Source organism: Corapipo altera, unplaced genomic scaffold, assembly GCF_003945725.1.
Source record: "Corapipo altera isolate COAL_440 unplaced genomic scaffold, ASM394572v1 23b, whole genome shotgun sequence".
NCBI lineage: Eukaryota > Metazoa > Chordata > Aves > Passeriformes > Pipridae > Corapipo > Corapipo altera.
Window position 1 is genome coordinate 7,658,656 of NW_020884885.1, and position 70,756 is coordinate 7,729,411.

Sequence of the window (70,756 nt, forward strand, 5' to 3'; positions counted from 1 at the left end):
GCTTGTCCCATCTGTCCTCATTTTAAAAACTCCTTCCCTCCCTCTTTTCTCACTAGCTCTTCTTCTGGTGTCACTTCTCCTATCCACAACAGCCTCATTTGTACCTGGTCTGTCCAAGCTTGTGTGTGAAAGGATTAAATCATCGTTTGAAACAAATCCAAGGGACATCACTGGGCACTGGAATCTTAAAATATTAACAATATCAGCCACTTAGTGCTTTGGAAGTCATTTTTCCTGCATTGCAGATGGGGGGTGAGCACTAGTACCATTTACCATCACTCTTCCTCTCTGCACGAGTTGCAGGTAGAGGGCGTGCAGCGTGTTGTTTGCTGATGAAGAATAAAAGCATGAGGTACACCTTTTCTTCTCGGTGAGCTGGAAATCCAGGGCTCTTTTATGTTGTACTTGGAACATTTGACTCAGCCGCTGAATTCTACCCACCGCCTCCAAACCTCTCTTCCGCTGAGAGCACTGCCAGTAGCTGGATGGGTGCACACAACAGTTTTCAAGGAGGAACTGACACAGAGAGTTTGCATTCCCAGGTAGGATGCAGCATGTCCCACTATGGGCTTCTACCCAGGTTCCTGCACAGCGGTGGCTGCAGAGTCTGTCTCTCTGTGGAACCACCAGCCCATGCCCATCAGATTTTGGCCTTCACAGTCTCAAGGTTGGAGCAATGCAGAGTAACTGTCATCTGGGGAGGCCAAACATGTCCTCTACCTCCAAGAGGTAGCCCAATCATTCTTGGTGAAGGGAAAAAGATGGCTTTCAGCTGGGCTGACATTTTCTGTGGCCCTATACAGTTAGTGAGCATCACACAAGCTCTGCCACACATAAGAGGCTGGGACTCAAACACAATACATGTTTTATTATTAAAAAATGCATAAAAACTAAAGACATGCTTCCCAGAGTTAGAGTCTATATGTACATCTGCGCTTCCCAGGCAGTTGCAGGGAGCTTAGTCTTCTGCCCTCACTGCAAACATGCACTGCACAGGTGTTTGTTACCCTTTGTTAGGTGTTCTTACCTGCATTTACAGCATTCCAGCCAAATGAAGAGAAAACCCTATACTGCCTGGGATGTAAGATGGTGCAGTTTGTATCTGTGACTGAGAAACCATACTGAACTTTTAGAGACACCTGTAGGACATCTTTGTTCAGTAGCAAACTTTACAGAAAGGACCCATGCCCAGGTAGCAGGCTGAAATTCCCCTTCCCTAGGAAGAGTTCTCACTAAGGGCTGAAACTGGACCTGAATTTCGTAGTTAGATCCCAAACTTACAACAGGCAAATACTGGGCATCAAAGGATTGAGTGTTCTGATATCAAATGTGCAATCTCTTTCGACTTATTGGTCCCACCTTTGCCAACTCAGCAAATGCTGACGTTTGTGGTATTCACATCTGAGGAAGTGCAATGTGGAATCCTAAGTCTTGTGATCCTGCTGAGTTTTCAGCGCAGTGAAAATAAAAGAAATTAAGATCTAGCAAATATTTAGGATAAGTAGAGGAAGATGTAACTGCACTTCCTTGCTGGGAACCACTGCACAAAACAAAGGCTGATTTACAGTAAAATATTAAATTATTAAAAACCACACAAGCATTTGCAGTTACAGTGAGTCAGACATGCTGATTGGAAAACAAAACGAAACCCAAAGAGCAAAACCATTAATTTTGCCCTGACTGGAAGGCTGCAGTGATACTAGCCTATGTTTTATGTGACTTTTACAGCATACCAGAAAACCCCCTAAATTGGAAGGCCAGTGGTTCTCAAGCTTTTTCATCATGAGGCCTCTCTCTTCAGAGATCTCCCAGTTCATCCCTTCCCCCAACTCACACATCTTCTGAAAGCTGATTTCACACTGTCACTATAGCAGCTACAGTACTTGGTTATTTGAAGAAGTCATAGGACTAATACAGAAAATGATTAAACGAATCTGATTTTGAAGCAAATGCTGGAACCTGTTCCTGCTGAAACTGAAGCAAGTCTGCCATTCTGTATCTCAGCTGTCTCCTTCCTCTCCTGGAGGGCAGCACTTACCATTAATTGGCAGTGTTTCTCCATACTGCTGTTAAGTCCTCTCTACACTGTTTCCTTTCCATTCCTTTGAAGTTGGATTCTGTCCTCACATATGCCAGCTGCTCTCCCTCCCTTTGCATTTTAAGGTGAGCTGCAAGTCTAGTCAGGCCTGAACTGGCATCAAACGGAAGAAAAAGAAAGACATAAAAAAGGTACATGGGATGAAGAGGAATGCTGGATTTTCATTTTTTTTCTAATTTCCTTGCTAATCAAAACATCTGAAACTCCTAAAACAGCCCTGGATCGAGGAAGCGGCAAATGTCACTGCATAAAATAAGCGAGATGTTCAAATTCAGTGCTGGGTAGAAGCAGATATGCTGATCAGTTTGAGAACCACTGAGGTAGGCAACAAGTCTAGGCAGTACTGCTGAGTGAACACGAGGGGAATCTTGCCCTCTTGTCCTGAATGACAGTGTAAATACCCACTAGTGCTTTCAGAGGTATCAGTCCTGAAGTCATGCAGCCAGGATTGAAGACACCATCTACACAAGAGCAAGCACTGACTGAACAGAAGGTGTATTCAGTTCTGCTCCAACATTCAGTGAGAAGGAGCAGAGCACAGACTCTGACTGCCACCTTAGCTCTGAACTCCCTTCAGCAGGATGTGGTCAATCTGTAACTCTACTGCCCCTCTCCCCCAAATCCAAGGGGTTGTTGGGGTTACGGTTCTTCCAAGCCGTTTGCCACTGCAGCCCACATCGGTGGTGAAAGCCACAAAAGCTGCCCAAGAGCTCTGGCCAGTTCTGTTCAAAGCCGTTCCAGATCCAGCATCAGAGCCCCAGGCGACATGGCATCGTGCTGCACAAAACCAGTCCCAGGAAAGTAGAATGTCACTGCTATGTACAGGCTAACAACTTTTCCCTCCTCCTGTCTCTAGCTCATACAGCAGGCTTTTGTCCTCCCCTTCCTGCCCATCTGGATGCCTTTCACCCTCAGCATCATCTCCAAGGCACAAGGGGGTCATGATGTAGCGATAGTCACTTGTGACAGCAGCAGCTGCCCCAGCAACAGTCTCTTCAGCATCCATATTTCCAAAGGAGGCATGCAGGGCAGGGTCACTTGCAGATGCCTCTTTGTCCTTCCCAATGTTGACATAGAGAGGATCTTGACTGGAAGAGAGTGTGGACATCCTCCCGCGAATCATTTCCAGCTGGGACCGAAGCACTCCAAAGCTAGGGCGTAGTTTGGGCTCAGGATGCCAACATCTACACATGAGATCGTAGCTGCAAAACAGAGGAAGACAAGAGCCCTGAGAAGCAGAGCAGCCATGCCCTGCACCTCTGAACAGGGGCTTTGGGCAGTGCAGCTTAAAAAAGCACAGATGCTTTTCCCAAAACCTATCAGCTTTGGCCTTGCACAGGCGATACAGCATGTGGATGGTCATTATGGATCTAATTTCTTGTTCCTTCCCATTTTCAAAGGCACTAGCACTCTGGTCAAAATAGTTATTTAGACAGTATCAAAACCCCCAAAAGTCCTGTCAAAGCATGCTGAATTTCTTGATAAAACTCTTGTTTTGCTGTCTCTAGGGAGCTAAAATAGGATGGTGTGACATTACCTAGTAATAGCTTCTGAATTTATTCACAAAAAGTGTCCTCTCAACCTCTGCCACATCTGAAACCATCCCTTCAATTTCTAGTTCAAGAGCAGCTAAATCACAAGAAGAAAACTAATACTGAACTGTGGTAGGCACAAGTTATGTCCAGAGTATTCACACTGTGTTAACTCAGCACTCCTGGAGTAGCTGAGGTGTGCTGCAGTTTCTGCCTGACAGGTTGTCAGCAGGACTGGAAAAAAGCACATGGGGTTTGTTTAGAGGACTGTTAAAGAATGGACAACAGCTTCACTGCTGGAAGAGGGACGCTGAAATGGCCTTTCCAGCACAAAGGCACCACCCCTATGCAGAAGATTTGTTCAGTGCCTCAGGCCCCATCCTGCACCATTTCTCCCTTTTCCTGTGAGCCACCTCAGCTGTGGTTGAATAAGGGCCAGCATAAGGAGACACCACGGGCTCCTATGGCCTGTGCTTGGGCAAGGGGAGAGAAGCTCTGCTCCCCTGTGGCTGCTTTCCCAGCTCAGTGTCTGTGCTGGCTGGACTCCCACTGGCCAGGCCTCTGGCTGGAGCATGGCCAGAGCCATTGTCCTCCTCCTCTTTGTGCATCACCACAACAGTGACAGCTGCATTCCTATGGCGTTATTGTTGCCAGTTTTGCAGGGAACAGTAACAAAGCACAGTGCTGGCACTGAAAAACACTGCATACAAATGAACCTCAGTTAAACTTGTAAATGGAAAAAATCTGATATGGCCTTTACTGGGAAATAAAGCATTTAATGATGGGTTTTATTTTACTTTTTCTGTTCCTTGCTTACTATCAGATTTACAAGACTGTTTTTGATCTCGCACTACTTTTACAGAAAGCTTCTATGGTTCAGTTCCCTTAATCCTGATTAATCCTTCACAAACAGTAGAAATAATTCTAAACGCTCCAGATAAAACAGAAACTTCCTATTCTATGGCACCAAATTAAACACTTTCTTTTCCCCTCGCTGTCAATCAGCAGAAATTTGTTTGAAAGAAAGGTAGGAAACTACTGGCTGTACTGAATCAGCTCCAAAACTCCATTTCCCCAGTACCCTACTTCTGACCACGTCCAGTAGCAATCTTTGGGGAAAGCACATAAGCTGAAGGTGGGTGTGTAATGAGATCTTCCTGGTATATTCTCTCAGATCTCAATAACCTGTAGCTCAAGGGCCTCGCAAAATGGTGGTTGTACCTTTTCAGTAGTTTTTAATGGATTTTACTCCAGTGCCTACCTAGTAGTTTTTTGAATCTCTTCTCTACTTTCTGCATCTATAATATCCCTATAGCCACAAGCTCCACAACCTGGAATCAAAGCTACTCACAGCAGTAAGGATGTAGACACGTAATGAATTTAAGCAGTGATATATATAACAATGTTTTCATTTAAACTCAGTAACAGTTAAAATGAACTGCTGAGAAGATAAAAGTGTACAGCTTTAGTAACAAGAGTACAGATTATTCCCCATGTGCAAAAAAAAAGGAAAAGGAGAAAGAAACCACATGAAATAATCTACCATCAAAGCAGGAGGAAAGAGGAACAATAGAGGACTTCATGTCGCCCATTTTACATACAAGGAACTGCCTGAAAGGACCACTAAAGTCAGTGCTCACAGTTATGTCTTGCTTTGGGCACAACACAGAGAAAACAGACTTGCTTGGGCCCTCAGTGAAATGATTTCACGTTGTCCAGACAAGGCAAGCTTTTACCCTGGGATAAATTACGGTAACACTCCCTGAGGGATCTCAGCGCCACACATGGAGTCCAGGAAGCTCCAGCCACCACCCATGGAGCAAGGGTTCCTGAGCAAACATTTCACATAACCTGCTACCCAAAAATGGTGCTTTGGTTGCAGGACTAATGCAGGAGCACACGCTGCAGCATGTGGCTGCCTGATGCCCTGAGGACTATCTGAGTCCTTTCTGTAAGCCTGTAAATGTCTGAAACCAGTATCTGCAAGATTGTCTTGGTTTTGTTTCCACCTGTAATTTACAGTGGGACACTGACCTACAGAACTTTAGATTCACCTATCTGCTCTCTTCTCTTTCAACCTGCTATTTCTGAGAGTAGTAGATCCAGTTCTGAAGACTGAGCCAAGCTATGAAAGACACATGCAGGCCCCTGCCTCTGCAACCCAGTTTCCTCATAGTCTTGCTAGACTGCCTTCTGTTCAGCCTTCAGGGTGTGCCATGAAACTCATCCCTTTGCTCAGATGTTGGCCTGAGAAGGCAGGGAGTAGTTTCTACATAAGTTATATACTTCCCACAAAGCCAAGAGCTGCTAATGTTGACACCGTTCAAACCCTTGAGCCAAGTTAGCTGCTTGTGTAGTTACCACAGGATCCTGGGAGCTCTGCCAGCAGAGAATATCTGGTAGCTAACCCAGAGACTTTCTAGTGAATGCCTCTGTGTACTAGAAAGTGGATGGATTCAGATCAGCATTCCAGCTAGCTGCCCCTGTTTCCTTCCAGCAAGCCAAACTTCTCAAGAAATCAAGTCACCAGGGTGAGGAAGTACTCACACATCTTCCAGGCACTCCGGCGGCTGTTTCAGCCTGTTCCCACTGATGAGGTAGTTGTAGATTTCTGCATTCTCAATGCCAGCATAAGGGGTTTGCCCTCTGGTCACAATCTCCCACATGGTCACCCCGAATGCCCACTGAAAGAGAACAGCACAGAGAACAAGTGTACAGGCAGTTCCCTGCTCGCTGCGGTGGGGTTTCAGTATGCTCAGACTGTGCTGACCCTCCCAGTCTGGGGTAATGTCATGTGAACAGCAGTGGTGCAAGGACTATCAAAACTCTAGTTAGACAACAAAAATGACCCATCAGACGCAGCTGACGCTGACATATCGTCTTAGGATATGGCTGAAGGCCCTATCCGGCCCCATTCTGCAGTGGAGCAGGGGAAGATTTGGGAGCTGCTGCTGTCTTCCACCTGCAGACCTCTCGCAAGCATCTCCTACTCATGGTTCTTTAAGGTATGCAGTATTGGGTTTGTGCTATAAGAAAATTTTGGGTTGGGGCTCGCAAATCAGTTTCTTAATTCACTGAACCAGATTCTGAGCTTCTAGTAATGTACAGGCACAAGTGAAAGCAGAGTTTAGCCAATAAACAGAGCAAGGAACAAACCATGCACGGCTCACCTTCATTGCTGCTCTGCACTGCAACACTCCTTGTACATTTCAACTGCAAGGTTTGTTAGGCGCTAAAGATTACTATTTTCATAAGCAAACCCCTGTCCAGTATCTACTGTAAACTGGCTGAGCTAGTGATCACCAATTGCTAAACACTGTCTACAGCTGTTACAGCAATCACTGAGCAACACAGCAGCCACATTACAAGGCACTCTCCAGTTACATTGTGACACGGATAACTGGAAAGGCAAGTCCACAGGACTGAAGGACAAAACTAGCATGAAAACAGACAAAAGGCAGCGAGGAAGAGAGGAGACAGTATCAGGAAAAAAAAAGAAAGGAACAACCAAAAAAACCAAAGGGAAAATATGCAACAATTTCAGATGAATGGGTTTAGCCTTGCTCCCCAGGGGCAAAGTTATTGGGAGTGTCTAAGCACTGATGTATTTAGATCTATGAAGTTCCACCAATGCCTCCTGTAGCACAGAGAACCTTTTCTGCACTTACACATAAGTGTGTAGGTTACATGCACTTCAAATGTCACCTTCAAACTGTCATGGAGAAGAGAAAGCAAAAAGAATAAGAAAGAAGAAACTGCATAAAGAAAGAGGAAAAGGAAGAGGAGCAGGGGAAAGGTGAAGAAGAGGATGGGGATAAGAACTGAAAAATAAAGGACAAAAGGACAAGAAGAGGAAAAGGGTTGATTTCTTCTGCCATAAGCCACTCTCACATATTTTTGGTCTTGAGTTGTGATAACACTGAAGGCAGAGGCAGCACCGTCCCTCAAACCCAAGGCAAACTCCCTTTCCCATCACCAGGGCCTTTTCCCACATTGACTGGATACAGAAAGATTCCTCCACTTCAGTAGGAATACAAATGGTCCCCAAATGCACCAGAGCAAAACTCACCACATCGCTGTGCGTTGTGTACAGATTATCTGCCAGACTTTCCAGAGCAAGCCACTTCACTGGTAGCTTGGAGGCACAGCCCTGACGGTAGTAGTCTCCACTGTAGATTTTCTTAGAAAGTCCAAAGTCTGCAACACTCACATTCATGTTCTCATCCAACCTATGGGAAAGTTTTCATGATTGAGGAAAGGAAAGCATTTTTTGGCTATGCCAGGCAAGAAAATAAAAACCAAACCAAAAAACCCATGTTCAAGGAACTGAGGTATATAGTTGACCAAGTATTACCAAAGAGGATAATGATTTCATCTACTTGATGATCAATGTGAAACAGTTGAGTGGTCTCAAATCAGTTCCTTCAGACTAACAGGGAAATAATTAGGACTAATGAAGTAAGGAAATAGCCATGCTCAGACGGTCTACTCTGTTACACAAAACAAACTTAGATACTTTCTGTAGTTTCCAGGATTATCACAGGACATCTGCAGTGCTCAGTGCTACCACCAAGGCCTGGTGAATGGTCTGAATTGCCCCTCATCCACTTAAACCTAGACACACTGGTAGGCAATAGAAGTGAAGCCCACAAAGACTTCATGTTCCCAGGCCTTATAAAGGACTCACTGCTTTCCCCAGATGATGTGCTGAAACATGCATTCAGCTTCCTCTGAAGGAAGTCTGCAAAAATAGGAAATCAGTATGGGTTTTCTTGTAAATGTCAAAGCAGGCTAACCCATCATTTTTTATTATGACTATTAGGCTCTTATCTGTATATCTGGACATTCAAATGCCTTTGGAAATGTGTGTCTCATTGTGGATTTTATCAGTTGTTGTGGTTTTGTTCAGAGGCAGAGTTCTGCCTGTCTGATTGGCTTGTTCCTTACTCCATTCTTAGGGAAGAAGTAGAGTGGAAAGAAGAATAAGGACTTTTCTACCCTTCAAAGCAGTCAAGTTATTTTGGGGTCAGGAACAGTGAAGTGAGATCACACGGTGTGTTCACCATTTTAAAGGCATTCTCCACCAGCTTTCAAGGAAACTACAGTTCTTATATTGTGATAATCAAGTCCTCAAAATAGATACCAGAAATACAGACTTCAGGCTACAATGAAAGTTCTTTTCTCCTAATACAGCCAAACCCATTCTCTCCTGTTAGTTACATTATATTGTGGAACAAAGAGCCTGTACTGACACGCAGCCACTAGAATAGCTTCTAATTACAAACACATATTGTAATCAACTCTATGAAACTATATGTGCAGACCAATGATGGAAAAGTTCCTTATAAAAAAGGTTTATTTGAAAGCTCAGTGGGAATTCAGGAGTTGCTCCCTGCCCCCAGCACCACCACCACACACCCCACTACCATGGTCATGGCTCCCCTATGTCTATTGTCACTCAAATGCAAGGATCATCAATCTCAGACAGAATCCGTCCCCACTGCTGTGACATAAAAGTTTTCTCTTCCCTCCCTCACCCACTCTGGTCTTTTTTTTCTCTCAAAACTCATGGGTCGCTTACATGCAGTTCCGAGCTGCGAGGTCCCTGTGTATGAAATTTTTTGAGCTCAAGTACTCCATCCCACTGGCAATGTCAATCATGAACTTGAGGAGTGTCTGAACAGGCAAGTTCTGTAAGAAATAACAGTTTAAGTTCTGTTCCTGTAAGCTTTTGACACATATGGCAAAACTGCAACATTTGCTGCTAGCTTAAGGAGCAGAGATGGGGGATATAGGGAGGGGGATGGAATGGAGGAGCTGGTCCTCAACATGCATGGAATTAAGTACTTCAACATCACATCTCACAACCTTCTCTGGTATTAAAATCCAGTCATCTGTCAGTGTCTTTGGGAGGCCAACCCTGAACCGCTCCGAGTGTGTTCTCTGAAAATCCATACCCTTCCAGAAGGAATTCTACTGAAAGACAGACTTACAAAAGGGTTTTCCCCAATCCGTGACATCAGCAGGAAAGCATGGAGGTCTCCATGCTTCATGAAGGGCAGGATCACCATGGGAATTGGGAGATGGCCTTTGGGACGGCTCCGTAGACTGACTCCTGATGAGGACACACACAGCAAAGGGGTGTTAGCAAACAGATCACTCCCAAGTGGAATCTTAAAGGTTGCTGTGCCTTCCTCTTAGAAATCTGGAGGAAAACGTGCAGTTTTGGCAGGTAGATTCCATGCTCAAGGCCCCTTTCCATGACTTCATGCCAGGAGGTGTTAAGATACCTCTAAGCCTGTTTGTTTCAGAGGCAGTACTAAGTGCCTAGCGCCTCTCAGATCTTCTTGCAGGACCTGCTATAAATGTTTCTAGGATCACTCCAGACCAGACAGCCCCAAACCCCAGGCTTTGCAGTACAATCTACACATTCTGGAAATTGCTTGTGTTCCACAGCGCTGACCCACAGATGTCGTACTTCTTACTTGGTACTTTGGAAAGGCACAATCTTCCCTGCCTCTATTTATAGTGTACCAACGCATCTGTCCACATTTCATGGCAGTGTAGACATATCTCGGCCATCCAAAGTCTCCCTGATGTAGTTCGCAAGAACCAAAGAAATGGCTTAAATAAGAGATGCTTATTACTGGTGTAAGAGGGCAAGAGTTGAGAGCACTTACACACACTGGGCCCAGTGAAGGAGCAGTGCTGATCTATGCAGGACTCCAGGCAGCACAGAGGTGGCTGTGCTAGCACTGCTGTTGGACAGCAGTGGGGAGTGAGATTGTGTGGGATTGTGCAGGAACAGGAGGTGCTCTGTGGCATAAGCAGCAATGCTGGCTTACCAATCAGTTTAGTGACGTGTGGGTGGTCAAACTCCTTCATACACGCAGCCTCTCGCAGGAACTCCTCAATGTCAGTCGACGTGAAGATGTCCGCTGGAAAAAGTGACTGTAAGTTTTCTTCCTTTGTGGGTGGCTCCAAGGGACTTTACAAATAATGATTATCAGAAGCTTGTTCTTTGTGGCACAGCACATCCTCTCAGACCTATAGCTAGATAAGCCATTTTATAACAAAGCAGAGCCTGACACTCTCACCTGGGATGGGCAGCAATAAGCACACATCAGGGACATCTGGTAAATTGGTTCTTGGCAGAGTAAAGACCTGCTGATTAGCAGCTCTTTTCTCAGTAAGAACTTTCCTTGGAAGCTGTGCAAAGCATGTGGGGGTTAAAGATGTAAGAATAAATTAGGTAAAAGAACCTAAACTACAATGTCACGGAGAGGAGACATCACACAAATGAACGAAAATGTTGAAACTGAGGAGATGGCCTGGAGCCCCTGGCTGACACAGCAGACCCCAATTCATCTCTGATAAGGATGACATGAAAGATCAGTGGTTCTCTGTCTCTGAGCATAATTGAGTCTTCTAAGGTGCTGGAGGTAAGATTTCTTAAATAACCACACTACTGGAGAGCGTGGACCAAATTCAGCAGTGACGTACATCAGCATAAATTTGGAGTAAATTATTTCTCATAGCTATTACTCCAGATTTATGGAAATAGATCAATATAATGAAGAATTTGCCCAGTCAACTACTTCCTCCACTTCTGTTGCTGCATTTTAGCAGGAGTCCTCCAGCCCTGCTGCAAGATCAGACTCAGACCTGTAGGGGAGTATTCATATTATCTGCTTTAGGCAAGTAATTTCAATATGATTCAGCAGACAAAAGCATATTCCCTTTTTACAATCAATGGAGAAAGGAAGGTGCCTCTGGAGGTTGACAGATTGTTCCTAAGTTAGATGCCTGAAGGTAGACAGTCTGACTATACAAAAGCTTGATTAGAATTATTGCTGAAGCTGGATTAAGTTGATACAATTTACACTAGTGTGATACTAGTATATTTAGTACAAGCTGGTATTCTGTGACAGCAAACTGAGTTCCAGAAGTGAGTGAGTGTGACTCTGCTTTCAGTCGGTCTCAGTTAATTTTTGCCTTACAGGCAACAGGGATGAAATAACATTGGTTAACCTATATAAACACACATATATGTACATACTTGCTTTGATTTATACCTATCTCTTAATTGATTTTCTTGTTACAGACTTTGTCTGATGAATGTGTTAGTTGTCCTTGTTATGTATACTCATCAAATGACAAATCAGAAGGGAGTGAGACTACTTAGTCAAATGTGCCTGACTGAGATGAGTTAGCTTGTCACTGCATTCAGCCCAAACACTCTTCTGTTTATTCCAGGATATAAGCTTGGAGGAGTACTGTCTTTCACTGCTGAATTATTAGGGCAAAGCAGACCTGTTTGAGCTGTCTGTGCCACGTGATACAGTGGTTTTGATTGCACTCACCACGTGCTGGATGCTGTAGAAGCAACTAGGGTGGTATAGGTCTTTCCCTGAAAAGCTTCCACTACAAAAAGACTGACATGAAAGGGATGGGTAGAGTGGCTGAGTTGGAAGCTCAGAGAGGAGTAAAGAGCATCACGGCATGTTTGCTGAGAGCAGGACAGACAACATTTAATCCTTCCAAGCTTTCTTTTCTTAAATAATTCAGGTACCCCTGCTCTCACCTTTCAGCATCTTCACTGCAACTTTCTGGAAAGAGCCATCATCTAGCTTCAGTAGTGCCTCTCGAACTGACCCAAACTCCCCTGTGAAATGACCAGAGAAGGCAGTGAGGGAATAGCTTCTTGTGAAGAAAGTATGATTCACAGTAGGTTCCCTTCAGGGGTCACTGGGAAAAGCTGAATAACCATAAGCAACGCTTCATTTTTCATTCTGCAGTTCCAGACACCAACTTTCAGCATATGTGTGTCTAGAAGAGGTAGCACTACCAGTAGACAGAGATCACTGTGCTGGCAGTCCAGAAGGCAAAGGAAAACAACAGGGGGAAAAAAGCAATATCCAGCCAGCCAGACGATGCAGAGACAAAGTTTAAGGTGGGATCGTAGGCAGACATTTCTGGGGAAGCCATATCATGAGGGATGAGTCTGAGCAAGGTTCTGGTCAGAGAGGAGGCTGTTGGCTGAGCAGCAAGTGCATGGGTTGGCAGAGGCTCTCACTATTAACAGCCATCAGAGCTGAGTGATGGTGCCAGACTAAACGATTTGAAACATAGTCAGCCTTATCTCTCAAAACTCAGGGAATGACTTCTATGAATCACAGTCGACCAGAGAAAACACAGAGCACCTACTTGTATGTGAGTGATATGCTGATTCACAGGAGGTAGTGTCTACTCTGGTTTATTCTCTAAGGGAGATAAGAGGAAATGCAACAGGCCAAAACCTCTTCAAATTATTTTGGCCTGAAGTGGCTTTATACCACAGCCTAACAGCCTCTTTGCATTAGATCTGGCTATAGATTTGCTCTCCCTAATTTTGTAACTGCCTACTCCATCCAAAATGCATTAGTATGAGGAATTTCGGTACTGAAAAGAAGGAAGCACTCAGGACATCCACCCTGGAAACAATATCTTTCCACTAGCTTTTCACCAGTGTCCTTCACTACTGTACGGTACATGCTTACTACACAATAACCACAAGCAGTGGATCTGACCACAAAAGAGGAAAATGGGAAGGAGCAAAGGCATTTCTTGCTGCTTCCATACTATGGAGCTGTTGCTCAGCTGTAGAGTCAGTAGAGCCCACAGTAATGCAGACATGCCATCTTACAACCTGTGTGCTGAGTGTGGGGTTGCAGCAGTGGGACTGACAACACAGATCAGATCCTACCAGCTGATATTCTCCCAGCAAGATCATGCCCTGGGGCCCCACTGCAGCTGATTTCAGTTTGTTACCTGCCATGGAGACAGCCCAGAAGGGTTGAAGTTCCAGAAGTCCCAGAAACTGGCCAACAGCTGATACTCACAAAGAAATGACACAGCTGTTTAATTACTTAGCTTTGTTAAACCCTCTGAGAACACTTCTGCAGGAAGGTCATCTTCCTGCTCTAAAAGAAACGCATTTGTTCTAAGAGGGATGGAGTAGAAGAATGCTCCCAGTGGGAAAGGGTCAAAGAAAACTGCAATAAAATTAGTCTTATAAAGAACAAGGAAGCAAAACACTTCAGCTTCCTTTTGCTTATGACCCTGACATGCTCCTCTCGTAGTTATTGGCTTTATACTTACACATTTTCATTTATTTCTAAAGACTGCCTTCAGACTGAGAAGTAAGGAAGGATGATTCAACAGTCAGCACACTGGTCTGCCATTTGGGAAATCTAAATTCAAACCCATCTTTCCACATAGAGTTTCTCTCAGGTAAGTTAAGTGAGAAGCATCCCACTTTTGCTCTGACAATCCCTCCTCATCTGAAGACCTCAGAGAAATATTAGCAGCACCTGTGTACAAGATCCAGCAGGAGATTCACAGTCAGAAGCACTCCTAAGGACTTGAACTAATGAGGACAAAGGTCAGCAAAATTCAGTACCTGTTCCAAATGTGCCTCCCTAAGAGGCCAAATTAAAATCTGGAGGCAAACCACCCCAGACACTGAGAATACCTGAAACTGAATTAACTTTTTTTGAGTGGTTGGAATGTTTGAGGTATATCATCTCTGTCTCTGTATTGTCACAGCCCGTTTAATACTTCATGCATGCTTATGTAAATGGAAGGAATTCTATAGCACCATTTTATTATTAGAAGGAGCAGAAGTTTAACTGAACATTCCTTTGTTTAAATCTCTGAAAGAAATTCACACACCAGTTAATCAACAGTACTTCGGAAAGCTGAGCACAGACTGCAGTTCATGACTGTGTTGAGCCATATTATAGGAATGGCTTAGCCAATATCCTCTTAGTTATGCTAAACCTCTGAAATGTTTTATCCCAGTGGAAGGGATAGCTCCATTTTAACTGCCATTTAAGGAGGAGAGAAAATTGCCACAAGGAGGAGAGAAAACAGGTTGCTTATGATTGCTTCTCCTTACTCAACAGTAAAGGTAACACAAGCGGGATTTTCAATGTAAAGCCTTGTTCGGTTTTGGTTCTTACCCTTGCCCAACATTCTTCCCAAGGTGAACTGCTGTTCCTGGATTAAGACATCTTTGAGTTTTGTCTTCAGCTCATCACTTATCCCTATACTCTCCACTGGAAAAGAAACCAAAACATAAAAATGAAGAATTAATAAGGATACCTATATATTCTGTCACAACAACAAGTATCACCTGTTCTAATCTCCATCTCCAGTCTGATTCCCATACTGTAAGGAGGAAACCTGAAAAAGCCAGTTCCCTAACATGTCCTCTAGCCTCACCACAGACAAGAGGCCAGTAACTTTCAACCACAAGAAAATGTACCAACAGTACTTAAAGGGAGAGGGTGTGATAACACCACCCTCAAACACACCAAGAGCAACAGGAATATAGAACTAATGTAAATAACACTGAGAAGATAAAATCCAATCAGAAGGGCCACTGACAGACACTGGTTCATACAGCTTAATTTAAGTTGATGGAGCTGTACCACTTTTCAGTGACTGGCTCTCAGACTATTTCAAGTACAATGTCTCACAGCACCTGGTTGAGAAGGTAATGTAATGTCGAAAAATTTAGGGTCACTAGATTTAATGGAGAGACCTTTAAATCCAGGGGAGCAAAGTTAAAGACTCAACCCAGCTATGTAGCGTTGCTACAGAGAACCATGCCTTTGATGAACCAGGAGACAGAAACGGATCATCTTAACTCTGGCCATTCCTGTTACTCAGGCTTCTGTAATTCCTGGCTTTCTAAGACTGATTAATTGGTTCGTGCTTGTAGCACAGCTCAGCATACTGAGTTTAAAGCATACTGCTAATATTCTTGAGCTGTATTTATCTCACCATTGTATAATATTCCAGTTGAAGAAGTCCCTGTAATGTGAAACTGGGGCAGAGGAGTGGTAAATTCATGTCTTGCGCTAATATATGCAATGACTGTAGCTGTAATTAACAAGTGCAAAGTAATTGGTATGGCAATAGCAATTCTGGCCTTTCATCTCTGCAATTCACAAGGTCTAAGCCTCTTTGTAAATTAATCCCAAGTTTTGGTCAAAAAACATTAGTTTCAGTAAAAACAGAGACTGTATAGTACATGCATGAACACATCTTTCCAGGCAGAATCACTCAAGTCATTTTACTTACGTGTTGCTTCAATGAGCTCTGGGCCCTCCCTGTTGAAAGACCTGGCAGCTCTGAAATGGACTGCTGGATCCCCTCTGCCAACCACACTGCCAAAGGCATGGCTAGAAGGCAGAAAAGACACACAGGGCCATGATTACATGGGCCATTCACTTCTAAAAGAGTGCGCTGGACAGTATGGATGATTTCTCATCCCTTGACATATAAATACTGCAGACTGTTTTGTTAAAGAGGGTGTAGCCGGAGAAGAGGAACAATGGGTTTATCCTGCCTTGCTAATGCACCTAGAGGGGGTGAGAGCCTTCCAAAACAAGGGAATCACTCCTCCCCATTGCTGGGAGAAGCTGCAGGTTGGGGCAGGTTGCAAGAGTCATTTAAACAGAGATGCTGCTGTGAGAGGGAGGTCTGAGAGACTGAAAAGAATGGGAACCCTGCTTGCTGCCGGGAACAATCCACAGCCAAGCAGCCAACTGTCAGAGGTGATGGAAAGGAAACTTACTGGGGATCCAGAGAGTTCTGGGCAGTCAGGAAGTTACAATCAGCTGCTAGACTGAAAATCAGCATGGGATAAAGAGCTCAGCCCATAAGAATGTTTCATTAGTGAGTCTTTTCTCTTTGAATCTCTTAAGTAGCAGTGCTAAGAATTATCTCGATCTAGTTTACATTTCTATAGTCTAATAAAGCCTAGCTATTAACATAACATTTTTTCTACTGTATTTTTGATGTTCTTATTTTGAAGAAAAGGTAGGCATTCCCAAAATTGTTGAAAAAAACCAACAACAGCCAAAAAAACCCCCCAAAAAACCCAACCAATACAGTTATTCAAAGAAAGTGTCAAAAGTACTCAATCAACAATGCTTTTTGAAAAATAATTGAGTCGGAAACCACACTAGAAGAGAAAGCAGAGATCTCTCTAACCAGCACAAGGAGAGCCTCCCTTACCCAAACCGAGTTTCCTTTCTTCTTTTCCGAAGAAGAATAAGAGCCAGGGCAACAGCCGTGACCAGAGCTGTGAGAATGCCCAATGCCACAGGAACCCAGGACGTCCCATAAGGAGGTTGTCTCTGGCCACCTAGATGATAGAGAAACCACCAGTCAGGAAATAGAAGACTGTCAATGATAAACAGACCAATTTCTTCTTTTTGCTTTTAAACAGAAAAGCCATGCTGCTGGACCTGGTGTTCACAGTGGATCCTTGTATACTGGAATTTGGCATAAACAGCTGCCCAGTCAATCATCATGAAAATTAGCTGTTTCACACAGCAAAGGCAGAGCAAATGTATCTAGTTATCAGAAACTATTCTTAGTCTTTAGCCTTGAGAAAGTAAAAGGCTCTGCACCAGATTATAATACTTTACATAAGATCATGATCTGCTGCACTTTAAACTGGAGTTTCAGGGCAAAAAGGTTGCTTAATATGAGCATTCTTTGAGCAGGTTTCACCTTGTCCTGCTGGAGGTAGTCATCAGAACCTTGACCAGGCTACACAGTACTCCCTGAATGTCAACCAGATAACATTTTGAAAGACAACAGTGAAAGACAATTGCCTCATGGTAATCTCAGTATAAATATTTACACTTCTCCTCTAACCCCTCCCACAAAGACAAGCACCCTGAGGGATTTGGTATTAGCTATAACTTCACAATGTTGTTTGGTTGTGTGCGACTTGTCCATGTCTCTCTCCAAAGAAAAGGTGAACTTTAAAAAGTGCCCTGTCAGTCAAGAAATAAGTTAGTGAGCCTACTGGTTCCAAATCTGAACTAACATTTGCTCCCAGAATATGTATACTTTTGACTACAAACTGTCTACAGAAGAAATGGAGATGCTGTCAATCTGAGTAAGCTCCAGGCAAGGAAGGTAAGCAATATAATTATAAATAAAAAGAATATGATCTATGCCTGGCAAAAAATGATAAATTAATCCAATTCCCTGAGAGATTTCTTCTCCAAATACAATTACTAAAGCTTAAATGTGAATTTGAATGGGTTTATTAAAATCTAGGATAGCTCTCATATCTTCAAATTATTTAAGAGCAAACAAGAAAAGGTAACAGGTCCCTGACCACCTCCTTTATCTTCAAGCTCACTTGCTCAGCATCAGCAGTTGACTGTGCTTTAGCAGAAGGTAGGGAAGAATCATCTTTGATGATATAAGTAATCCTATTATAAGTCATGACAGTATAAGCAAACCTATCCCTAAAAGAGATGTTAGGTTGATGGGATGGGATTTGGACGAATCTCTGCTCAGATGTATACAAAAAGGAGTCAGACACCCTTACTGGCAGAGTCCTGGCAGGCAAGAGGCTTCTAAGGCTTGATTACCAGTTACATTGATGAACCTTATCCAAATTTTTAAAGAAGGAATATTAGTCTAAAACACAGGTAGAGCTTAATGAAACATTGAGAAAGCAGACTAGTACTTCTCCACTTGAAGCAAATTATCAGATCTTTAGTACTTATTTTCCAGCATCTTACCTCCTTCACTGACTCACATATACTTTTATCACCCAGAAGGCTTTACAGGCTTTGGGTTTTATGATACTACCTCTTGCTGCAACTTTTGACCCAGCCCTTCAAGGCTGCTTATGAGGAGGGAGAGATCAGAAACAGAAGCTGTATTTCTCAAATACAATAAAGGTAACTCAAACCCTCCCCAAAATTCCCAAGCCAATCACCTGGGCTGTGTCTGCCAAACAATCAGGGTAGAAACAACTAACAACACTCATGTGAAAGGTCCTCTCTGATAGTTAACACTAAGGTTTCCTTCTCCCTGCGGTGAGACAAATCTCTCTCGGCTTATTTTTCTAGTCTCTGTTAGCTGGCCTCGTGAGAGAGTGGGGATTTAGGTCAACTTCCGGGGAGTCCCTCCGAAAGGAGTGTGGATGAAAACAAAACAAAACAAAATTATTTTCCCTGGTTCTAAACTGCTGGGCATCAGGAGCCCATCCCACATTTTATAGCAAATGTGTCAGAAATAGAAATGAATGTTGAAATTCACTGCTTTTCCTCCTCCAGCCCACAAATCATTGCTTCCCCACTGATGTCACTGAGCTCAAGAGAATGGCTGCAGCCCAAGTAAAGACCAACCTGCCTCTCTTCTCTCAACTCTCTCTCTCTCCAATCTCCTATATCCCCCTTTTTTAACCAGCATATGCCTTAAGACTGCACAAGGCAGAGAGAAGACGGTATTATTAGATGAGTTTAAAAGAGTACTTAGGAGCCCATTGATGATGAGAGCCCTTTTATTTCATAGCAAGTTTATATCTCAAAGGTGTGCAAAGAACATAATCCAAGAGTCTTTTCCTGCCTACAGTCGTGAAGATTACAGATAGGGAAAAGCTACTAGACCATTCTGTTCCTCGCTCTGCAATGAAAGAGAGAAGTTTCTATTGAGAATGTTTCTGAAAATATTAAAACAATCTTTGTTAATAGCACACAAGATCTCTGCATAAGCAGGGTGGAGCTCCTACTGGCTCTGCTGCGATGACAAATTCAACTTAAAGTTTATACAAGCTTAGTCATCCTTATTGCCGCACTGGGAGCTGGTCAGAAACCACCCCTGGCATTTCTCACAGAAAGGAAGCAGTGCCAGTTTTCTATTTTGGGAAAGGAAGCGACTTATATTTTCTACCAGGCCTGAAACAAAACTGCAGTCTTTCTGCAGCTCTACTGTTTAAGGCCTGTCAGTGTTTCCACAGTGAACCTTTACTTCCAGCCTGTTATGCTTGTGAAGAAATACATATGCTTTCAGAAAGCATTTGACCAAAACAAGCACCACTCCTGATGCTACTTTTTTTTGAAGTGGTTTGTAAATAAAAACAACCAAACAACAATATATAGAGCTTTCAGGATTCTCCCACCCCAGCTCCCTGTAAAATGCAAACCCTATACATTCCCTGGGGCTTCTTGCCAGTGATGGCCATTTTCCAAGGAGAACTAGTCCCTTCAGATACTTTACTCTGTGTTTGGGTGCCACAGAAAAAACCTGATCACAAAGCAGGAGGAAAAAAATTGATGGAGTCAGTGACCAACCTCCATAGGGTCAGCTCTGGACCTCCACACCCCTTCATTCTGCTTTAAATAATTTGAGGGCTTTGATCCCAAAGTGACTACGTGCTCACACATAACCATCAGTGCTGACTTCATCACGGGAACTGAGCTGACAAAGGACCCGAGTAACGTGCATGTTAAAACCATCATTAGATGCGCTACTGCAAGTAAGGCTACAACTGTCTATTAGTTACTCTGCCTCTATCCCCCACCTCCTGCTTGCCTGGGAACCCCACTCTAAGTCCCTCTGCCATCTTAAGTATGGAAGGATCAGGAGAGATTAATGTCTGTGTGGTTCCTCAAAGATTTGTGGAGTGGGAAGAAAGCAGCAATAGGTGGACCATCATCAGAGATGATGATTGGGCCACAGGAGACTGGGATTTTTGTATGATCTCACCTCACAGACTTCTTATCACCAATCTGTATCTTTATTTGGAACATCTTCCTCTTTGTTGTTTCACAGTTTCCTTCTAAGCAACAGCATTCTTCCCCTTCTATCCATTTCCCCATAAAACATCCTGTCCCTCTTCACAGCCCAACTCCCCTTGCCCATTCACTGTGAAATACAAGCAGCAAGCAAATCACCACAGGTGAGCCTAACTGCCCTTCATCACTGGGAATGCACTCCACACATGCATGTTCTTTGCTCCCAACAAATCCTTCCACATAGTTCAGATAGCATGATACAGTGTCTGTACCATCATCTTCCTCTTCTACCAGTAGCTCAGCTAATCCATGGAGACAGCTAAACTGGTTTAATATAAACATATTCAGTAAAACAATTACAAACCCCCATGTGGCCATGATTTGAATCAGGCTCCATTGAAACTAGTCAGGAATTGCTTCAAATTAAATCAAAGAGGAGAACCTGTGTTAGAGGAGTTTTCTGTCACATTTACACTTGTGTGGCTTAAGCCTAAATTAAGGATTTCAAACCTTCATTTGCACCTTTTCTGTGGTATCTGCCCTTCTCCTGCTTTGCATTAAGCACAGCAAAACCCTGTTAAAGAAGACAGTAGTGGCCAGAAGCTGTTTTGTTTACACCAGATCTTTAAAGATTATTGAATTTCTAATCTGCTTGATGAAGTGTGCTGTTGTATAAAGCCACGTGTTTCAATCAGTGGTAAGCACTGAAAGAAAAAGGGTAAGAGAAAACAGCAGTCCCAGCACTTTTGACTGTTTCTTCAAAGTGAAGGAAAGGTAGTGAACACTCACCCATGACCTCTTGGGCTTCAAGCAGGAAGAGGTCACTCCAGGGCCCACATCCTGCAGAGTTCAGCACACACACCCTGATAATCAGGTCTTTGAGAGGATTCCACGTTGTGAGATTAGCTTTTGTATCCTGCACAATCATCTCCCCCTGAGTGCAAATGACAACAAACTGTAAACTGTCTTAAAAGAAATCCAGTGTAAAACTTCACCTTTAAAACTAAACCAAAACATCACCGTGTGCTTCTTTGGTGCTATAAGAAGGGTTAGAAGTTGTGACTCCTGAGTCCTCACCTCAGTTTGGTCACTAATCTGGGCTATCATCTTGGGACTCTCTTCCCAAAAATAGCTAATTGTTTCCCAAGGCATAAGGAAGGTATGAGGTTTAATGGTTTCTTCCTTTGAGGTCCTTCCATGCAAGTTGCTATAGAAATGTGTTTTTTTCTGCTGTTAAAAGATATACCTCCTTCTTGTGCTTTAAACACAAAGATGTGCTAACATACTGTAAAGCATCTGACAGTTTTAATCTAAGAGACAAGGCTGTCTATCTGTTCTAACCTGTTGACCAAATCCCAAATGGCTTCTGAATTTCATGGCCAATTTTCACTTAGTATTGCAAGGCCAACATATTTTCAGTAGTTTTGTGGATCCTCTTCATACACACTGTCTGCAGTAAACCCATGAAGATTTGGCTGCCACCACTGACACAATGTAAATTCAATGGGAACTCAAAATACTGTCACTCAATGACGCTGACCTAGGATGAAATGGGTCATGCAAAAAAGGAAATAAGTCTCTTTTCCCTCTAGCTGTCTATTATTACAGGCTTGTTCATCACTAATAAGCACTGGGTAAATACCTATTGGGAAGCTAGAAACCATAAAAAATGCTGTGAATTTCAAAGGCTGATAGATACCTGGGAAAGGTCAATGAGGAAGAACAAATGAAAGGCCTTCTACCCTGCCAGGGTCCTTTCAACTCCCTATGTTTTGTAAATTAAACAAAAGAATCTGTGATTTACAGTATAGCTCATTCACTTGTTAAGTACATCTTTGCTGCTATGACTTGGAAAGCCAAGGCCCAGTCACAGGAGAGAGAAAGCCGAGATCCTGCACTGTCTCAGCTGCCTTTGGGACAGTATTAGAAAAGGGTAAAGTGGATTCTCTCTCTGTCGTCCTTCCTGTACAAGGAATGACAGAGAACTGGTCTGTCTGCAGATGAACATTTAAGTGAAGGAATTCTGTGTATGCCAGGAAGGAAGAAATGGCCCTAAATCTTGAGGCTAAATACTGAGGAGTTCTCTCAAATCAGAATAGATCCATTTATACAAAAGCAATGCCAGCAATCTAGTTCCTCGGTACGAATGAGGAACCCTAAAGGCTATAAAATTTAATATGAACATTTTCCAACTGTGTCCAGCTACCTTCTTGATCTGTTACCTGAGTTACATTATCCTGAATCCATTCCAGTCTGTATCCTAGGACATTTTCTTTCAGCACATCTGGAGCCACACCTTCCCACTCCAAAATCAGACCGGGATCTCTTTGAATAACGTGGATATTTTGAGGGGTGCTGCTTGGAGCTGAAAGCAGAGGACAGAACACAATCACTCTATGCAGGAAAATAATGCACTATCTACCCTGAAAATGACAGTTTCACCCTCTCTCTTGAGATCAGCCAGAAGAGAGAGGGTGTGAGGAGAGAAAACAACAACTGCAAGCCACCAGCATTTTGTTTGCTTCAAGTGGAGAAGATAGGTTGGTCAGTATCTCTCATTTCTCTCACAGATCCCAAGAATCTTAGAGAGCTAATGCGATCAGCATGTAGAAGCCTCATGGTTGGATCAACTTCTGTATTGTGCATCATTGCTGTTAATCACATTATTTTGTTCTAGGAGTCCCTTAAAGTGGACAGAATCTGACAGAATAACATTTCCTGTATTTCAGAATAAGCAAGGAGTTAATGAAGTTCATCATCACTTCTTTTTCAGATTCAGAGCTGCTTTCCTGTTCTACTCTGCTATTTCTTACCAAGCTCCAGGGTCTGGAAATAAACCCTGTCGGTGAAAGGGGAGCTGCCCATCTCATTGCTGCACTGCACACGAACGCTGTAGTTGGTAGAATGCTTCAGGCCTTGCACTCTGTAGGCAAAGGGCGGCACTGGGGTGATTTCAGTGGAGACCTCCTCACCATCTGGTGACTCAGCTACCTGTGCCAAGAGTGACAAAGAAATGTGTAAAAATACATATAGTACCAGTGGTGCTTAAAATACCAAAAAGGGAGTTGTCAAACTAAGAATCATGAAGTGACATCACTCTAACCCTGGCAGTACAACAATTTTCCACCAACTGAAAATTTGGTTCCATATTTTAAAGCATTTCCTTACCTGTGTTACAGATTCTACAGTTGATTATTATTCCTTTAAAGAAAATGAAACATCCTTGTTGCTTTGAGTGTTAGTGGCTGGCTTCTGAGGATTGTTTAAATTTAGGTAATGAAAACTGGTAGATCAACTTTCATGTTGCCTACTGTCACCTTTTGATGAACTCTTTTTTTCAGAATTTTGTATATTTTCAGTTTTATAGTGGATTAGAGACATGGTAGGCACTAGTGGCTTGGTTCAACTAAACTGTTGCAAATTAAACTGGAAAGAAACTTTTTGCCACTCCTGCAACCCTTCTTTTTTTTCCCCCCAAATCCGAGCTCTTAAGCAGCACAAATGTTAATTTAAATCTGATATCACTGTGTGCTCTTATGGCACAGAAAGGTTCAATGTTCCTACTTTTATACAGAAGAAATCACTGCACTGCTCCCAGGCTCAGACTTTCTTCTCAAGTGCATATGAAATAGCAAACCTGGGAGTAAAATCAGGGTGTATTGACAAAAGTGAAATAGTCATAGGGACTCTATATCCTTTAAGCAGCAGCATTTTTCCCTTTCTCACCACCCTTCTGCTCACTCTCATGTACAGTTCTGGCACACTGATTTATTTACCTAATACAAAGGAAGAATCTCAAAATTCCTGAATAGAGAAGCATATTGTTGTCATTATCAGTGTCACCCAAAGCAGGAAAAAAACAAGCTGACTTCTGTGTAAAACCCTGTCTATTTGATGATGTGTTTCTGTTCAACAGTTTCAAGAGCTGGTGCTCTTGCATCTGTCCTTTTCACACCCTGGAACATGGCTTGCGTTAACAGCAAAAAACTGCTATTCCCTGCCCTGATCCCAGGAGCAATCTGCCTGTCTGAAAGTGGTGCTCCTGGTGCACCCGCTGCAACCCCGAGTGCCAGAAAAGCACAGCAAAGTTCCAATCCCTCTTCCTCTTCTGGGAGGCTCCAAGCAGAAGCACAATCATGACGAGCCAGGAACACGTGCATTTTCACATGGAGATGTGGGTCAATGTCTCACACAAAATCTCTCAATGTGGGAGTCAGAGGAAGCATGGTTTTCTGACAGTGGAGGGTTATTGCCAAGTTACTCTGCTCCCAGACTCAAATGCAGGAACTTCATCCTCCCCAAACCGAACAGAAAAGGCTTAGAAAAGGGGTGAGAGACTGCTGAGTGGACAGAAAGTGAGCAGCTCTGCTTCAGAGCTTTTCCACATGTCCCATCACCCACTCCTGCCTCTGCCAAAAGTGAGAGGGGGAACTTAAACCCCAGGGTGATTAGCATTGCAGCAAGCAAGCCAGAGAGAATAGGCTATTCCAACCGGAGATAACTGGCATTGTAAAACAGAGGAAGAAAACCATTTTTGACATCGAACAAGAACAGAAGCAGCAACAAAACCCAGAGACCACGGCCAGCTATATTCAGGAGTTCTTTCTGCCAATGAGTTAAATCAAGATGATGGTTTCTTTTACTTATGAAAGAAAATAAACATCAAAGCATGAAATCTCTGGTTTCCTCTCCAAATAAAAAGTTAGATTAAATTAAATTAGCTAGACTGCTTCCAGCATTACCTTGAGTTTATAATCCTCCTCTACATAGTTGGTAACACCCCACAGAAATTCCACTCCAGCTCAAAATGCTGCTGTAATCAGGCAGGGAAAGCAGAGGGGTCTAATATTCCCAGCTGGCAGATAAATCCATGGGGACTGTGCCTAGCTGTGTTTGCACAGCCCACTTCAGGAATCATCATTTGTTTTTGACATTTGGCTACCTCCTCTTTGGTCTGATTCTACCTTTAAGTGTGCAGTGGTAGAAACTAACTCTCCCTGTACTTGGACATGTACTATTGGACCTCAAGAAGCAGTCCAAGAGATGTGGAGTACTCTGCACCAGTAGAGCTAACAGATATTGTCACCCTTGATTTTCTGGGCAGAATTGGTCTCTGACAATGGAAAACCACAAATAGGCCTGACCTTGTACCAAAAAGCCCAATCTATCTCCTGCCTCGATCATTCCTACCCTTCCTGTACCACATTCTATACTTGGCAAGCTCCTTATCCTTCGGACTCACTGGTACATCCAGATTCCTGCATTTCCTCTGGCATTGCAAAGCACAGAGCTCAGCTGTCATGGGAGTCACAGGCACTTGCATGTGAATAAGTTACCATAGGGCAGCTGCTCCGTGCTAGCAGGAGGAATGAGCACACTGCAGCTACAGCTACTCATGGGCACTTCCCACAGAGTGCTGTGGTGCTTCATGTGTGCTGCAGTGTAATAATCTGTACGGATTACTGGATTTATGGAAGCAACTGATGTGATAACCTGTCGTGAGGGAGGATGGGGTCAGTCTCTAATTCTTAACTTTTGAGCGTGAAGTTCATTATCTGCTCTTTGGCACCTATATACGCCCCAAGTTGCACCCTGTTGAGTTTTTATGTTTTAATACTGTGAAATAAGAATTCAAATACTGCTACAAATAAGTTGTGAGAGCAAAAGACGGCCCAGGAAATGACCTGGCTCAGTAGAGTCCTGTTATTCACGCAGGGAAGGGCACAACCCAGAGAAGCCGTACCTGAAGAGTGCAAGAATGGAGGGGCGCACGGCCATCAAATCCTGGTATCCAGACCACACTGGCATTGCTGCTGGTGACTTGGCTTACAGTTACATTGAGAGGCGGGAGAGGCATGGCTATAAAAGAACAAAGAGACCATTCAGCATACACAGAACTGAGCAGGTATTCACAGGGAAATGGAGGAGGCTTGAGGCTAGAAATTATGCAATGAAATCACTAAGAGAAATGGTACAATATCATATCTTTAGAGAGTGTCCCTGACAGTTGTGAATAAAACTATTATTTTAACATTGAACAAGCTATTGGCAGCCATTCTTTCACTGCATGGCATACAGGCAGCAGTTGATCTCTTTGATGGTAATGCCAGTCTGTGACATTTACACCTTCCCTACTCAGCCCTCTCTCCTGCCCCCTTCATCACAATGCATGACTCAGCACTGCACACACAGTTGCCTGCGGACCTACACTGTGAACCAAATCAGGGCTTTAAAGTCCCACCCCTGGTTCTCAGTCTCTCAGTCCAGTCTCCAACACCAGCTCTGCTAGCACCAGGCAAAGAGTGGTTAACTGTAGTGACCCGAACCCCCTGAAGCTGATTTGCAGTAGACCTCTTTGTGCTGTGAAAGCGCTGCCTCCAGGTGTCCATTGCAAACTCCTACTGAAGCTCCCTGGGATGGAGCCTGAACCAAAATCTGCGCCTCAGGCTTGGGATGAATAAACTGTTTTACAGAGGGGTAATTCAAAGCAAAGGGAGTGCCTGTCACATGGCTGATACCACTCTACAAACTAAGGGCACAGCCAGGAACAAAATCAGGATTCCCAGAGTGGACATTTAATCAGATATTCGTGCTTCCTACCACTGTAGCACAGCATCAGAATGCCTGGCTTCCTTTTAGGATCCTTGATGCTTCCCTTTAACTTCTCTTTCCCTCACATGTAATTCCACATAGTTACTTCCTATTCTCTCCAATATACCCTTCACCATCTCTTTTTCACCCCGAGTCACTGTTATCATTCAGGCACCTCACTCCTGAAAAAATTACCAGCTTCATGAATATTAACCTCTCCCTTAACCCTTTTCTAATTTTAAAAAATTCTACACTGCTGCCGTGAGTGATGCCTCTCCTGTAGTACCTCAACAAACTGTACCCTCAGAAGTCCTCCCTCAAAAACCCAGAGGTCCTCAGGACAAGGCTCTGTCTGTAGATCGAATTTTCCACCTCTCCTGAGCTATATCCAGTGGAAAGCAGCAGTGGACAAGTAATTGCAAACCAGGATTCCCCCAGCTGCATCTTCTACTCTGCCAGAGAGCATCTTTGTCTTTCACTGCACCAAGGAGAACCACAATACCGCTGCCTTCAGCATCTCCACAGGGCCATCTTGCAGGAGAAATGCACAGCCCGAAGTCCCCTCCGAGATCTCTACAGAGGGCCTAGAGGAGAGGATGGGGTAGGGAATAGATGGTGACACAGATTAACCCTATAAAGCCTTTGTTGTCTGGTTAACTAGTTACCAGGACACAGGGCAGGGGGCTGCCACATAGATAAGAACCAGGTGCGTGGAGGGGGGAGGCGAGGCAGCAGAACAAGGGTCTGGAATAGAAAACAAGCAGTGAGTTCTTTGTGAGTTAACTTAGACTTCACTGCATCTTTGTTTTATTCTCTTTTGATGTTGGTGTTCAGGTTTGTAAACTCTTAGGCGAGAAAAAAGCTTGCTTTCACTGCTTACTTGGATATTGTTGAAACATAACTCAAATCTTTTGTAGACACACTGTAACTTTTGGGTTTAGCAACATATAATTTCAACACTGGATGTTAGGCCCAAAGGAGGATTGGGCTATGCCAGCACTGAGAATAAATAATTGGCTGCTAACACACTCCCTAGGTAACGGAGACAGCTGCTGGGAGGTTTGGCTTGCTAGCACCTTTCCCCTAACTCCACAATTTGTAGAAAGGTCAGATGCATTTCCCCATGGTGTCTTGGGAAAAAACCGTGGGCTCCTGTTTCTGTTGTGCTCCGAAACACGGGATACGACTCTAAAAGTGTTAGCTCCACATATAAAGGAGAGAAATGCCTGTCTGAATATAGGACCTTGAGTGTTAACACAATGAGAGTTAACTTCCTCTGTGCTTGGAGAGTGGCTGGAACAATGGGGCTTTGTTCATGACTGGAGACTGTGGGCTACAATAACAGTAATTTTCTGCTTGGAGTACACCCAGCACATTGTGGGCCCTACAGAGAATAGATAATGAGCAACAACAGCAACAAATAGGAAGAAATGTTAACAGTTTGTAAATGTCCTAGCAAAAATATTTGCCTATGGAAACAGAAGAAACTAATTGTTTAATAAATTGTAGAAAGACTTAAGAGTCCTCATTAGCAGATGGACTTGTGCAAGAGAGGAAGGCCCTGAACATGCATGTACACAGACAAATACTTCCAGGAGTAATTTCACTGAATTCTGCATGTTCATAGGATCAAGGACTAAACAAACATTATTTGGGCCTGCTCCTATTCCTGCTGATGCCCTTGTTAAGAGCTTTGCTTTAATTTTAACAGGGGCTGTACTAGAATCTTCAACCTTTTTCTATTTAGAAAACGCTCATCATGTAGGTAAGTTTAGAACTATGCTTTTAGATATCTTTAACGCATTACAGTTAGAACTTTTATGACTACAGCACTGGACTTGCTGTTTAAAACCTGATTTTTGTCTCTAGGAAATGCCACATACTGGTGCAACATCTGTTGAATCACTTAAGATTGCTCTTTCTCAGCTCTAAAACATGTGTGTGTGACAAAAGTGTGTGATGGACACGTGTCCCTCTCAGAATCCATTAGCTGATGATTGACCCCTATAGAGTACTTTTTGGCTACATATAATTTCTGGGAATTCTGAGGTCTTTACCCTCTCATCTTGGTTAATAAAAATAATAATAACCTATGTTAACATTCAGAAAATAAAAAAGCTTGTTTATGCTAAATGTTTTTTCAAATTACGGCTTGATGAGATTTTTTAAAGCATAATAGCTTTGTGAACTAAATTCTATCCCAGGATAAAAATATATCCACAGAAGATATACTCCACAATAACTAACTCCCCTGTGTAGACAAGCCTTTAAGGCAACAACTCCAAATGGTTTTAAATTAAGTTATAAATCTTACTAGTTCAGCACACTGCATTCTTGGCATAGCAGTAACCACAATGTCCTGAAGAAAAACACACTGTAAGAGTGGTAGATTACAGCTGGATTTTAAGCTGTCCTTTAATGAATATTAGCTACTACAACTACGAGTTGTGATACTGATACAGACATAAATGCTTGCTCTTACTCGTGATGGAGTAATATGGAACAAATGATTTTTGTGCCATGCCTCTCCTGAAACTGATGATCGTGTAATTAAATGTGCATTAAAGCACGACTAAAAATTTAAATGCAGAAGCATCTCAACATGAAGAGGAGGGGAAGAACTAATTGCTCTGATTATCCCCATTTCAGTCACCTGGAGGAACAGAGGAAATGTCACAGCAACCTGGGCACTTCCAATGGCAACTGGTCATGCACAGGCTAGGAATTATTTGTTTTGTTTTTAAAGAGCAAAGAATTAAAAAAAATAAAATCCATAAAACCAGTGTGGATGAGCAGACCTTACTGGCCACTGGTGATCGCCTTCCTTGACTTTTTTCAGCATCAAATGTGATAATAATAGAAGCAAGCAGAATTAACGGCCTCTTTAGCTCTAACAAGACCCATCTATCTCCAAGAAGGAAAGATTTCCCCAGCTACAGATTTACATCAGCTTCATCTCACACAAACAATTTGACTGTCCCTGCTCTCTCCTTTTCAAGGAGAAACTGTTATTTGACATCACATTTCCACTCCTCAATCAGATGTGGTTTATTTTCAACAGCCTGGGATATGGCCCTGCATAGGAAGTGGGAACTGCCGTTAGAGCACAAAGCATTGTTTTGACTGCCAGGAGCTAAAATTGGTGCTGGCTGCCAGCAGCTTTGAGGCAACCCCTTGCATTAAGGAGCCCTACTTTCCCTCCCCAGAGAGCAAACCCGAGTCCCTTACCCAGTTTCTTGCACTCTCACCTTTAATTTGAACAGTGGCCGTCCGAGATGAAGACAATCCCTTTACATTGTGAGCTTCACAGGAGAAAACTGTGCTTTGATTAATACCTGGAGATCAGCCAAGAAAAGGAAAGGAAACACAAACAGCTATATAATCCAGCTTCAACCTTCAGGAGAATTTCAATTATTTGTGACATCCAACTCAATCTGTACAGGCAGTTGCAGGACTGAGCTGGATGCCAATCAAAGGCATGTGGATTTCCACATAATTAACGTGCTAAACACATTTTTAACAGAGAGAGTGTGGTAACGTAGAAAAGCTTTCACAAGAGCTTCAGAAAGCACTGAAAAAGAAGGAAGAATCTGTCAGGGACACAGCTCACAGTGCTCGATAAGTAGATGTCCACTTCTCAAATTCTTTGGAGTAAAGATTGTGTTGAACCATGAGCTTATACAATGCCCAATGCTTTGGACCTCAGCCTGCACCTGAGCAACAACAATCTTCTAACTGAGTTATAAACCCAGGCAGATCTCCAACCAGATGCTGCCTATTTCAAGTTAATGCCCACCTGTCTCTCACCTTGCATTAGACTTTTGAAGACACACAAAGAAAATGTAAGTTAAATGCTACTACATTAGCACTGAAGCACTTTCCAGGGGTGATACAAGTAAGAATTAGGCTCCCTGTCTTCTGTGAGCATCCATGCATCCCACAGGGCCTGAACATGGCATCATACTGATGTCTGGCTGCTCCAAAAAGCATGCGTATTGCAAATTAATGAGAATTGAGACAGATTTGCAAAGCTGCCTGGAGAACCGTGTCCAGCATCTATTTTCACTTGACTTGGCTCCTTGCGGAGCTGTATCTGAGAAAAGTCAAGGATTGGCACACTGTGGGCATACATTTTAGGAAGGAAAACTACTAGGAGCTGCACAGAGCAGCTTGCACCATGTCTTTGCCCTTTGACTCATCTCCCAAGCCTGGGACTAATGGCATTGCAAAGAAGGTGTAAAGGAAGAGAGGAGGGAATGTTGTAAAATTAAAGAACAGAGTATTTTAGCCTCCTCCACTAGTCCTCGTGGACGAGAAGAAAACGCAGTCAGCAGGCTAAAGCCCAGGCAACAGAGCAGAGCATCACCTGATGTGGCAGGCATGTCCCAAGAAAGAAGCAAACACAGCCCTGCCCCAAAGAAAATACAAAACACACCACAAACCAAGAACTGCTTGTTCTCTAACACCATGCCAGCACTGCTTTCCAAATACAATACTGTTAAACCTTCTAAATGTTTGCTTTCTATCCAGTACTTTATTATTATTTTCTTCAGAATTTTATACTTTATTCAGCTAGCACTGCCTGTTTTCTTACCAACTGTCTTTTCAATATACTTTGGTAATCTGACCATGCAGATCGTATCCTGCTATATTTTTTTGGTGGCAAAGACAAGACCTGCCCAAGGGACATCCCAAAGAACACCAAAAGCAAAGAAAGGTGCTGCTGATGAATATATACAACAGCAATTCATCTGAAGAATCACTAGGAATAGATATCCTTCTTCAGGTCTCCATGCCACTGCCCCACAATGCCAAAAATTTTGTGAGGTACCATGGGATGTGTTTAGTGGAGGAAGGGTGACTTATTTTTTTATTGTCTTTCCCTCTCAACTATCTGTCTTTTCAGTTTCCATTTCAACAGGAAGATTATATCATGAGGGAGCAGTTTTCATTTCCAACTTGGAAGAGCATTAGTGGTTATGTAAGAGAGAGAGACGATGATTTAAAACCATTGCAAATCATGAATCAGGTTTTGATTTGCATATAAATTAGGTTCTAAGGGAAGTCTGAATAGGATTGGATAGCTCAAAGGATGGTCCATGATGTACAAAAAGAAATTCAACCTGGGGTGTAACTGCATTAACACTGATGAAGAGGCACCAGAGATGACTCTTAGCTGCAAAAACTTTTCTAAATAGCTAGTTCCACTTTGGCTCGGGGATGCTGAGAATAAAACAGCACCAAAAAGAAGACATAGTACAAAGGTGTTAGACAACTAACTAGAATAAAGTTACCTTTAAGAGAAGGCAAGAACCTTCTCTTGTACCTAAAAGAATAGTTGCAGACAGTTCCTGGTAGATATATATTGCCCTTCCCTGAAAGTGGTCTGAAGAGAGGCCCAAACACCTACTGGCTCGCAAGTTCTTCAGCTGATGCTGCTGCTGTACCACCGTGCCTGCTCTGGGGCAAACCTTGGTCTTAAAGGATATCAACCAGCCCACTTCAGAACCTTTACAACCTTTACAACAAGTGTCAAACAATTACAAGAGGCAGTCACGTTTTAATGACGAGGGCATTCGAACAGAGACAGAGGTAAGGAAGAGAGGGGAAAGCAGTGCATGGCATGGCTGTGCACAGGAGGAGATGTCATCTGTTACATGTGAATGCTTGGAGGGTCACAAGCCAAATGGCACCAAGAGAGTCACTGAATATAACCACGGACACCCTCCACGAGGTGGAACTAAAGAGGCACCCAGTGCATCATTTGTTCAGTAGCACCTTTAACAGAGTGCCAGCCACACCCAAACTCTGTTAAGAGCTTGTGTGCCTCAAACCAGCAGAAAGTACACTGAGCAACCGTCACCCCGAGAGATGATCAGTCTGGCTTTGTATGAGATCATGACCCCTCAACCCTTAATGTAGAGTCAAACACCACTCTCACACTATGTGGCTACCCAGTGTCACTAGGCATGATCAGAAGAGAGCCCTCCTCTTCTGATGCTTAAAGTTGATCCCCTGCATTAGCAGCAGCCTTACCTGACACATTTAAGATGGAGGGGGAGATGTCTGGAAGCCCCACTCTAGAGTCTCCCATCCACCAGACAATTGTCACTGGTTCAGGGGGACCAACAGCAGCACAGGCCATATGAAACGGGGCATTAGGGGACACGGACACATCCTCAGGTTCCACAGTAAAGTAGGGCACACCTAGAAGAGCAACAGACAAGTGACAACAACTGGAGACACTCTTTCTGTCTATTGTTTATTTCCACTAATACCAGTGCCGAACATTGGACATCCATCTGCCCAGCCACTACACCTAATTCGATGCCCTCTAAGCCCTTTATAAAAACCAAGGGTCACATACGCTGGATCACCTTAGGGCATGAATGTTTAAATACTACCACTAGAAGTCTGAGAGAAAGAGTGCTTGCTTCCCAAAATGCCTTTGAAAAACCACTTTCACTGAGTGTCCTTCAAGACTCCCCTATGAAGCAGCTCTTAGTGGTAGTATTTGCTCAATTTTTCAGCTGAAGAGATTGGAGTTTAAAGAGGCAACAGTCAATAACTTTAACAGTGGCAGACACCACTTTAGAAGACAGCTAATCCAGCTGCAGATACTTCTTGCCATGCATTAAAACCTGAAGCTTGAGAACGTGTTGAACTAGTGGCTTTAACAAACCCATGAATGAGGAAAAAACCCCTCTGGTGAGAAACTGGGATCATTTGCAATGCTTTCTCTGAAGCTTAATTGACTGGAGATGCCTTCTAGCATGCTCTAACACCACTACGAACAGGCTGTCTTGAAGTCAGGGGTAATTTGTTTCAGAGCTGAAGGCTCTGAAACATGGACACAGCTCTCTTGGTAACTATCTGTTCCCCACCATGGAAAGACTCTTGCTTGGTACAACAGGCCCACAGGGAGCAAAATGCAACTGCAATGCTGACTACCTCAGGTCATCTCTAAGGGGCAATAGTCGAGTGTAATTCAACACATCAAGAGATGTGGTTCCTCTTATGGGCAATGCCAAAACTCTTGTGGTTTCAGTGCTCCAAACCAGTAACACGAACTTCACCAGCCATCAGCACCAGTACTGACCATGCAGGACAGCCAGCACGTACTTCTGATGGTTGGCGGAAGAGCCCAGAGAAGCATTCAGTTCCCTTTTATATTAAAATCTCTGGGTATCAAGCACAGCTACTACTGACCGCATCTACCCCTAAATCAGGTATTCTCAGCTGGAAAAAATGTGTTCTGAAAACTGCTGATTTGTTGCCTCGCAGAAACAGAGGAACCAAAAACACTGAGCATTCGCATGCTGAAATTACACTGTCTCTCCCTGGCCAAAGATGGCAGGCTCAGGGATTTCCACTGATGTGGCAGGTGCTGTGCACCTCCACCAGCTGGCAATTAATGGAGGTGCCTAAACAGGGACAGAAGCCTAACGCTTGACAATTCCCCTAAGCTACAGCCAAAAGTGATACTCTCAGTCTTTCACTGACTGTCCAGTCGCTGTTTGTGTCCTTCAGGTGGCAGTTCTTTTGCACCTTCCTTGACTCCATTTAGAGTGGCAAGTAAATGAACAAACTAAAACAGATCTAAAAATAGGTCATTTGAGCAATAATGGTGCCTATCTGTGCATAAGCCAATGTTCAGGACAGGTATATCCATCAACATGGTTTACTGTTTGGTTTTGTTTACGTATTTTATTTCATTTTTTTTATTGCATTCATATATAAACAATAAAAATGAATGAGCTTTACAGATACCAGCTGCAATACCTCTGCCTGATTTGTCCTCCTTCTCCAAGGAAGATTAGAAGGGAAAATAATCACCTTTTCTCTACCTGTGAGCAGGATCCCTGCCTCCTGTCCATTTGCCATGACACCCAAGGTAACCTTTCAGGTGGATCCTGCCCAGCTCGGCAGGTTTTCTCACTTTGGGAGCAGCTAAACAGATCAGACAAGACCACAATTAAAAACTCTCATAGCTTAGGGAGTGCAGCTGACTCATCCAGCTGAGGAACTCGCACTGTACATATGTTACCTGGCCAGCTTGCTGTCTGCAACACCTTTGGCCTCCCAGTTCCTGGTACAAGAGGTGAGTGCCAGCATGCCCCTTTCACAGATGCACCACGGAGGCACTGACCAGCCAGGAGCCAGGAAATCAGCGTCAAAGCAAGGAAATAATCCTGCCTATTCCCTGTTCCAAGCCAGCATCCAACCTATGAGGTTGATTTTTTTGTACAGCTCAGTTTTTAGACAGTGTCAATTCAGGGGAATGTGTCCATACATGTGTGGCTTGGGCTCTGGTTGTAGCCAATGGGGGTTAGCAGCCCCAGGAACAGCCACGTGGTCAGACATGGTCAGAGGTGTAATTTCAGAGGGAAAGTTCTGTAACAAACATAATCTGTATTTTTAACACTCCACAGTGTGCCTCTGAGATCACCTCTCTGGGCAACAAACACTATCATGTTCTCAGCAAGGCCAGAGTCTAGTTTCTAAACCAGAAAACACTTGTAAAATAATTTTGTTTCTGTAAATTGTAATGAGTGTTTCATAAGATCAAACATTTCTATTACAAAGACAGTTCAAATGCCATTGCTACAAATTCTGACAGATATAGACTACCTAAGTAGATCTCAAAGCAGATATTACACAGCACAGAAATCCAGTCAAGCTCACTCTAGGTCAGATCAACAGTAGTCCACACTTGTTTGTGTGGCACACTGAAGGGAGGCTGAAAATCACCCAAGTAAAATCCTCTCTCAGTCAAAGAGGACAACAGTTGTTATCAATAGAGTAATCATATTTAGGCAAAACTGGTACACCCAGGGAAGAAATACATAGAGATAACAGTGAAGGTGGGACTGATAGGTATTTGCATTGCCAAGTGCTTTTTTATGCTAAGAGCTGACACATTTTTAAAATCCCACTCTTTATCACTACTTGTTAATCTTTAATTTTATTCCCCAACTCCCTTTGCACATGATTACATGCTCAGTTCAAGTTTAACTACCTGCTACCATACTGCTTTTCTCATAAAGGTGACTGGCTCCATTTTTTTTGCTTCCACTTTCAGCTTTGGCCTTTATTCTCAATACACTCCCCCCCTACCGAGCTGCAGCTGGTTTTTGTGACTCTGATACTTTTTGCCTCTGCTGTCCAGAAGGGTGCCTTGTTTGTATCAGATAGCTTAGCACACTGAGCTACCCAATCACTCCTAATGCACCCACCATGCAGATGCAGCCACCTCTGGAGCAGGCCCTGGTAATTGGAACAGAAATAGAAACTCTGCAAAAGAGAGCATTTTAAGCTGTAAACAATGTTCTCCGGTTGAAACTGCACCTGAAAATTTAGGTGGACAAAAGCCTGGTATTTATGGAAGGTAGAATTTAAGTGTTCCTTTTCCTGTGAGAGCTGCTATGAATGTTTCCATGGCTCTGAGTCAGTGAAATCTTTGCTGTAAAACACCCAGACCACACCATCTCCCACAACACCCTCCCTGTTCCCCCCCTCTTTAAGACTGTCAATTCAGCTCTGGCTCAAAATGCTACCAAATACATCCAAAAAGCCACTTCTTTCTGCCAATGTACTGTTCCTATCAACTTCTTCACCAAATATTAAGCCATCCTATGACTACTAGCTTCTGGGATCTAACAGAATCATGGCTCAAGGGAAATGAAACTAGAGGCAGTAAGAAGCCACCAATCCACACTGCCTTGGATTTTTGGACAACCATATAGAAGTTGTTCTTATCAAAAAACCCTGGACAGACAGTGCCACATGGAACAGTCACAGCCATGAAGTGCTGCTGTACAGTACTTCTCCCAGAACTCAGCACCAGACTAAAACTGTACCTTGCCCTCCAAGACCTGTTTGGCTGATACACAGAACCGGGCTGTGATCCTGCTTTGGGAAGTGGGTTGGGCCAGATGAGCCCCAAGGATCTCTTTCAATTCTACAAAGTATTTAGAGATGAACGCAACAATGGATTTCAGAGCTGGAAAGAAATGTGTGCGCATGAAAGGATCTTGTTTCCTAACATGCCAAAATAAAACCAGAAGGCAATGAACTGACAGCTCTGCTCCTTGATGCAATTTTCCTATTTCTTACTACTGCTCTGTAGCAATTTCACTGCAGTTAGCAGCGGTTCAGAGCCAAGAAGCCTGTCACTGGAGCAATCTGCTCTCACCACTGCAACCTAGAGCATATTGGTGGGTCAGCCCTGAAAGGAAACCAGCACTACTACTACTCCTTACCTTCCACTATGAGCCACACTTGCTGTGATTCTTCCTTCTTCCCCCCGTTCTCAACCTGGCACCAGTACTTCCCAGAATCTGTCCTCTCGACGGATTTCAAGCTGAAAAAAGTCAAAAGCCATATCGATATTTTATGTGGATAAAGCATGTTTTTGCCCCAAAGGACCCTTCACTGTTTGGCAAACCAGATACACGGAAAACGCCCACTGAGACACAGCCAGCTCTGGGGAGGAGATCAACAGCCAGCCAGCACAAAGCATGTGGCAAAACAGCGGAGATGGGAGGCTTCTCTCTAAAGTGGGTGGAGAGAGTCTCCAGCAGAGCAGCCAGCCTTCCTCCAAAACAACCTCGCAAAAAACCAGTCATCTGTGTCCTCTCAGGATAGGAAGGGTTGGTCATCTCAATCCTTAATCATGACTCTAGCTAGCCTTCAAGAGCGACAGCTTGGCCTACAGCATCTGAGATAGCAGGAAACTCCAAATTGCAAGCCTCCAACGAGCCTGACTGGTTTTGCCTCAGTTAGGTGACAGGACTGGCAACAGCCTTATAAAGGAAGAGGTGGGTCAAAAAAGGGCCCCCCTCACCTCAACTGCACTCAGTGTTGCTCTCATCCCAAGAGCTGCAAAGCTCCTTGGGCCTCTGAGTTTGTGATTTCAAGAGGCTATGCTGGCCTGCTCCATTGCATGGTGAGCAAAGGCAGAATTTGGTCCCAAAACAACAAGGCCTCAGCTACAAAAGGCATCAGTATGATTCTGAGTGCCTGTCAATGCACCAGTGTTGACTGCCCCCCATAGGATGTGCAGCCACGGGTCTACTGCCATGCAGGGCTCCTCCACAGATCTGATGCCCGCCTTTCTAACACTGGCAGTCCTCCTTGGAGAAGGGGAAGAACATCTCAGGAAGGAAGACAGAAAAGGGAAAGTGTTTGCCAAAATGCACAAAATGGACCCACTACAGCCTGATTTTCAGAGCTGGAACTTCAAATAGCATCAGCTGTCCTGCCCATCCAACCACATGTTCTGAAACACAGTGATTGCACCACACAGTGGGTGGCAGAAATGGTCGTTTTAGGAGAAGAAAGGAAAAAGGAGAAAAAGACATAAACACGTCCAGCTTTAGCATCCTAACTTATCTCTGGTGCTGCAGAGATAAGTGGAAGGAAACAAGAGGCAAGAAAGGAGAACAGACCAAGAGATTGAGGGGCAGAGTTAACTAGTGGAACTGGGGGGAAGTAAACAGTATAGTTTCAAGACAAACTGTTTCCACAACATATGATTATGCAATAGTTTTACTGTGCGCAGATGTTTTTCCTATCAAAATGTTTCTTACAGGTGAGATTTAACAGAGAGCTTTTGGTTGGTGGAATTGGAGACTGTGAAATGTCAATCCAAGAAACCTATAGGAGATGAAGCCAGAGCTCAGGGAAGAGTGATTCTCAGTCAGTCAAGAGTTTTGAGCTCTCGTGGTGATGGCATGTTTGTTTCTACAAGCTCTCTTAATGCACAAAAAAAGACAGAGTAGAACCTTGGGTCTTGTTTAACTCAGTACTTCCAGAACTACCTGACATGCCTCTTCTGCTGAAATAAAGGTACAGAGAGCTGCCTTGAAGAAGAGTTTCTGTTCCTCTGAATGGGGCAGGACCAATACCATGTGGTGTAAACGTACTAGGAACAAATTAGGATTCATTGCAAAATGAATCAGGAATGGTTCAGGTGACAAACACACCTACCCAAAGAAAGGAAGGGGATGTAGTCCGGGAATCTCATTTCAATTAACAATCCTCACCCTTTAGGCAGACTGACAGCTCAAAAGAGAGAGTAAGACAACGCAATGAGTATGAGGGAGAAAACCTATTTATACTCCTGTATGGCAGAACAAGATGAACAAACAAGGCAGGAACATCCTTTTCACCTTGAAGTCATGTCTCAAGCATCACAAGCATTAGCAAAGCACCTGTCCCCACAGGAATCGGGAAACCAATATGGCTCTAGTGCATAAAATCTCAGTGCTCAGTGGCTTCAATTCTGCTCTCAGTTATGCCCTTGTCACATACTGAATTGCAGACCTAAGGACCCTGCCCCACTGAGGGCACTGCTGTTGCATAGATATAGCTGATAGCAGAAAACTGTGCAATAGTTTCCACGTTATTCTTCCTTCTCTGCATCTGTTGTACCTGAGGAAGCCGATCCAGTGTTCTTCATCTACTGGAATGTACACCTGGTCTACGCTTTGCACCACTGCTCCGTCCTTGATCCACAACATCTCGGGATCTTCCATTCCCTCGAGGCTGCAATTTAGTTTCACGGGTTGACCCTGGGACACCTTTAATTTGATTGGAGGTCCTGTAAATTTCATACCTAAAAAAAAAATACTACTCCGCCCCACCCCCAGAAGAAGGGGGGTTGGAGTACAGCAAATTACTCTAGGTTGGTGGTCTGGAATTACATACCCTACCAGCACACACTGAGACAGTGTGTTAGTTTCAGTACTGCTCTACTATGTCTGCTAAGCAATAGTCAAATGCAAGCTCTGAAAGCAAAATTCCTGGAGAAAAGTGGTAGTTCAGTGTATACACAGGGATTTTTCCAACTCATGTAACAGCAGGGTGATGATCTGCAGAGCAGTGCCCAAGCAGAGACAGGCAAATGCTGGGAGGTTCACCGTGTCAGTGATCCAGCAGTGCTAACTGCATTCATTCAATAGGCTACCACACCTCCCCCTTTTCCCCAGGCTTGAATTTAAGCTACGGTGCTCTTGTGCTGCTAAGAAATCATCGTGCTTGCTCCATTGTATGCATTTGCAAAGAACTTGGATATGAGAAAGAATCAATTATGTCTTGTTATTCAGTGTACGCTGTTCCCCTGCATTACAGAGAGCTTCTCTGCAATTTGCAAAACCCGTGAAAGCAAAGCCTATTCCACAGCATACCTTGCTGAGAAGCAGAATTGTTTAGAGAATAGATATTTGTGTTGCGTGATGTGGGTGTGTGCTCAAATGAGCCTCCCTGGAGGACCCTCCAGTCCAGCCAAAGGACCACATTGCACCCAGAGCTATACCATTGCGACCCCAAAGCAGCAGGGCCAGAGTTGGTGGAGCTGCTCAGGTTTATATTGACACAGAAGTGATCAGAATTTGGCCTGGAGCACTGTTACATGCGTGGGTGGATGGGGAGTGTTTCCCTCAAGCAGAAGCGAATATATGGAATTTGTTACCATGAGAAGACACGGAAGCCAACTATCTAAGTGCATTTAAGAAAGAAAGGCATATAAAGGAGGAACCGGAAGATCAAAGGAGACTGTGGGAAAGCAGGAAGGTAGAGAATAAATGTAAAGTTAGTTTTGTTAGGGAGAGTGGCTATTTCCTATGCAGTGGTACAGGACTGACAGACCAGAACAGGTCTAGCCTAACTCAATATTATGCCCTGGCAGTGGACTCCACATCCTTCATAAAAAAATGACTCCATCACTCTTGCCCAGCCATGTATATCCCATACAACTTCTCCCAGTTCACTAGCTGGTCAGCTTCTCACAGGATGCCTTACTAGCCCCCAGAGACAGAAAGAAAAACAACAGTAGTGAAATCCAGAGCAGCCCTGTTGCTCTCAAACTCTGTTACAGTCTTATCAGTAATCCAACACAGATTTCTGATGTGCCCCTTTCCTTCTTGCCAAAACGCCACCTTCTCACAGCCATGAGGGCACCACCTCACAGGGCAGCACAGCAGCAGCAGAACTCACAGCGTGCTTGTAACAGCGGGGAGAAGGGGAACCAACACTTTGGGACCAGCCAGCGCTCTGCCACCAGCAGCCGGCACCCAGATGAGTACCAGCAGTCTGGGAGCAAATGCAGAACGCAGGCAGAAGGTCTTTATTCCTTTTCTTAATGAGATCCCCCAGCCTGCTAACAGCTGTTTTCCCACATTCAGTCTTTTGCCTTTCTATCTGCTGTTATTAATTGACAAAAATTCACAGCATTGGAAACCAGACAAGCTGATCATTTTAGTTTAGTTGCTACAGCTCGTTTGCTGGGCTAAGGCTTAAGGATTTAATCACCTTGGGTGAGGATGATCTAACCTCACATTACTTAACTCAAACGTTAACACAAACAACATGTCCCAGTGCATGCCAGAAAGCATCCTCCCTTTCACCCCTCATGATAGTGGAATATAACATGAAAGCTTCATAGCAGCTCTCTCTGTGTTACAGAAAATTAATGTAGCCAGGTTGCTGAACACACACACAACTTGACAGACACTGTCATTACATGTGTCTTCATGGAAAACCAAACTACTAAGCTTCCTTCGGACTGCCATGCTGAAAGAGTTAGTCACAAATTAAACAAAGAAATGTTGTTAGAGACCCTTTATGGTTTTCATTTTGTATAGAAATTAATGATGTAGGAAATTAACAGACAGTACAAGTGTTCAGTCTCAGTTGTACACATGGAACAGGTATAATCCCTCCATCAACTGAAATGAAGAATTACATACTGGGGATTTTTAATAAATTCACATGACAAAAATGCAGTTTTGGCTGCAGCATCTCTTTCAGTAGGTATCAGGGAGAATCACATAAGAGGCAAATAGGGATTTTAATTTCCACCTATTCCTCCTTCTATTTTCCCACTCACGATTTCTCACCTGACAACATTCTTGACCTTGCAGGAAATAATCTCATCCAAATAGGTTCCGCCAAGCCTACTTGTAAGAGCTGCAGGTCTTGAAATGTATAGACAGGAAACAAACTGTACTAAATTTCTTACCAGGCAGTTGTAAGCACTGACAGCAAGAGAACAAACTAGTTGTCAAAATATATGACATATATGTTTGTTTGTTTTTTAAACTTGCTACCTCTGAATATTTTCATTCATAGGAACAAAGCGTGTTTTATGTGAAGTTATATTGAGACTGGAGAGAAAGAAATCTGCTCATGCGCGCCAAAGTAAAGCCTCTTCGCTTCTCAGATTCCTTAGGACACTGATCTAGCGATCCAACCTGTGACACAGCCCCCCCAGCTCCGTGTCACTGCACGCACATCGCTCCACATGCAGCGCGGAGCTAAACTCCGGCGAAGTCGGGACGCCGAGACGCTCCAACGCGCTGCCTTTCCCTGCCGACACGGAGGTGAAACTTCGGAACATGAGTTCAGGAGGGGAAAACCAACAAAAGCCACTCAGGAATGCGCTAGCGCCCGGCTTTCCTCGGCGACGACCCGCGCCAGGCACATACCAGAGCAGTGCCTCCGCACACATCGGGGAGGATTACTCGGGCTCCAGCTCGCCGCTCTACTCGCAGGCGGGCGAGGCTCGCACAGCCCGGGCTCCCCGCCGGCACCGCCGGCTCCCGACCGCCACGTCGCTGGCTCCGCCGCTGGCCCCACGAACACGGCGGAGCCTCGGCACCCAGTCGAGAGGGGCAAACCGGGCCGGCCCCGACCCCACCTGTGGCTGCCCGAGGCCCCGCGGCCGCCGCACCGAGTGGACCCCGCACCGCGGCGACCGGCCCGGAGGCATCTGGCCGCTGTTGGCGGCCGAACCCGCGCTCGCCCTCAGCCCCCGCCGACACCTGTAGAGGCATCGAGGCGGGGGCTGCCTGCGAGGGGACCCTGTCAGCAGCAGGAGCCGTGCCCCGCAGCCCCTCCCGCAGCGCCCAGAGACCTCGGGGGGCACTGCCCCGCCGGCACTGCCCCGCCGGCGGGCTGTCAGCCCCGCTCACCTGCCACGGCAGCGATGTCCCGGAGCGCCGCAGCCCAGAGTCCCAGCACGAGGAGCCGCGGGATCGCCATGCTCCGCTTCAGCTCCATCGCTCCCGCACCACCATCCTCCCCCCTGCTCCCGGCGCCGCGGGGGGCTCCCACCACCCTTGCAGGCGGCGGCGATGGCGACAGCGGCTGGGGAAGCCCCGCGTCGCCGCCCGACACCGGGTTCGCCCGGGGGGCTACGGGGACGCTCAAACTTCTGGCTGCGGCTCCGGCCGAAACGAGCCGCGGTAGAAGCCGCCGCGGGGCGACGGCGCGGGTCGGTGGGGTCGGGTCAGGTCCGCTCCGGTCCGGTCGCCACCGCCGGGCGATCTCCCCCTGCCGGCGCGCAGCCACCGCGGCGCCACTCGACGCGTCCGTCCGTCCCTCCGTCCGTCCGTCTGTCCGTCCCTACTCAGCCGTCGCCGCCTCCTCCAGGAAATGGCGCTCTCGAGCGGTCACCGCGCGCTGTGCTCTCCCTCTGACATCACGCTCATGAATATGCATGATCGGGCGCCCACCGCCCCCCAAGCGGCGAATCAGGGCGCCTGCTGCCCTCGCCCCGCCGCCCCGGGACGGCTCCGGGGCTCGGAGCCCCCGGCCGGGTGGGACGGGCCGGGGCGGGAGCGGCAGAGGGCCAAGGGGGTGTCTGGAGGCGGCGCCCCCCGAGGGCTGCTCCACAGGGCGGCCTGGTTTCCAGAGCGCCGGGAGGGAGTGACCTACATCCGCAGGAGCTACCGGGCCACCAGTATCCCCCTACCTATATGCGGAATCAGGAGGCCACCCTGGCCCCTCAGGACTCCCCGCGCATCCTCCAGCCCCCCAGGGGAGAAGGACTTGAGGCCACCACCGGGGCTCGGTCCCCCCAAACCAAGGCTCTGCCGGGATGAGCGGCACCCCGCCTCATGCACACAGCACCTCCAGTCCCACCTCCCCCGGCCGGCCCTCTCCGGCTCCTTCCCCCGGCCACGCTCCCATCATCGTTCGGACCCCGGCTCTGGGGATACCGGCCACCCCTGTGGACCACCCCTGACCTGTGGTGGAGCACCGCCAAGGTGAAGAGATCCACCCATGCCCTTCGAGCAGGATCGGCTCGGCCCTGCCCTCTTTTCCGCTAGTGGAAAAGTAGGGAGAGAGCTGAGGAGGGAGATCTCTGCTGCCACAGGGCGTGGAAAAAGTCATCTACAGTTTTTAAAAAAATCCGGCGCTGCCTTTTCGTAGGAGTTACGGTGAAAATCTGGGTTGAAAGGCGCCATAAGGAGCAATATCGTTACAACACGATGCAGCTTTCGGCTCTACCGCAGGCATCGGTGAGCAGCACTTGCCTAGCAGCTCCTGCAATACTATGGAAGACTGGCTAAACGGAGGAGTGCAGGCAAACTGCCTTATCCCCAAGAAGGGAATGGAGAAACTGAGGCAGGACAAGATCACATAATTCCATTCCAAACGCTAATCTTCACTCCTCCCTCCCCCAAGTCATTTACATTTCTGATAGGAATTCCTAGGGGACTGGAGCAATGCCAAGATTTCATTACTGGAATGGAAATGTCACTCCCTCCCCAGGGTCTCCTGCTGCAATGAGGTGGCTAGGAGGAGACACTGACAAGCCATCCATTCGAGAGCTCTTAAGAAGCCTAGGTGCTCCTGGGGAAATCGTGCCATGCCTCTCACCGGGATCACGACAGCTCTTGGGCTGAGAGGTTCTGCACCGATGCTTGCTAAAAGCTTCACGCGCACTTACTGTCACTGCTGCCTCTCCCCCGTGTATCCATATATACCCATCTATCTGGGTGCATGGTGTGTTTCTGCACTTACTCATGGCAATAGCACCTTCCAGAAAGAAGCTACTTTTGCAGATTTTAGTGGTCTCATGAGAAAAAATAATGGCCATTAGAATAATACTGTGTTTCTACGGTGATTTTCTTCTAAGAATTTCTTCCAGCCTTACAATTGCAGAGGCTTACAGCACTACAGTGCTCCCATGGGCTCAGGAAGCACTCCAGTGTTCAAGCAGGAGTGAGGAGGCAGAGGCAAGTGCTGTGACTTGGCCAAGCCTGACTGGGGAGGCATCAGCCAAGGGAGCATTGACTCCACATGGTGTGCCGGGAGCATGCTTCTACCTTGACAGGTATGTTGTGCTTCATCCAAATGTCAAATGCAATGCTCGCAAAGGCTTTGAGAAGGGGTTGGAGAAGGAGCTTTCATCTACAAAGAGGAGAATACCCAACAGAAAGCTGTCATAGTATGACACAGCCCAGACTTTGGGCTGGTGTAAGAGACCAAAGGTTTGCTGGAAGCAGCGGACCAAAGGGAACCTTCCCCATCAGGGGATCTGGCTTTAGCTCTTCTGAGACGGGCTTTGTGCTAACAGTGATAGGCAGGAAGACCCATACGAAAATTGGACTGAAATCCTGCGTGCACTACCAGTTGGAGCATAAACTGAAATAAGAAAACTTAGGGAGGATTATTACCATGCAGAAATCAGAGGAACTGCTTAATCTGAAATGCTTTTAGGAACTAAAGACAAATAATCTCTCTTGCCCTCTTGTGCCACAGAATTAAGCATCATGGCTTTGTTCTGTAGGTCGTAACATCAGTGACAGTGCTCACTGCTCACACACACACAGAACACAGCTGATGCCTCCCTGGATTACATCCTTTCCTTACTTCTTCTGTTGCGATAGCATGTTGCCACATCTCACCTGCCTTGCTGAGAAGCATAGGCACGTTCTAGAAAATTCCTGAAGAGCTGCACAATATTCAAGAGGTGAATTCTCAGTGCTGGGAGACTTCAGAAGATGAAGGACAAGGAAAAAAGAAAGGAAGGGGGGGGAGAGAGAAAGGGCAGGAGAAAGACAAGTATTTGCTGGACTTCCTCACTTTGCCTTACTGTTCAGTCTCTTCTAATTATTAAAACCCAACAGGACATCTGGTACAGGTTATCCCAGTGAGAAAGCACTCCAAAACACCCATTTCTACATGAGAAGCCATAGCCCTAAAAGTTCAACAAAACCTGCTGGTGCATGCCAACACTCCATTGTCAAAGTAGTCAGTCTGCAGTTGGATACAAAATCCCTGTAAAAGATGTTTTCCATAGAGCTACCTGGTTTGCAATCTGATTCAAGAACCTGTCCATTCCATCCTCTGACTTGGGATTTGAAGAGCAGTGTTAACCCCTACACTGCTAGGGAGCAGATCCCTCATCCTGCATCAGGCAGCTGTGGCAATGACAAGAGAGATGAAGAAGTGGGAGTGAAGGGCTGCTAAAGTACAGAGGTAGTTCTGCTGTACAGATGATTGTTCAGGTGCTTCCTGAGTGGGAGATCTGTTGAAGCCAGCATATTCAGTCCCAGGCTAGAACAAGAGCTGCTCCTGACTTTTTGGTCACCACCAGAGGCTACAGCAAGTCACAGGAGGAAGCTCCATGTGTGAGAGGGCTTTTGCAGGTTAGGGATGGATTTTCAAATAAAACCCCCAAAGTTGGGTCAAGAACACAGCAGTCGAGGAAACAGAAACCCTCAACGCTTTCCAAACCCTGCCAGTGACACAACTTGAGAGCTACTGGATAATAGAGTGGCTTTTGAGGACACTGAAAAGGGTTAAACTGCATATAAACTGTCTCAGTTCTCTGCCCAATCCATCATAATAATGGGATTGCCAGAGCTTGTTCATGTCAGTTAATAATACTGTTTAACATGGCCACTTCTGAGGACCCAAATATAATTCTCCATCTTGTAATACATATGGGACAAAACTGGCCATCCCAAGACCTTGGGTATGGTATTTAAAGACATGGGTGGCTGCAGTAGCAGCTCACAAGAAGGCTGAAACTCATCCTGCCTGTGTCTGGACTAAGCTTGCCATAACTGAATTATGCTGCTCATTTGGGAATTATGTTAGCTACAGCTGAACTCTGTTCTCTTTTAATTTACATTATTCTACCATCTTTTCCTTTCTCATTTCTTGTTTTCCTCTCTACCACCTTCTTCGGTAAGCAACTGTGTTGAAATATTCCAGCCTCTCTGTTTTAGCCTCTCCCAGCTCTTATATCTTTCATATGTGCTGGTTTTAACTTATTGTGTGAACAAAGATAAGGACAGGGAACCATATTAAAGACTTACATTGACTTTGTCTTCAGAATAAAAGGATGTCAGGTATGAGTCTGAGCTTTGAGTTCAGGCCTAATCCTTTCCTAGTTCCCAAACTCTCCCAGCTCTCCCTGGGGGTGGCAGGTGGCATGGTGTACATGGCAGTCTAGGGACCACTGTATGGTGGATCTAAATTTGGATTTTTCTATAAGTTTCAGTGTTATCCAGTTTGGCCCCAGCCCAACCATAATCATTACCCCAAGCCCAAACTTGATTTTTCCACATGTTGGGGATGGTTATTTTTTTTAGAGCTGATAAACTATCACATCATATGTGTTATCTATCTTTTGTGATAAATGCCAAGCTGTCAGAGTGAAAATATCACATAAATCACACATGAAGTATTTACATTAAAAAACATCGACTCATAAGAATTTAAACAACCTTTCTGATGGTTCCATCATTTGCAGCCGGTTAGCCAGGTATTGCCAATGTTTCCATTTCTGGAGTTGAAATAAACACAGCACATCAAAACGGAGTCATCAAACCAAAACAAAATGTATTTATCATGGTGCAACAGTCAATGCCATAAGTATGCAGACTTACATATAATCTACACATACTAATATGACTTTCAGATCTCATATCGCATGTTGATACACACAGAACAGACTTGGGAGGAAGCACTTGTTGCCAGTCCCTCTGGGGACTCAGTTTCTTACCTACTTGTAAGGTAGGGTGACACATCACTTTGTTTTTGACAGTGACCATATTGCAATTGTATTGCATTCTCCTGTGAGTCAGAGTGGACAATAATGTCCACCAGCCACTTGACAAAATGGTGTGGAGCTTGCTCAGCATATGACCATCCCTCATGGGACAGAGGTTTGGCAGGTGGGAAGTCCCTGGTGGGTCCTCAGTGTGGTCACAAGTTTCTTGGATCAATCTCTGGCTCTTGGAGGGTCTCTGGCCAGGTCTGGAGGGCATCCCACAGCCCAGAGTGCAGCATGTGCTCTGTCAGGGCCAGACACCTTCTGGATTTGGAATGGCTGGGACTAATTCTGGAAGGTGCTACACCTGCTCTAGGGGAAGCCTTGTGGGAAGAGCCTGGAGGTCCAAGCAGGAGTGGCCAGTGGGGCTGGGTCCCAGCTCTGCTCCCTGCCTGGGGCTGGGGTGTCACTGCATCTTGCCTGGGAAGGTAGCAGTGGGCTGTGGGCCAAAAGCCCTCCCCAGGGCACACAGAAAACTGAAAGATAATGTAGAGCAGTCCAACAACTGCTGTAATAGACACTGTGGGTGGAAGAGCTTCCTAACAGCTCCAGACTCTCTGTGGGAGGGTTAATACCATATTTACCTTTCCCTCTCCAGTCCCTCTTCCCTTGTGAAGCCTGCACTGCACTGAGCAGGTGGTAGAAATGAAACAACCACAGACCTACAGTCCTAAAAATAGTGGCACTAACAGGGCACTGATCTACATTATGGCTCTCAACGATTGCTAACAAGGGTGGAGCTGGACAAGGGTAACTATAGGTGGAAACACAGCAGCGTCTCTGCTGCAAACCAGGCAGGGCAAGGTGAGCAAAGGGCATTTTGCTTTATTGGTGTATGTCACTGCTCCTGGAAGAAAGTCCTCAGCACTTCTCAGGGGCCTAGTAATTTGTGGCTGTGTAAGCAGGCAGTGACATTTGTGCTGTGACTACCTTACTTTTGTCCAATTATACCCTTAAAGATATCCTCACTGACAAAACCCCAGAAAAACTGGAAAGCAGAAATAAGAGAACTGAAAAAAAAGGAAGATGAAGGTAAAGCAAGAGGAGGAGAACATGAAGAAAGGAGAGAAGGAATGGCAGAAGAAGAGGAAAAAAGTTTGGGGAAAATAAAATAATAAAAAAAGCACCTCGTTTGGGGTTTGCAGGAGGTGACTCAGCACCTGCAGATCTGAATTCTCCTTCTGAGTTGACTCTGGCTGGCTACGTGCCTTGCGCCTTGCTCTATCTGAGTTTCTTACCTTGCAAAGCATCCAAGAGGGCAAATGTACTGGCCAAGCACAGGCTTTATAAATCTTCCAGTAGCCACAGCACTTAAATGTGACTGAAACCTAAAAAAAGACTGTGGGTGGGATGGGAGGAGATGCAGGGAATCGAGGAGCAGAGAAAGGGTGAGAAGCGAAAAAAGTGAGAGGAATGGGGAACAAAAGAAAAGATTAAGGAGACCAGCCAGAGGGGGAGAAGCTCTTGGAAATGAGGTTATCTGTTGGTCGGAGTGAATATGTCCTCTTGCAATGGCAGGGGGAAGAGCTGAAGCTCGTCCTGCTGACCTGCTGTGGAGACTGATGCTTGTAGGCTCCCCACCGGTGGCACCTCTGCAATCTGTGTCATGGGGCAGAGAAGCCAAATAACCATGGAGACCTGTCACAGAGAGGTTTCTAGACAGGAGGAACGCCTGACATAGAAATGCCGTCCATCGTGCCCCTCCGGCCTGTGCACAATCAGGACGGGGAAGAACCGGGCATCATGGTAGGTTGGGGGGCTTTCGTTGACAGCCAGCTGGCTAGAGTAGGAGCAGCACTGCTCATCCTGGCAGCCCCGCTCTGCAATGCTGCTGCTGCGGCTCCTCCAAAGGCCTGTCCTGTGGGAGCCGTGAATGCGGCAGAGGGAGAAGCGGCTGGTGTTGAGGGAGAGGCGGGAGTTGCCGCTGCAGCTGTGGAAAGCATGGCGTGAGAAGATGGAGGAGGTGCTGGAGGCATGGTTGCAGTGTTCACAGCCATGGGCTGCCTCGCCGTACCGATGCACTGTGTAGCTGTTGTAGGTCGGGGAGTTGGCCAGGTCCATGAGCATGGCCTCCGAGTAGCTAGGGATCAGCTGCCGGTTGGTGCAGATGTGCCACTCCAGCTCGGTGCTGTCCTGCGTGGTGTCTCGGGGCATGCGGTACCGGTACAAGGGCTCCTCTGCCGCGCTGGGCGCTGTATACTCCAGGCCCAGCAGCTTCTCCACATGGTAGTGGACATAAGCAGTCCGATACTCTATGAGTACCCTGAGCGGCCACGAGATCATCAGGATAGCTGCCACCCAGAAAGCATAGTGGGACACATACCACGGGAGGTGATCCGGGTCTCCATAGGCCATCATAAGCTCTTTAAAATCCACATTTTTAAGCTGCATGCCTTCCCTCACCTCCATGTAGTCATCCAGCCCCTCGATCTCTGTGAAGAAGTGAGCTCTCTGAGTCAGGTAAGAGTTCTCAGACTCAATGTTGGCAAAGCTGAAGCACTTGGTGAACCTCAGCTTGGTGGCTGTATGGCTCTCCAAGCCCAGGAGTTCCTTGGAGATGTCCTTGTATCCACAGTGAGAGTAGTCAAATTCAGCTTCAGCCACGTGTGTGTTGACCCTCTCATGGTAGACCTGTGTGGTGGTGTAGGCGTCACCATTGCGGTACCGGGTCACCTGCCGGGTTCGCCGTACAAAGTGGTAGCTGATGGCCTTCCACCAGATGCATGGAGTGGCTTGCTGCATGCGGCTGATGCATTCATAGACACTGTCCACATCTGCCTTGTACTGCAGCTCTCTTTTCACGTGGCAGTGCCAGCACTCCACCAGGTACACCACATACAGCATAGAGAGGAAGGCCAGTGGGATATAGACATAGCCATCTGAGCATGGGCTGTCATGGTAGATCATGGACTTGCCCTTGAAGGAGCTATCGAAGCTGAGCTTGGTGACTCGGGCCAGCTGACACCAGGCCACTGCACCCAGGCAGCCGTACATGAGGATGGAGAGGAGGAGGCATTTCCAGTGGGATTCTCGGCACATGCAAGCACTCAGGGACTGTTTCACAGGGCGTTGCTTCAATCACACCGCCGTGCAAGGGGAGAGAAAGACAAAGAGAGAACAAGGAACCCATCAGTCAGGCTGCTTTGCACAACACACACAGTGACTGTTGCCTTCAAGACCGTGTCTGGCTTTGCTCTCAAATTACCTGACTAGGACACCACCCTACTTAACAGAAATGTGAATATAAACAGATACACCCTGCCAGGGACAGAGGGCTCTGGACAAAGCTCCTTCCTTGCTTCCTCATGGCTCTGGGGAGGGAAGTTTTTTGTGAGGTAGTGATTCGATGTGCCTGCACCCTAGTCAGGTGGGCCTCTTCTCAGGAGGCAAGATAGGTCCCCATCTCCTTCTTCCTGCCTGTGGCCAGCATCATTTACACACCCTGCCATCTTCTGAGGTTGAGAGGGCTTTGCAGCAGGTGAACAGCCAAAAGCGTGGGGCTGTGGACTTGCCCCATTGCTTTATAAGTGTCTGGTGCCTAGGTGCCCACATGCTGCTGTTGAGGAGGCTTGGGAGCAGCATTCATTGCAGGGCTGCAGCCCCACAGATTGTGCCAGCACAGGAGGACCAGCACTTCATGGAGCTGGAGCTGCTGCCTGACTCAGAGCTGACTCACACTCAGCCCTGAAACCAACCAAATGATCGACACCATTTTCTTGGAGGTGAGCCATCGGGAAAATTACTAGATTCAAGCACATTTAGTTGGAAAAATTGTCAAGATTACAGCACGATGCAGCATAGCTTCAGGCTGGTTAGAAAACTATCCCTGACCTATAATACCTGAAAAGATTAAGTGTTGGAGCTGAGGGTGTATGTGTGAATATTTAAAATGTAGCACATCCCTCTCTTTCAAGTTCTAAAAGTCAGGTTGGGAGTAGAGCCAGAGTTCGCACTCCTGTACTTCCACTTTGTCTCCTGAGACAGTGTGATTGCAGTCCTTATCCCAGCCCTGGTGCAGTGTATCAGCTGCATTGTCATGCGATGTTCAGCTCTAATGAAAAATGCCAAATCAAGCCAGGCAGCTAGTGGAAACGGAGTTGTCTTCCAGCAAAGAGCAGCAGCAGCATGAGTTACATTACTGGCTGGCAGCTGCCCGTCTGTAGAAAGTGCGTGAAGAAAGACACCCTGCTGCCCTAGTAGGTAATGAGGAGGGCTGTCTGCATCCGTTTTGTTACTGCCATCCTCTGCCTCGCCCCTAACTGAGGAAATGACAGTGAGAAAGCAGATGCACATTGATACTCATGCATCATCATGCCCTCTGCTGAGCCTGATTTCATGCAAAAATAGAATCACACAGTTACTCCTTCTCCCAAGGGGCCACCTCTAATGCATCAAACTGCTCCGTAGATGCCAACAGATGCTAGGTTCAGGAAATGTCTTCTCTTTCTTTCTCCACGGAGAAATTTCTCCCCTACTAAAGCTTATCTTGGACCTACAGCAGTTAGGATTCAGTAAGTGATCTTGAACCAGCAAGGAATTTAAGTAGCAGCATCTTTGACTCAGGAAATAATAGCATGGCGCCACTAGAAAGAAGAGTTTGCTGTCCTCTCAATGAGATGGAAGCACTGGCATCTAACCTTGAAGGGCTGTAGAATCAGATTTAGTGCTGCTGCTTTTTTTTTTTTCCTGAGACAGAGAATCACTTCTAAGTAACTATATAGGGGTTTAAAACTTGCTATGAACACTGCAAAACTAGATTTGGGGATTGGTTTTGATTTCATAGCTTTTAATCTGACACTGTGTAAGTGCAGAGTAATTTTATTGATTTTAGAGAGCTACATCAATATTCACCTTCAGGAACTTAGGGCAGAATCTGGCCCCTGATTCTTCCTGATGCATCCAGAAGAAATCTGCCAAGAATTTCTATTCTTATTCCAAAACTTTTTGATGTATTCATGTGCCAGAATAAAGAATAATTATTCTGGGCTGTATTCTAACTGCTATATTCTCTTTACAGCAGCTACAACAGGTGAAGAGAAGCTAAGTGTTTTAAAAAGTACAGGCTAATAATGCTATGGTTAATAATGTCAAGAATACCAGTGGACCTAGCAAAAAATGCCCAGCAGTGAGTTTTAATGTGAGTGCTCAAGAAGTCCATGCAGCTCCAGGAACCCCATGCTTTTCTATGACTTGTTGGAAGTGCTGTCAACCTGTCCCTGGGCACAGCCATGGGAGAAGGCTGTCCCACGTCAGTTATGGCAATATTTGCCAAAGGCACTGCAATCCCACCTTCCCTTTATCTGGCTTTCCTTGACTAACAACTTCTCTGTGGTCCAACCTACAACCCACAGGTTGGCTTCTGCCCAAGGGGTGATTCAACCAGCCTTGTTGGTTAGGGCAATCAGTGGCTAATCAGAGTGGGCAAATGCCTCCTAATGTGCTTATCTCTGCTAAATGCCATCTCACCTCTGGGGGATGAGATAGCTCTGGTTTCACCAGTCCTGGAGCACCATCCAGCTGGGTTGGCAGTAGCTCAGAGGCTTGCAGGTCCAAGGTGATATTTCTGTATGCAGCCTCTGGAGACACTTCAAAAATGGTCTTCAACCCACTGCACTGAAATGGCTGGATTAGCCCAAGCCAGGTTTTCTCCACTATTTTCATTGCAGCCTGTAGAAAAGGCAGCTTCTCTCATCTTAGTGAAGGCATGCAGCCATAGAACCCACTGCCACATCTGATTCACACACCTACCAGTCCAGTTCAGCAGGGCCTTCATGTTCAAAACCCTTTGGTGAAAACACAATTTTTTTCTCCTGGCTTTTCTAACCCACCGTCTCATTCCCACCATTGTTCCGAAGCAAATCCCACTGTCTGCAGGTCCTCTGTTATAAAAGGATCTCTTTCCCAGAGTCTACCTCCCAGCTCTCCCACCTATTTCAAGTTCTGAACACATTCATCTGGCCTATACCCCCTTATTTCTCCTTTCCTTCACTGAAATAATTATCTAACACAATTATACTATTAGAAACACTACTAGAGTGTTTGTAAGAAAGACATGAAATAGAACATCATTACAATAAAGGTATCAGACATTCAAAAATCTAATAAGGAAATACATCTTTTCATCTCTGCATAACAAATTCATTAATATATTAAGCCAGTGGCTCCCAGACTTTATTAATTAACATACCACCTTCTTGCAAGAATTATGTTTGTGGTACTACGTGGAATTTTCTCCTTTCCATGCATAGTGTTTCAAATCAAAACAGGGCAAGCTTGTATTTCTGGATGAGTAAATAAATGCTTAAGGAAACTAGCAATTTCCATGATAACTTGGGCCAGCCAGTGAGCGGGACTTGAGTCCTTTGAGGAATGTTGTGGAATCTGTGTTGTTTTGATGTGGAATAAAAGCATAACCTCTGGATAATCTTAATAGAGAAACATAATTGAAGAAGGCGAAGACAGAGAGCCTGACGGAAAGCCAGAATCAAAGCCAGAATAGATGGAGGCTCAGTCACCAGGCACTTTGTCCATGAGCCAGGACTTGCAGATTTGGGTCTCTAACCCAAATCAATAGAAGTATCTTTCCTCTCCTGCTTGTAGGGGCTTTCCTTTGGGCTTTGCTTTCAGCATTGACCTGAGAAACATCCGGACAGATTAAATGAGACACAGGTTGCTCAGAGAAATTGTGGATGCCCCATTACTGGAAGTGCTCAAGGCCAGGCTGAACAGGGCTTTGAGCAACCTAGACTAGTGCAAGATGTCCCTGCCCACAGCAGGGGGGTCTTTGAAGGCCCCTGACAATCTAAACTGTTCTTTGATTCTACAAGCATGTATTGTGAAGAGGGATGGATTTGTCAAATCAAATGTTTCACCCAAAAGGTCCCAACCAGCTCTCATGACAGTACAATTTGTAAAAATCTCCTGTTTTGGAAGGAATGCTGTGATGAAGCATAGCTGAGCTGTCAGTATCGTTGTTTATGAATCAAGCTGTGTTAAAAATAAACACATAACATCCTGCTATGCTCTGGCATGCTGCTGAACCACTTTCAGAGGTCTCCCTTCTCATTGCACCTGACTGGATTGGAAATTCCTAACTCTTACCCAAACTATCCATAATCACATGCTAAAATTCACTTTACTTTTTCACACTTAAAAACAATAACAAAAAAATATTTCCCAGATTGTCTAGTAGATCTCAGCATGAATGGGGAAAATGCCATGAGTAAGAGGTGGCATGTGTGGGGAGGTGGCATGTGGGTGTCTGTGCTGTGAGCCTTGCGGTAAGGGACAAGGTTTAGGGATGGCCCTGCCCCGAGCTGTCCCTTGCCCCAGATAGTCAGTCAGCCCCACAGCACTGCTCTGAGTTTGCTTTGGGGTTTTTAGGCCCATCATTTCCAGAAACCTCAGACAGAGTAAAGGGCCTGTGTACCACACAAAATGAAGTGAGCTCCATATCTTCCCATCCTCTGTTTGCTGCCTGGTGGTGTGGAGCATTTTGAGACACTAAATAGTAGATGCTATTTAATTTGTTGCCACAGCTGCTAGAAAATAGTCCAGAAAGCCCTAACTGCCAATGGAGAACAGGAATTTCAACTGACACCTGTAGCAGACAGGAGTTTCCAGGCTGGCAACATTTCCATTATTTCTCCTTTAAGAAACCTTCTTTGCAAATGATAAAACATCCTGGCAGTGGCTGAAAGGGCAGTTGCCTTCAAAGACGCCCTCTGATGGCAGATGCCCAAGATCAAAAGCAGGTATGCAAGGGCGGACTGGAGCCTCCCTTGCACGGGCACACCCACCCACTACTCCTCCTGGCTCAACAGCAGCCAGGCCAGGTTCTGGCTGCAGCAACCATAATTAAAATAATTAAAACATACTCTGTGTTACAGGAGCATGCAGATTTGGGCTATTAATCTTGCCTAGTATAAGAGGTGGAAGGAGAGTGGAGGGGGAGTGCACAGCCTGGCATGTCCCCTGCTTAGCATCTGGAGCCAAGTGTGCTCTGGTGGTAAGAGCAAAGGGTTTGCGGCCAGGGTTTGGCTCTCTGACCCATCCCTTGACTCCTCGCAAGCGACTAGATTTAGGAAACTGGTAGGTAAGTTGTAGCTGGTGACCATGCTGTATGAACCTGCAAGTGACTGCATTGGCAGAGGCCAAGAATGAAAAAAAAATTAATTTCCTTCAAACTCTGATTTTTCCTTAAAAAGTATACTTGAAATGTAACAATGATGCTGGAGAACCAGAACAACATATTTCTGGGTAAGTGAATTGTGCTTGTGACTCTAGGTCCCCTTTCTCTTGATGGGTACACAAGAACAAATTAATTCCCCAAGGTCCAAGTTGAGGTGGTCTGGGTATCCCCATTCTTCCAAGGGAGCTGCCCCTTAGCAGGAGGAGAAAGTGCCACACTGCCACACTCAGAGAAGCCCAGACCAGTTCCACCAGCCCAGGTTTTTGAGTGCCTAACCTGAAAATCTGGTGCCTCTGTTTTACCAGTGTTGGCTCACTGCTTTCGCTGACCTTTGGATATAAGCATGCCCGATAGCAGGACTCACCCACTAGCCACATGGCAGGGATCCTTGTAGTAGAATAAACAGCTAGACAGTTTTTTTAGCGCTTATAGGGAGTCATAGAAATTTGTCCTACCAACTTTGAGAGGTTATTCTGGGTCAGGAAAGTTCAGCTTATATTACAACCCAAATTACATTTACACCTTAAGACTGGGAGACACCATGCCTTTTCCCCATAGCTCCCACATCTCACAGACAATGCAATTTCACTTTAGCATCCTATGTACAGCTCAATAACTAGTGGTTGATAAAAGCTCATCTTCTTTAAAGACACTCTGCTTTAACCTAAAAGAAATGAAGAATCTGCAATCCCCTTTGTCATTTGTTCTGCTGATGAAATTTTACTGCCATTGTAATTTTGTCTCACTTCAGCCCCCATTCATGGCAGAGAGGATGCCCATTCTCCAAGTGATGAAAGGTTCCTTTCATACGATTGCCTTCTTTCTCTGAACATATTTCTCCATTCTAATTATGACATCCCTCGGCCTTCTTTTTGATAATTTAAATGAGCCAAGGTCTTCAAGTCCTTCACTGCTATAGCTCTTTTTGGTGCTCTGCCCTCTCTTTAGCACCTTGAGATCCTTCTTGTCTGTACCCTGCAAGTAAATACAGGAGTTCAGCACTTATTTCACTGGCATCACACCAAAATATAAAATCACCTTCCATTCTCACTGATTTCCCCCCCTTTTTACTGTCTGCAAGAGTTGCATTAGTAGATTTCTACCTAGCAACATCCCAGGAGTTCACGTTCAACAACTCACTCACTTGGCTCCCAGGTATTTTTTGAGTCACTGTTTCTGAGGACATCTGAAGGGTTGGCTGCACTCTCCACCCTGAAATGTGTAACTTCACGTTTGGCTTTGGATTGAATAACCAAATTATCAAATGAAGCAGATCCCTAAGGAGAACTGTGCTTGTCTCATCATTACAGACCAGCCTGCTAATGTTTGTGCCAACTGTAAATGTTACCAGCAGTAATTTTATGCTTAATTCCAGAGGATATATCAAATATGGTAATTATTCCTGCAGAACTCTGCCAGTCTAATGGCTAAATATCCCATTAACTTATACAAGACAACTGTTTTCACAAAGCTAAATGTCAATCACAAAACCAAGGCTATAAGCATTATGCGGTCACTGAGGTGCTCCTCACACTTCCTGTGCTCACTGCCAGGAATAATTCCATGTGCAGTTCTGCATACAACATTAAGACAAATCCTCCCAAAGCTTCAGTAGAGCACATTATCATCTAGCTTGCCATTACTGTATGCTCTTCAGCAGTATCTCTATTTTATTCCGAAAGTAGCTGTTTACCAGTGTGGGCTTGAAGCACATCTTTTTCTAGCTGCCTCAGAACTGCTTACAGCATGCAAATGGTTACAGTGACAATGGGAAAATTCTTGTTTTGTCCCCTTCTGATTTTGGCAAAATAAATTCGAACTTGAAATTGCCAAACTGACACCAATAGAAGGGGAAGAAATAGTCTGTGCCCAAAGTAAACACAGAATCATATTTTTTAAAAATTTGATCTATAATTTTGCCTTATCCTTGCTATTTCTTCATAGCTCTCTACTGACAAAATGACTTTTTCCTCTTCTGCCAGCCTTCATTCTTCAGTCTCCTTGAAAACTCCAGCATGAGCTGTATAAGCAGAAAACATGCTGCCACAGCATGAATTTATTCTGTTTATTTTGTGGACAGTTTGTAGCCTGAGTTTGACTGTCTGTATCTGGTTCACAGACAGATATACATGTTCTCCAATTTCAAAAGCATTGAAATTCTTCTTTGGGGAAATCATGCCAAAAGTGTTTCCTGTCCTTTTAAACCCCATGTGCATTTGTCCTTGGTGGCTGACCTCAGGAGCTACAATTTTGCTGAAGCAAAATGCTATCATGTCTAAAATGAAAGAATGAGAAAACAGAGGGTAACAAAGACATGGCCTGAATGGAAATAGAGAAATGAGGGGGAAACATGGAATGTCGGAAGAAGTGGAGGAGGGAAAAGGATAGCCAGGTCTGAGGCAGGGGAAGGGTGCTGGCAGATGAGGACAGAGACCACTCAGCCTGGGTAGGGGCAGGAGGGAATCAGCCCTAGAAAAAGGACCCAGGTGAAGATCAATGGAGGAAACACTGAGCCTGACAGCACAAAAGCACTGTATGAACCAGCAGTCCTCCCAGCCCATCTATGACCTGGAAAACAGCTACTCCTGAATGGGTGCTTTCTCGCTGCTGGGAACTTCTCCAAAAAACCAGATCTATGTCCCTATCTCCTCCCAACAGCCTGGGGGTGGGATAAGGCTGTGCTAAATTGGCCCAGAGATTCCAAATTGTCACGGAGGTGACAGCATGCTGCAGGGCTGATGTTGCAGCTGTGTCTCAGCAAGATGTGCGGCATCACGGCATGCTCCTGCTCTCTGCCAAGACCTGACTTTGGGGCTACAGGGTGTCTTTAACTGTCTTCAAGAACAAAATGACCCCACAACTTGGGATTACTCATGTAAGAAGAGTTAATCTTATATTTTTATTTTTACCTCTTTTACTTAGCAAGAATAATCTTCTTGTCCATGGAGAAAGAAAGAGTGGGGGAAACACTGAGAGAGGACTGGAAGAAAAGAAATAAAATTAGGGAAGAAAGAAGAAAAAATGGTGGATAAATTAACACCAGTCATAATTGAATTTGCCTCTGTGGATTTATGCTTGTGATTAATATATCCCAATGAGACACCCAAAGGGGAAGGAATAATTAATAACCACAAGTCATACACTTTGGCAGATGGTGACCTGCCTGGATGAAAGCAGAATTTTCTTTCTAACTATGAGAGATTCCTTCATCTTGGTCCCACCTCCTGACAGACATGGCAGGACATAACACAGACAGGACTACTGAGTCTTTGCTAGACAAGCCCTAGGCTGTGCTGTTAATCATAACTGAGGTGAGCCCTGACACTATGACCAGCCTCTGGTGCCAAGAAAGGCTTCACCACTTCTGCAGTGGATAGGGATGATGCAAGAAGAACAAGCAGATTTCTATCCACTGTCCCAAAGCAGCCGCAACAGATGCAGGTGTAGCTATCAATTCCCAGTTCCTGAGGTAATCCTGGTGTCTGGGGTGGTCAGGGAGAAGACAACTGCACAAGTGTCATAGTACAACCTCTTAACGCTTTCCAGGGCCAAATAAACTGCTAGGTCAGATCCTTATTAGTACAGCGAGCCCCTTGCAGGGCTGTGCTAAACCAGACATTGGTGTAATGGTGAGTAGAAGTGCTCCTTTACCATGTGACTGAATCTGGGCACTGCATGGGGTATCAGTAATAAGGCCTGGTGAGGGAAAAGGGAGATATTACAACTGTAATCTCATCAATCCCCTCCTGGGGAACCTAAACAAAATTCTTCCTGCCATCCATCTTGAACGACAAGAAGCCCATTACCCCTAGCTCATGCTGAGCCAGTAGCAAGTGCTCTCAGCATGGCTGCAAGTACGGGGGGAAAGGGAAATAAAATGGATAGAAGGCAACAAAAAAAAAGCCATTTTGCATCAAGATAATTTCCCTCCAGCCTTTGAACAGGTAGCACATTCATTGCTCCACGTATATTTTAGATGCACCATTTGCTCTTCTGCCACAAAACTCCTGTGAGAATGAAAACTCCTGCAGGTGGGGGCCATGATGTCAATGTATAGCAGAAATGCTGTTACTAGGTTTGAAAATAATAACCTGCATGCACTCCACGTGTTTGTAGCGTCACTGGCTCAGACGTTCACTTTGGCAACTGCCCTCCTGTGGTGAGCAGGGATCACCGGGTTTCTCATTTTAATCCATGCAGAGATTTAATCTCCTCCTTCCATCAGTGGAGCTGTCAGGGAAACACCTCAGGGTAGGAAGGTGCGTCAAGTCAAAACTATGAAAAGACACAAATATTGCTGATCCACCTGAACTTCAGATGCCACCCCTGAAATACTATACAAAGACAGTGTGTTATTTCACAACATTCATCCTTAGGAATTCTAGCCAGCATCTGAAGATGAGGAAAGAAGAGGTCAGGACGGAAGGAGCCTCCAGTCCTCTTAAATGTCAGATTCAGCATTAGCTCTTGCAGGATACTCCTGAGTTCTTCAAGTAGAAATAAAGGAAATCCCAGGAAGTAAAGACATTTGGATCCCAGAGAATATATATGCTGTTCATTGCAGCAGGATAGGAAAGCCACTCACTGAAATGCAAGGGTACATATGTGAGTGTCATGAAGAATTTGGCCCTAGACACATCCATGGGTGACACTTCCACATGCTGCTCCAAGGAAAGCTGTGCAATTACATTTTCAGTGCCAAGGAATCCTAGCAACAAAGTGGTCACCATTTACAAAATAGAAATTACGGCTATTTTAGTGGCAGCTTCTTATAAGAGCACAAAAATGCTGCACTAACAAAATCATTGCTTCTCCCTCCAGATTACTGTTGTTGCAGTCACTGGCTTTTGACTCAGTAAAAATACAAAGAACGTATTTGAGGGCAGAGGATTTTTCCCAGTAATGCCACTGCTGGGTATGAATTCATCAGGAAAGAAAAGCTGGGATTCAGCTGGGATTCAAGCTGTCTCAGAGCAAGAGAGTACCTCTAGGAACAGTTCTTTTTGTTACACTTTTAAGTATGCATCATGCTTAGTTCATATTACCTCTGCCTTGAATACTGGTGGTTTCTAGCAGACACAGGATGAATTTTACAGGTATAACATGGCTTACCTCAACACATATCAGTTAACTGATAAAAGCATCACATAACCTCAAGAAAGCTCCTGGGATGCAGTTCCCAGCCACTGCCAGATTAACAAGACCAAGCGATTGACATGAGGTATAGCTGTGCCACTCAGTATTTTCCAGCTTGCTTCGTGCCTAGCCAGCTGCTTGCCCCCTACCACAGCCAGCCCCACTGCACGGAGGTTTCTGGGCAGGTGCCCTTGCCCCTGCTCCCACTCTGGAGTGAGATCCTGAAAGGGCTGATGGCAGCATGCATCCATCCATTTGTCCTGTGGCTGCAGAGTGGAGTGGTCCTCACCTTGGCAGGAACAGTCTTCAGTGTGCTCCAACCTGTGAAAGCCAGACCCAGCTCCCTGTACCCTTGGGCAAGCTGCAGGCAACACAAAGGTGCCACAGCCCCTGGGGATCAGCTAGGTGCAACTTCCTGACTGGTGCACTGGTGTTACCAGTGGCTTTGCTGAGACAAAGGGAAAACTGACACCAGCCAAAGAAAACAGAAGGGATGGTGGGACCAACTACCACTGCTTCAGCCCAGGAGGGATGGGGACAGCAGGGAGGAGAATGGGGGAGAGTAGCTGTCTGCCAGCCTCTGTGTGCTTGACAAAGTGTCAGCTGGATTTAACAGGAATCCTGTAAAACCTGCTTCTCCCTCACTTTACACAGAAGATACAGCTCTCCAGGTGTGGGAGAGGAGTGAGCAGGAGGCTGGCAGTGCTCAAGCCAGTGTTCTCCTGTGCTGTGCATGCAAATCAGCCTGCAGCATGGGATGTTGGTGCCATAGTTCAGTGGTGTACTAAAGCTTGTCCCTTCCCACTCCCAGGTCCCTAGTCGCCAGTGCTCTCCTCATCCTTGAGGACCATATCCTGTGCCTTACTGTTCTCATCATTGTCACAGGTCTTGGGTGTCCTGCCCGACCTTCCCTCAGCCTCCACATGGGGACTGAAGCCAAGCTAGACAACAGCCACGGACCAGTTTCTTGGGAAGGGGAAGGGGGGGGGGGGGGGGGGAAAGCAAGGGGCCAGGAAAGACAGCCTTGTGAGGAAAAAGCCGATGGAGTGTTAGTTCTGCACCAGTTATTCGCAGTCTAGTAATTGAATGCTTCTGTTTAGAGACTTTGTAAATTAGAAAAATAGTTAATTATTATGAATACCTTTTAATCTTTGCTTACTCTAAAGGAACACCTTGGGATTTAAATGGAGTATATAGAAACAACTCTCAAGTCCTCAGAAGAAATGTGATCCAGGACTGATCCAAGCTCCAGACAAGTCTGGGGAAGTATTTCAAAGGGAACTGTGAATGAGGCTTTGCCCAGAACCACCACATTTTATTTTTATTCTCATTTATTTGAAATGCCATCCTTTTATTCTAGTAAAATCAGAACAACATGGCTGTGTGCTTTGACCTATCAACCTCTAGCCTTCCCATGTGTGACCTTGCAGTTGGAGGCCATCAGCCACACTTCAGCAGACAAACTGGCAGCCCCACAGCGCTGGGCTGGTGCAGCTGAGGCTGTGGCCATGCCAGGTCCCTTGTGCTGCTGAGATGATGCTACAGCACTTGCAGAGAGGAGCTAGAAGCTCAGTCGTCCTGAGAGCTCAGCCAGGACGGTGTGGGAGGTTGGCCTTGGGGGCCCTCCCTTGCTGCAAGCTACGAAGAAGCTCGCAGCCTGAGACAGGGTACAGAGGCCCTGCAAGGAGCTTGAATCTCCTGGAGATACCAGACCGTCACGAAGACCCCCTGTGCTTCGTGATATGACCGTGGTGGAACGACCTTTGTCTGGGGTGACGTAGCCCACGGAAGACCCCTTTGCCTGCATCAAGGGGCCGAGGGAGCTTGGATACCTCCCTCGTGAGTGCTGGCAGAAAGCCAGCCACAGTTGCTGCTGCATGCATGAGATGAGGAAAACCTGCTGCCTTAGAAGAGATTCCTGCTTTGAGACTGGAAGGGATCTGTTCTTCTTCCCTCCTGGACTTTCATTTGGAGGGGAGAAGAGATCTGATCCATTGTAAATACTATATGTCATGGTAGAGATAGTTGTGATTTTGTGTATAATGTATTATGATATTTATTTGTACAGTCATTGTAATATGTTCCCTTTCCCCCATTCTGAGTCTGGTGTGTTTTTGTCTGGAAAACCCCTCTCATATTAGGTTGAGATGGGGAAGGGGGCTAGAGCTAGGGAATTGGATTTTGGGGGTATCTCAAACCATGACAGATGAACATCCCTTGCAATGAGATCCAGCCACTGCTCAGGCTTCAGCTGCTCCGTCAGATGTGGGGAGTGTGTTTCCCCATCTCTGCACCTTCCTGAACACAGCTGCTACCTCAGCACTGTCAGGTTTTTATAAGGGTACTCTGGTTAAGATGAAGCAGTATCCCAGCAGCTAACGTTTCCCTGTGAGAAACAAGGTTTTGTCATAAATATTACTTTTCTCTCCCTCTTGCTTCTCTCTGTGACACATTCTGCAATAACATGATGGCACAGCAAGTGAAAACTTAACTGGAAATTCATTTAAGCACTTAATGGTTAGTCCTGGGATCCAGAACACCTCATTTTTATTTCTTGACTTGACTTTGACCCATGTCATGGTGCCAGCACACCTTTTTATATCTCCCGAAGACACTGAAAAAATAGCATTTATAAAGTGATTTCACATGAGCATTGCAGGACCACTTGGAAGGAAGGCACCTGATCTGCATGTGAGCTGTTGCATCCTGTCACTCTTTCAGCTTGTGGGAAGCAGAGGATTTAGGTCCTCCCCTGGCCTGCTGACAGGCAGTCCCCTGCAGAGGACCACGGAACATCTCAGGCCTGAAGACAGACTGCCATTCCCACCCTTTCAGCACATGCTCTTACTACTGCCCTCCTCCACCAGATACCGGCACCTCTGGCTGGCCATCTTACCTCCAGGCAGCCAAAAGGGAGTTCTTCTCTTTTCTTTGGTCCTCAGAGGGACACTCATGCTGGCACGACTCTACTGGCAGATACTGCCACGCCAGCCTCCACAGTGCTCTGTGCTCCCTCTGCCCATTGCAGGGTCAGGGACGTGGCACGGCTTGTGCCTGAGGCATTCAGGCTCTTCTAGCTCTTGTCCTTCAGGACACACTGTGCTGGTTTGCAAGAGATACTCAAAGTAAGATGCCGATGCCTCGTGCTGAACCACTTTGTTACCACACTAATCGAATGTTGTATTCCACAATTCCGAGTCCAGCTCCTAAGGGCAATCAATCATATGGCTATGAAGAAGGCCTCCAGCCATAAATGCATCACCACAAATCACTTCTCTCCCAAAGCCAAATACATTGTGACCTGCAAAAGTCTCTGACTGATCCTACTTTCTTTCCTGGTAAGGTCAGGTTATTCAGACTCCACATTTGCGAGTCGCCTCGATTACCTACTTTTAGCTTCCTTGCCAGGAGTGTGATCCTTTGTGATCTGCTCTTTGCTGTCAGCTCCTACCTTGCTGGTCCCCACTCTCACCAGCTGGCTGTTTCCACCCATCTGCCCAGAGGCCCAGTATACCAATCTTTCCTTAAGAAGGCCTCTGCTGGCTGAATGCTGAACTGGGATGTGCAACACCTCAGATTTATAGAAACAATGCCATGTCTGAGTTGGGATTCTCTGTACATTCTTCACCTGATGTAAAGCCCTGGAAGTCAAAAGTTTGTGCATTTCATGGGGTGGAGTTCCATGTGTGGCACCTTGAGAGAGGCTGCCAGCTACACCAGACACCATTTCACAACCTTAACTCCACACCAGGAGGGCTGCCAGCCTCCTGGTGCTGCTGAGCTACTGGCACCATGCATAGCCAGGCTCCTCCATCCTTCCCACACACCATCTGTCCTGCCCATTTGAGGCACTTTTCTTGCTTGTTTTCATGGCTGCAGAGATGTGCTGTGGGCAGAGCAGCCATCACTCAGGGACCAGTTGATATGGGTGGCTGTCAGAGGCAGCTTCAACCCCTGACCTGCCTTGTGTGCTGCTGTTGGCAGAAACCCGTTCAGCTCCACTGCAGCAGCATCCCAACTATAACATGGTGTTGGCTCTTCTGTGCAGTGCTGCTTAAATGAAGAGTTAGAGTTTGGGGGAGTTAAAAAAGCTGTTACAGCAACTGTGACCTCAAAAAGTTTCAGTATGTGCTATTTTTAACTTTACAGGTCTTAAGCTCAGAGGAACATGATGAATGATTAGAGTCTGAAAGTGAACTATATTTTCCATGATTAGAACTTAAAAACTAATTAACTACTTAACCATGCTTTTCTAAAAAGTAGAACTCCTACTCTAAGTGGAAACTCAGCCACAGCCTTATCTACAATGTGACAGTGTAAGTCTCACTATAACAACTGAAGGGCCTTACAGTGCTGAAGATAGCTCAGCAGCCACTGCTTTTGGTGTCAACTCAAACATGTGCCAGGACACACCTAGAAACAAGTCCTACTCATTATGGAACCACTTGAGGATACTTCACTCCTTTTATTCTCTGTTTCACGATGTCCCTGGTCACTGACAATGATTTGAGCTATTTTCTTCCAAGGCGTAGAAACAGATGAGAGGAAATAAAGTGCTCCATTTCCAGGGAGAAGATACCTCCTACCTCACTTCTTGCAATGACTTGCACTGACTGAAAAGTATCTTTGGTATACACACTCTCCTCCTTCAGGGAGATCATCATCTGAGGTCTCTGAAGTGAGAAAGGGAGAACAAGGAGAGTATTTGGGGGTTCAAAAAAGTGTGCAGACCCATTGCTTTTCTGCTGGTATCAGGTGACTGTGTGTCCACCTGAAAAAACAGCATTAGGAACCAGGTCTGAAGGGGGACTACCACTGAGTTACCTGGTCTGCCCTTTCCCGTGAAACAACATCTACATAGTTAACAGCTATTTGACTAAATTGCCCTTATAACCTTCCAGTGGCAGAACTCCACAAGTTCCCCATTTGCTCCAGCCCAGCATTTTATTGAGAAAATTCCCTTACTTGCAAGATTTGGAAAGTCAGCCAGAAGGAGCAACTCACTTCAGTCTCAGCCACAGTGGCAAGGTGCACTCTTTCTTGGAGAGAAGACTCTACCTGTAGAAGCCCAAACAGCTAGAGCCAAGGCTGCCCTTCAAAGCTCAGATGCATTAATTTGATATTTCCTATCTATTTTTTAAAACCCTTGACAGTTTCTCAAGTGAAGTGGAGAAGACAACCAACTCCAGGGCACCAAGAACAGACATGTGATCAGAAGATAAAGTGGGACAACGAAAAGAACAAAAGCAGAAAAAAAGATGCGATGTTTCAGCATGGATATTCTTACGACAGAATCTGCAATGCAAATACTGCCTGGAACTGCAGGATCATGAAAAAAAGCTTTCCAGTTCCTCAGATGCCACTCCTGCTGCACTTTTTCCTTTGTCTTTACAAGGGAAGTCATCTGGAACAAGGAATGAGGAGCACTCCTTAGTTTATGTCTGATGAATAAAGCAAGGGCAGGAGGGGAAGAAAGGGTCTTGTTCTGTTTGACCTTCACTCAAGAGGGGGAATATCATGCACTGACTTAAAAAAATAAGTGTTTTGTCAGTCATACTCACTTGGGATGGTGACAGCCTTCCACCAGGCAAACCATGAGCTATCGTTCAGGGGGTTAGCTGAGCAGGTCTTTTGCATGAGGTTTGGAAGTGCTATAGGGAAGGAAAAGTGAAGCTTTCCGTAGGAATCATGTCTCATATTTCCTGCCCTCCTCTGGCAGTGCCTGTTAGGTGAGTGCCCCGTGCAGCTCTTGAAGGGGAAGGTTTCCACAGAAATAGCCCCTCACTGGAGATTGATACACAATGGTCCCTCCGAACTTTCACTTAAAAGGTGGTGGGGAACATTAACTTCCATCGCAGACCCTGTGCCCTCTCTTCTCTCCATCTCCTGCACCTGGGCTTGTTTCTCTTGAGCACAGAAGTCTTGGGAATGACAAGACTCTCAAGGAAGAGGACAGTGCCACAGAGGCAGAGGGGTGTCAATGGGCTCCTGCAGATCTGCAAGGGAGCAGAGTTGATTAGACTGTGGAGATCTCCTGGTGAGGAAGGGGCACGGACAGCAGGCCTGATAAATAGGAAAAGGCTGTCTGCCTCGCTGCCTCTGCCACCTCTCATCCACTCAGCCCATAGACAGGGACAATTTAAAACTAACTGGTCTAAGTTATTAAGGGCTTTATGCCTGGTGTTTTCAATGCCATAAAATAAGCCTTGACAAATTAAATAAGTGTTGGGGGAAAGGGATAAAAAAGCTGGAGAACTGGGTGTCTCTTCAGTGGCACATTTAAGAGGAAAGGTCCCAGCTATGTTTTGACCTGACAGCCTCTAAAGCTGTAGCCTGCAAACAAGCACTGTGTATGTTTTCTTAACTTGTGACACCCCCTTGGTGCTGTTGTGACCATGAACAGCACTTTTAAAATAAGCTCCTGTTGCATTTCCCACCGGCAGTAAAAGGCAAATGAGGCAGTTTTAAGTGGCCTCCCTCTTCTGTAACATCTCCGTCAGAGAGCCGATGACCATGGGTTTCACGAACATTGACCCATGAGGTTTTCCCTTTTATTTAAATGGATTAACTGGTTACATTATGTCATGCTCAATTAAAGTTCTTAAATATGGAAGAGAAGATAAAACCAGGCATGGACAACTGCTGTTTGACTCTGCCAGTACAAACAAGACAAATACATATTTCAAAATGTCAGCTGCTTTCAGCTTTCTACAGTGATTACTTGGCTTTGGAAGCAAATAAATTATGTTTGTACTCACTGGCTTTGCTTTCCTGAAAAAAACCCAACACCTTCATTTCCAATTAAGATTTAAAAATTTAAATATTTAAGGCCACTTCCCAAGTGAGGTGTAAATTGGCAGAAATGCAGAAAAGTCACTATCAAATCTTCAATGTAGGTGGAGGTTGCCACAGTAATATCAAGAAAAATAGCCAGATCACTGCTTAACCAGGGCAGTGCATAGCAGCAGGTTCTGCTATTTCAAAGAGGAAAATAAAGGCAAATATGTCCAGAGAATTAATCTACAGCAATAACTACTGAAACATTTGGAAAAATGCATCCTCTATATTCCGCCCCCTGAAAGGGGATTGATTCCTTTTCAAAAGAGTTCATGGGATGGTAGAATTCTACACTAATACCAAAAGCACGTCTATTCCAGGTCATCCAGCTCGAGCAGTCCATATCTCAATAGAAAAAACTCGAACCAGAATACTGGCAGGTAATCTGAGGGCTTGCTCTGACATTCAGCTAAGTTAGCAGTAAACCTACGTGGTCCTTGGCAGAGGAGGACGAGGGCCATGACAGGTAACTGAACTGACGTGTTCCTTTCTGCTCCACAGCTGCACCTTGGCTTGTCTTTCTTTCAAAAATAAAAACTTAGACTTCAGACACATTGTCTGTTAATAGCTCAGGGTTATGTCTCACGTTGATTTGTCACCCCAGGACACCAACAAAGGCAATTTTCAGTCATTGTTACCATTTAGGTCCATGCATTTGATCTAAGTGAAATCCATAAATGACGAGGCTGAACAGAGAAGCCCATGAAATACCCATTTAATACCAATACTGGGCACTTACATGCAACTGCAAGAGTCCAGGTCCAAAAAGGCTATTTACATGGTGATGTGGAAAGCATGAGGAAAAGACCAAAACTGTAGGACTGCAGTGTTAAGATATCACTGTTACAGGCATTTGAGATATAGACTCAAATGTGCAAATGTTTGTGTTGGAACAGAAGAAAAACTGAAAACAGGATGAGTGAAGCAAGATATAATGTGCTTAGCAGAGAGATCAAGTGCTTTAGTGTCTAGAAATGGCTTAGATGTTTTCATGGTGGACTTAATATATTGGAAAGCCTTCAGTAGCTCCTGGTCCTAGACCAAATAAATCAAAAAACCCCTTCCAGCATTAACCATGTATTGATCTTCTGCAGGGTTGTAATTACACTGGGGAGCTCTACCACTGGAACAGCAGCTGTATCCCGGATCCAGCCACAGCTCTTCATGAAAGACTGTGTTGCAGGTGTTTAAAAAGCAATCAAACAGGAGAAACCCCTAATTTTCACCTTTGGAAGACAGTTTTTCAACCTGAGCTGTAAAGTCAATTTTCAAGTAAAGGTGTTTTGAAAGGTGCTGTTTGGTTTTAGCCTAAGTATACTGCAGTCACATAGGCTTCGTTGAGGCTCCTGGATTTTGAGTATAGGATTATGAGACTGTTGATGAGCCATGGGACCTGTTAACAAAAGCTTTAAGCAGACTAACTGTACAACACAGTGTTCCAGGGCTGCTTTCACTTTTGTTTTCAGTCTTCTCTGCCAGCTTTAAGGCCGTTCTCTGCATTCCTGGGAGCATGTACATTTGTTTTAAACTCTATATTAAAAAGAAATTTCACTGACTTCCATGATCTGCACATGGATTACACAATGTAAATGGCAGACCTGTCAAAACTGTTGGAAACAAAGGCTACATTAGGCATAAAAGAAAATCCCAGGCATTTCTAAAACAGGGCAGCTTGCTGTCCTGAGTGTGCAGGACTGCGCACACATTGTCACCTACTGTCACACAGCCCTGCAGTTCTGTCTGGCCAATACCTTGTGGCTCAGGATTCTGTGTCAACACTCAGACACATCCATCATTCCCTCTCTATGCTATGCAAGGCCAAAGTAAGGGCTTCACAAATGACTTGAAGAAACATACTAAGCTGTATTTTCTCCACTGCCTTCTGCTGCAGTTTAGGTAACAGAAGTGCCTAGGCCCCAAGGGAAAAGGAGAGACACGACCTCCTCCTTAGCCCCAAAACACCTGAAAGCCACAGAGCCCCAGGCTGCAAGCCCCTTCTTACGCTCAGTATACCCCTCCGGCCACTTCCACTAGTGCCTCGCAAAGCTGCAGTCGTCTCGACCATTTCACAGGTCCCAGGGAAGCAAGCGGTAGGCTCTCCTAGGCCAAACGCCACGGGGCTCATGTAGCCAAACTTCCACTGGGCTGGCCCGCTCTCCCCCCCGGTGCATCGTTCCGGTGCAGGGCCGGTGGCTCAGCGGCCGCCCGAGCCCGGCAGCAGCGCACGGCTGAGCGCAGGGGCCCGTCGGTAAAACCCCGCACCCAGCGACCGCGGGGCTGCGGTCGCCCCACCGGCGCGGGGGGCTCGGCGCGGCCGCGGGTGTCCCGCCGGCGGCCCCGGCACTGCAGGGCGCGGCGGGGCACGGCCCTGCACCGCACCGCGGCTGCAGGTAGCCGGGCGGGCTGTGGCTACGCTCCTCGGTCCTCCCCCGCGTCGCAAACACCCCCAGTCGGGGCACCTTCCCCCGGCCGCGGCTCCCCGGTTTCCCCCACGCCCCCACCGCCCCGCACCCCAGCCCCTCGGCGAGGTTGCCTTTGCCCCTCCCGGTCCCTCCCGGCCCGGCCCGGGGAGGACGCCCCCGCCGCCGCTCACCTCCTCCCGCACGGCGGCGGCGGCGGGCCCCGGGGCGGGGGTGCTGCCCGGCCCGCTCTCAGCAGCCGCCTCGGCTTCCCCCTCCGAGGACATCCTTGGCCATCACCGGCAGTGGTGGCGGCGGCGGGGGCTGCCGGACCCCGGGACGGCGGAGCCCCCCGCGGCCGCGCCCCGCACCGTGGCCGTGGCCGTGGCGAGCCGCCCCCCGCGCCCAGGGCCGCCCTGCCGGGTGCTCCGGACTCCCTCCACCATCCCAGGCAGGCGGGCAGAGAGGGACGGAGGGAGGCGGCGGAGGGGAGGAGAGAAAGACGAGGCGGAGTGGG

At 45.7% G+C, this 70,756-nt stretch overlaps 2 protein-coding genes across 11 annotated transcripts in view; both read right to left on the bottom strand.

Moving 5' to 3' along the window:
* Positions 1-842: 842 nt before the first annotated feature.
* On the bottom strand, positions 843-44,064 carry TYRO3 (TYRO3 protein tyrosine kinase). Of its 4 annotated transcripts, none has more exons than XM_027641856.1 (19): positions 43,853-44,064; positions 39,258-39,441; positions 37,085-37,185; positions 32,859-33,029; positions 30,071-30,157; positions 25,975-26,090; positions 23,045-23,222; positions 22,454-22,596; positions 21,021-21,165; positions 16,699-16,828; positions 15,760-15,860; positions 14,634-14,729; positions 12,215-12,295; positions 10,476-10,568; positions 9,624-9,745; positions 9,212-9,321; positions 7,700-7,859; positions 6,178-6,314; positions 843-3,300 (listed from the first exon to the last, which is right to left on the bottom strand). In XM_027641856.1, exons 1-19 carry the CDS (start codon positions 43,998-44,000, stop codon positions 2,925-2,927), a joined length of 2,679 nt encoding a protein of 892 aa, XP_027497657.1. In that variant the 5' UTR covers positions 44,001-44,064; the 3' UTR covers positions 843-2,924. The 4 variants fall into 4 exon arrangements, with proteins under 4 accessions (XP_027497657.1, XP_027497658.1, XP_027497659.1 ...); XM_027641857.1 differs by lacking the exon at positions 43,853-44,064 and adding an exon at positions 42,797-43,221; XM_027641858.1 differs by lacking the exons at positions 37,085-37,185; positions 39,258-39,441; positions 43,853-44,064 and adding an exon at positions 42,797-42,980.
* A 1,585-nt stretch (positions 44,065-45,649) lies between these two features.
* Positions 45,650-70,756, bottom strand: part of LOC113946533 (transmembrane protein 151B-like) — a 25,316-nt gene continuing 209 nt past the window's right edge. The window contains exons 1-3 of one of the 7 annotated variants that reach the window (XR_003527461.1): positions 70,434-70,756; positions 48,915-50,748; positions 45,650-47,409 (exon numbers count right to left, since the gene is read on the bottom strand). The exon at positions 70,434-70,756 is cut by the window's right edge and continues 89 nt beyond it. Coding sequence is in view for 6 of the 7 variants with exons in the window: in XM_027641861.1 (XP_027497662.1) it covers positions 49,318-50,748; positions 70,434-70,526 (1,524 nt within the window). In the remaining variant the exon portion in view is untranslated. Of the gene's footprint in view, positions 47,410-47,445; positions 50,749-59,958; positions 62,543-63,215; positions 63,299-70,433 lie in introns of those variants that run through there. The other 6 variants (XM_027641862.1, XM_027641863.1, XM_027641864.1 and 3 more) reach the window with 6 other exon arrangements.

Excerpts from the sequence above, each read along its gene's own strand:
- TYRO3 (XM_027641856.1), bottom strand. The coding sequence starts at position 44,000 with ATGACTTTTTCCACGCCCTGTGGCAGCAGAGATCTCCCTCCTCAGCTC. Across the intron at positions 26,091-30,070 it reads GGCCACTGTTCAAATTAAAG|CCATGCCTCTCCCGCCTCTC; the intron begins GTGAGAGTGCAA and ends GTTCTTTTATAG. Across the intron at positions 21,166-22,453 it reads TTCAGGATAATGTAACTCAG|GGGGAGATGATTGTGCAGGA; the intron begins GTAACAGATCAA and ends ATTTGCACTCAG.